Raw genomic sequence first — 72,089 nt, 5'->3', positions numbered from 1 at the left:
GAAGCTAGAGTTTTACCATTTTCAAGTTATTTCTGCCTGTTTGGTTGGTTTTATGCTTTGGATACTTGGTATATGTTGTTGGTTGCGTAAAAACATGTTGCTTGTACTGCTGTGATGATTGGAAGTTAGTTTTGCATGAGTGAGAGGAGTGAGTTCTGTTGAACTCGCTTAGACAAGCTGGGTGGTCGCCCAAAATGAAAGTTCTTGCTTAAGTGAGGAGCTCTCACCTGAGCGAGAACAACAGCAACTCACCCCCTCTCTATTTTTGAGGGCTCACCTAAGCGAAGGCCACTTGCCTGAGCAAGAGTAGTCTCGCCTAAGCGAGATGGGATAGCTTGAGCGAGACCTCGACGTGCCCTCTGTATGTAGTCTCGCCCAGGCAAGGACTAGTGGCTTGAGCAAGGGGTTCCTCTCGCCTAAGCGAGAGCCCTTTTGCCTAAGCGAGAACTAGGCAGGGACGTGCTCTAGTGCTATTTCTTCTTTGTTTTTGGTGGATGGTCACATGTTTGATTGGATTACTCTGTTAAAGCATGAATTGGGTGAATATGCATGTATAAAATGTTTGATGGGCTGGAATTAATGAGTTTGGTATGATTTTTCGTATGGAACATGATTGGATGGTTGGTTATACATATTAACATGAGATTTTGTATGCATGATAAATTTATGTTTTGGTTGGTGAGACATGGCTATGGTATGGTTATGGCGTAATTCCATGAATCTCTTGGTGAGATCTCATGGTGGTGCCTCATGGTTAGGACATAATTCCATGACCCTCTTGGTGAGAGCTCATGGTGTGGTGCCTCAGGTAATGGACGTAATTCAACGAACCACTTAGTAAGGTTTTGTGGTGGTGCCTCAATATATAATTAAGTAAGGATTCAAGTAAGGATTGCATCCTGAAACTCTAAAGAGTCAGTTAGTGTCATGTAGAGCGTACTGACTCGAGTGGTGAGAGTAGCAGGAGGCCCTAGTCTTTGGCAGCATAATGGTCTTAGATGTTTGAAGGCTAACCTTGTGTGTGGTAGGGTGAAACCCATTGGTAATGGCTCTGTAGAGTAGTAGAGGCCACCACAAGTGCAAGCATCCAGTGAATCCGACTGATTATATGTATCCGGATAATTGAGTATTAGAGTCTTTCTTGGTTGATATCACATGCTTGGTTGATTCATGTATTCTTGACTTTTAAATTGTATGTTCAATTGTATGATAAAAACCTTTTTACTTTAGCTTACCCTTTCTGGTTGCTTGTGTGTTCTGTGTGTGGTTTTCTCCTTTTGCAATGATCATCAATTTTATTGATGTGAACAGATATGGGAAGCCCTAGTAATCGTAGTGATAATGGAGATGCTGCAGCTTGATGATCATGGATTGGTATTAGGCTCACTATTGGGCTTACGTTTGAAGAAGTTTTATTTATTTTTGTAATCCCCTACTTATAGGCAAGTCTTTTAGGCTACTGTTGAACTTTTATGATTTGTTCTAGGCAATGTAGTGCCTGTGTTCCCAATGTTGGTATGATTGGATAATTTAAACCTCCATACCTTAAACTTTGTACTCTTTGGATATTATTAAGTATATGACGTTTTATTTAGTTAGATTTATCTATTTAATGAGACGTTACATTATTAAAATTGAAATTAAGATTATGTTAATTACACTAACAAAGCAAATAATTATTTATTCACAATTTTAATTTTGATGAAAAAACATTGATCTATTTTAAGAAATTTAATAAAAAATAAATAAATTGTATCAATTTTGAAGGAAAATAGAAAAAAATAGTAATCAAGTCCAAAATATTTTTTATATAAACAAATAAAATTATTGTATTTAATTTTTTTAATGATAATAAAAAATATTAAATTATTATTATTATTATTATCATTCTTATAATTATAAAATTAAATATAAATATTTTTTATCATTTTACTGTAATTAATTTTTATTTATTATGATTATGTTAAATAACTAGTTAAATTAAACAAATGATCACTTAAAAAATTAATAAAATAATTATTTAACTTTTAAAAAACTTATTTAAAAGATAAATTTGGAAAACAAATATAGACAAACAAGAGAAATTTTTCTTTATATATATATATATATATATATATATATATATATATATATATATAGATATGTAAAAAAAATTAAAAATATAAATATATTAAATATATTAAATTTAAAAAAAATATTTGAAATCATATATAAAATTCTATGAATATAAAAAAAAATTGGGGGCCCTATCAATATAAAGGTCTATCATCAGGATGTCTACAATAAAACCAAAATTGTAAAGGTGCATCATTGATGAATCACACGACTCTCATCATGGAGGTCATAATGGACTCTTTGGAATTCCAGGAGAAGAGGAAATTATGGATCGAAGAATCTAACAAGACAAAGCATCTTCTCCAAATATAACTCTAAGGATGGTTCTATGGCAACAAAGAGGAAGAAGCTACGGTGTTCTAGCTATCTGTAACTCTGTAACTCTTTATCTGATGAAAATATACAAAAATTGTAATTTGCTATTTTGGTTAAATAAATGTAACATAGGTGGCGCTAAATCTATTAAGCTGTAAGTATGACATCCCATTCTTAATAGATTAAACTATTAAATAAAGCATCACAAAATTATAGTAACGAGAAGCACTCAGATGAACATAAACGTAGAAAAGGTCACTGTTACAGTCATTCAGAAGTATAATGTGAAAACAAATTTAGGCATACCACTATGCCATAAACAAACTAAGAGAAAGTTAACAGTTTTACAAAAGGCGATGCTCCTCTAAAGCGTGAAATTACAGAAAGGCACTTAGGGCCATAGACTGATCTTGAGAGTCACACAGACAGATCCCCTAAGCTGCACCATTGCTACTACCGGGCCTACTCCCAGAATTTCCTCCATCTGCTCCCACCAAAGGTGATCATCGCAAAAGAGAAAACACAACAGGAACATAAAAAGAAATGCAAGGGTAAGCTAGTGTAATTTAATCTTATCATGATACAACGGACAAGTACTTAAACATTCCTTAACATGCAACACAACAGGCACATAACATCATGTTATAGCAAACAAGCAGGACACTATGACTCAATTATCCGGATAAATATACTAAGATCGGATTCATTGGACGCTTGCACTTGTGGTGGCCTCTACTACTCTGCACAGCCATTGCCAATGGGTTTCACCCTACCACACACAAGGTTAGCCTTTAAGCGTCTAAGGCCATTATCCTGCCATAGACTAGGGCCTCCCGCTACTCTCACCACTTGGGTCAGTTTGCTCTACTTGAGACTCACTAATCCTTTAGAGTTTCGGGATGCGATCCTTACTTGAATCCTTATCTTAATATATACACTACACGCCACCATAAAGTCTCCCCACGAGACTCATGGAATTACGCCTATTTCACACCAATCTCATGTTTCATATCACATAACCACCACTTGTTACCTCAACATTAATTTCTCATGCTCATTATCAACCATCCAAACACAACTTCATACATTACTCATGCTATCATACAAATTTTAGTGCATATAACTCATACAACTCATGCAAACACACCATAATCTTGCATGTTCGAGATAAATAGCCACACCCAAGATTAACAGGACTCCAAAAACATAAATTTGCACTATTCTCGCCTGGGCTAGAAGCCCTCGCCTAAGCTACAACGACTGTCTCGCTTAAGCTAGGCCTTCTCGCCTAGGCGAGGCCTGGAACAGTGGCACTCTGCGAGCATCTCGCTTGGGCGAGACCAGCTCGCCTGGGTGAGATCACCCTTCGCCCAAAATCAAATCCTTCGCCTGGACGAGGACGCGAGCAGAGCACATCAGGTTCTTCTTCGAGAACTCGCTTAGGCGAGTCACTCTCGCCTGAGCGAGACAGTAGGTCGCTCAAAGCAAGAATCCTCCGCCTGGGCGAGTTGCTCGAGTAGAACCTGGGCGAGTCTCAGACACTCTCGCCTAGGCGAGACGAGCTCGCTTAGGCAAGATTGACAGCACTCACCACTGTTTCACGCATGCAGCAGGAACACACACAAATGAACATATCCAAAAGCAACCAAGACAATCTCATATCACCAAAAACCTCATTCATCATTCCAAAAGTATTCAACAACCCAAGAACAACAGGAGAAAATATTTTTAAATGGTAAAAAGAGGCAAAAACTAGCTTCCCTTACCTCTGTTTGAGTACTAAAAGCCAGAAGACCCTAACTAAGGGGGTATTACAGTTCCAGGAACTCAAGTAGAGCTGAAACATGAAGATCCAAACAAAACGACGTTAGGAATCTTAACCCTAACTTGACTAACATGCTCAACGGCGAAAAAAGGTGAAAATAATGGACGAAAACCCTAGAGCTTGACTTACCAGGAGGTACAAGATGGGTATGCTAGCTTGGAGACGGGAGGAGGTCGGGTGCCCTAGCAGAGCTCCTGTTTTCTTAGACTGTTTCTGAAAGGGAACAAGAGACAATGAGAATGCTGAGTGGGGTATTGGGATCCTACTGTAGGGCTGGCCTTGGGCCTACGAAAGAGCCAGGCCCAACACATGAAACTGAGAAAAAAAAAATGGGGCTTACATCCATCAAGTTGGTTTTTATTTTATTTTATCTTTATTTTATTTTATTTTATTATCACTTCCTATAATAATAACCAATAAGTCTTTAAATTTTATTAAATCACAATTAGGCCCATCATAATATTTCAAATGAGTCACTAATAGAATTAATTCGTCAATTAGTTCTAACATTCTCCCACTTGACTCATATGATGTCATAACATTATGTGATTTAATACATAAACATAATGCGCATTAAAAGACCTTGCATGAAATCGCTCCTCCGGCTAAAAGATACACATAACCAAATGTAGACTTTCTTGTATCCATACAGCCGGCAAAGTCTGAATCTGTATAACCTATCACCTCAAGGTGATCAAATTTTCTATAAGTAAGCATGTGATTCTTTGTTCCTTGTAGGTATTTTAAAACTTTCTTTGTAGCTTTCCAATGCTCCAGTCCTGGATTACTTTGGTATCTACCAAACATACCAACTGCAAAGCTAATATCTGGCCTCGTACATGTTTGAGCATACATCAAACTCCCAACAACAGATGCATAAGGGATATTTTCCATTTGTTTCCGTTCCAAATCATTCTTTGGACATTGCATGCGACTAAACTTGTCTCCTTTCTGTATTGGAACGGGAGATGATGAACATTTATCCATTATGAATCTCTCTAAAACTTTATTAATATATGCATTCTGAGACAAACCTAACAGCCCTTGTGATATGTCACGGAATATTTCTATTCCTATCACATAGTATGTCTCACCCATATCTTTCATTTCAAAGTTATTAGAGAGAAACCTCTTAGTCTCACTTAATAGACCAAGATCATTAGTCGCAACCAAGATATCATCACCATATAGAATCAGAAATATAAACTTACTCTTACTAACCTTCAAATATATACATCGATCAACAATGTTTTCCTTAAATCCAAAGGACACAATAATATCATTGAACTTAAGATACCATTGTCGAGAAGCTTGCTTAAGTCCATATATCGATCTCTTAAGTTTACACACCATGTGCTCCTTTTCTTCTTCAGCGAACCCCACCGGTTGGTCCATATAGACATCCTCTTCTAAATCCTCATTCAGAAAAGCAGTTTTAACATCCATTTGATGCAACTCAAGATCATAATGAGCTACTAATGCCATAATAATTCCAAAAGAATCTTTCTTAGAAACAGGCAAAAATGTTTCCTTATAGTCAATGTCATCTTTCCGAGTAAAACCTTTGGCAATAAGACGGGCCTTGTAACGTTCAATATTGCCTTGAGAGTCGCGCTTAGTCTTAAAGACCTATTTACACCTAACTCTCTTGCATCCTTCTGGCAATTCTGCAAGGTTCCATACGTCATTATGTGCCATTGATTTAAGCTCATCTTTCATGGCATCTAACCACTTATCAGAATTATCACCATTAATGGCTTCTGAAAAAGAAGTTGGATCATTATCAATACTTAAGTCATTTTCTGACTCTTGTAGATAAACCACATAGTCATTCGAAATAGCAGACTTTCTATCTCTGTGAGATCTTCTTAATACTATTTCTTGTGGTTGTTCTACTATTGGTTCATTGTTAACCTCGGGATCATTAATTTGTTGGTCTTCTTTATTGTTGTGAGTTTCTACAACATGTGAAACAACAACTCTTGATAAAGAAGTACTAGGTATAGGAACTTGTACTCTAACTTCCTTAATCTCCACATTTCGTGAAGCTTCACTCCCATTGGTTTCACCATTCTCAATAAACCGAGCATTTCCAGTTTCAACGATTCTTGTACTATGGGTAGGATAGTAAAACATATACCCTTTTGATTTTTCTGGATAACCAATGAAAAATTCACTAATTGTTCTTTCATCCAGTTTCTTTTCTTGCGAATTGTATATTATTACTTCTGTCTGACAACCCAAACATGTAGGTGTCTCAAACTGGGTTTCCTACTCGTCCACAACTCAAAAGGAGTCTTTTGAACAGCTTTACTAGGAACCCTGTTCAAAAAATACATGGCAGTCTTTAAAGCATACATCTACAATGATACAGGTAAATGAATTACTTAACATACAATCCTAACCATATCCATTAAGGTTCGATTACGCCTTTCTGATACACCATTTTGTTGTGGTGTGCCTGGCATTGTGTATTGAGCACATATACCACGTTTCTCAAGGAACTTAGCGAATGGACCAGGGTGTTGTCCACTTTCATCATATCTTCCATAATACTCACCACCTCTATCAGACCTTACGATTTTCACCTTTTTGTCTAATTGCCTTTCCACTTCATTTATATAAACTTCCAAGGCATTTACTAACTCAAAATTCTCATGTAGTAGATAAACATGTCCATAACGCGAAAAATCATCAATAAAGGTGATGAAGTACTTCTCTTTATTGAAAGAATTTACATCAAACAGACCATATATATCAGTGTGTATGATTTCAAGAAGCTGAGTGCTTCTCGTGGCTCCTTTCTTTGTGTGTTTAGTTTGTTTGCCTTTAATACAATCCACACACACATTCAGATCAGTAAAATCTAAATCCAGAAGGATTTCATTCTTTACTAATCTTTGCATTCTTTCTTTGGAAATATGTCCCAAACGTTTATGCCACAAGTAAGCAAATCGTTCATCCACTAAACTACGTTTAGTGCCAACATTGTGATGCAAAGTCATAAGAGTTTCAGCATATAAATTATCCAAATTCAATTTATATAAACCATCACAAAATGTACCAGATCCAATCATAAAAGTACGCTTAAACAAACTAAAACAACCATTCCCAAACTTAAAAGAATATCCAGTAATATCAAGCTTAGACAAAGAAATTAAATTCTTAGTGATACTAGGTACATAAAACGTATCCATAAGGTCTAAGTGATATCCAGTGTCGAGGATTAGACGATAAGTCCCGACCGCTTCCACTAGAAATTTCTCTTTATTGCCCATAAAGACAAACTTCTCATTTGGGTTTATAGTTTGGGTTGTAAGAAATCCTTGCATCACATTAGAAACATGAGTCGTACATCCAGAATCAATCCACCACGTATTATGGGAAAATTCAGTTAAGTTTAATTCAAAACATATGTAAGCGTTATGCTCACCTTTCTTTTCAAACCAAGCTCTACGCTTTATGCAGTCCTTTTAGAAATGTCCAGACTTCCCGCAGAAATGACATTTGTCATTTTTCTTCTGAATTTTGGTTGAGGACTCGTCAATCTTCAGTGGTCCTTTACCCTTTCCATGTTTCTTAGCAACTTTCTTTCCAACAGCTCCTTAATTCTTCACATACTGAATATAGTGGCTTCCTAAGTTCTTCAGTCGGGTCTCCTCCTGAACTAGCATACCATGCAATTCATGCACATTCCACTTGTCTTTCATGGTGTTGTAGTTCATCTGGAACGGACCATACTCAAACGGTAATGAGTTCAGAATGAACTGCACGAGAAAACCTTCATCCATTGCCATTCCTAGAGTCTTAAGTCTTGTTGCGATATTTGTCATCTCGATCACATGCTCATGCATGGTACGTGAATCGTCAAACTTCATGGTAGTCAACGTACTCATCAGTGCCCCAGCGAGAGACTTATCAACAGTTTGGGAGCGCTATTCCACAAATTTCATAAATTCTTTTGCGTCTTCAGTTTTGGGAAGAGCTGACTTTATATTGCTTGATATGCTCATTCTCATAAACATTAAGTTAAGTCTGTTTGATCTTGCCCAAGCTTTGTAATGGACTTTTTCTTCGTTGCCACTAGCATCCGTGATAGAAGCCGACTTTTCAACTTGAAAAGCTAGATCAAGATCCAACACACCTAATTGAAATTGGACTTGCTCACTCCAATCAGGGAAATTCAACCCATTAAAAACTAGAACAGACGAAGCATGCGAGTGTAAAGATACCGGAACAAAGACTGCAATTAACACATGCCTAACATTAATGGTTTGAGTCATAAAACTAAACGTAAAAAAAGATTCAGATATAAACAATCATTCTATGCATACTAATGTTCTCCTTTGGGAGATCCAATAATACACAAACATAAGCATAATGATGTTAATCATATTATAACATTATTGATAATTAAAATATGCATAAACTAGAATCACCTACTACCTTTGGGTATATAAATAAAACTAGTAACGCATACAAAATTATCTACAATCATGTTCATTATGAGAATAATTAATCAACCTTTGAGCGATCCTTAAATGCCTTATAAGTAATGAATTTCAATTAACGCATAAATTAATTATTTATAATTTAGCATCCATACTATTGCTAATTGGAATAAAAACATTAATAATTTGAAATAACAAAACTTTACAATTTTGGCCACTTTGGTGACTAACAAAATTTATCATAATTGATTTTAAATAAAAAAAAAAATACACATTTAATTACTATAAACTTTATATAGCATCTCATTAATTTTAATTTAACAATAACAAACATAAATATTATTGCAAATTAAAATAAAATTATTAATTATTTATCTAAATATTTAATATTAATTTTATTGGCAACGTAAACCAATAAAAACATTACACTTTAATCTTAATAAATAAATTAACATAATTTAACAAAATCCACTAATTCGATTTCAATTGGAATTGAAATGAAATAATCGCACGATGCAAATCATATGGTGCAGACAATGCAAAAACTTTCTAATTTACTGTGAAAAGAATCTTATGGCCAGAGACAGAACCCCAATCCCTTTATAAACCAACGTCCATCAAGTTGGTTTTTATTTTATTTTATTTTATCTTATCTTTATTTTATTTTATTTTATTATCACTTCACATAATAATAACCAATAAGTCTTTAAATTTTATTAAATCACAATTGGGCCCATCATAATATTTCAAATTTGTCACTAATAGAATTAATTCGTCAATTAATTCTAACATATACCCATTACCCTGTGGGGATGAGACAAAAGTTTGATACCTGTTGGGTCGGGCATGGGGATGATGATGAATTTTTTTAATGGGAATGGGTATGAGATAACGAAACCGTTTATGTCCCGTCTTGTTGCCATCCCTAGACTCCAACGTGTACGCACTTTTTGTTTTGTTTTTTGTTTTATTTCAAATCTTTGTAGAATAATAATATAATTTGTTATTATATTTATTTAAACATTAAAAATAATAATAATAATATTAATATACGTTTTATAAATTTTAAAAGATTAAAAATCTATTTAGCAAAAGTATTTAGTAAACAACATTTTTATAATTAAAAAAAAGCTTATATTAATAACACCACTATGAATAGTAATAATAATAATAAAAATAATAGTGATACCAATAATACAAACTAATGATAATAATAATAATGTTTATGCTATAAATATTAATATCAATGTTAATACTAAGGTTAATTTTAACGATAATTATAATCTATAATTATATATAAAGATATATATCAGCAACAAAACAAATAAAAATGCAACTAATTGAAATATGATCTTGTAGTAAATAAAATTAAGATGTGTGTCTAACTATAATAATAATAATAATAATGATAATAATAATAATAATAATAATACCATTATATTAATATCTCGTAATGTTAATAATAACAATACAATAACTAAATATATAAAAAGATACACTTTTTTGTGTTCTTTTTTTTATTTTACAATTTTATCCTGTTAATTATAATTTATTAAATTTAAATAATTATTCATAATAAAAAATTAGTTGTCAGTTTTATCATTTTACTAATATAGAGATAAAATGAACAATAAAACAAATAAAATGTGCAAGTAATTAAGATGTGATCTCGTAATAAATAAAAGTAAAATGTGTGTCTAACAATAATAATACTGTAATAATGATAATATCACTATAATAATATCGCGTAGTGATAATAATAATAATAATAATAATAATAATAATAATAATAATAATAATCTATAACAATACATGTCCACATCTCATAATATCAATTCTACCCTTTACAATATAATTATTTATTAAATTTTAAAATTAATGGTTATTTTTATCTATTTTCTATAAAATTGTTTATCTTTTTTCTTTTTCTTTATTCATCACCAATTAATTTTCTATTCATTTCAATTTATTTTTAACATTTTACTTCATTTTTAATAAATATAAATTTATTTTATATATTAACTTAATAACATTACACTATTATCATATGCTAAGATACTATCATTCATATTTAAAAAATAAAAAATGCGTATACACAGACGCGATAACGCCTGTGTGTAAGCAAGTAGTAGTAGTAGTAGTAATAATAATAATAATAATAATAATAATAATAATAATAATAATAATACAACTACATATATAAAGAGATAAACATTTTTGGTATCCTCTTTTGTTTTTTCAATTTTACCCTATTAATTATTATATTTTAAATTGAAATAATTATTTATAATAAAAAAATATTTTTTAGTTTTATTATTTTACTAATTTTTGTAACTATTTTTTTTGAATTGAAATAATTGTTTAGATGTAAAGATAAACGAACAACAAAACAAATAAAAATGACAAGTAATTGAAACATGATTCTTACTTAATAAGTAAAAATAAAATATGTATCTAACCATAATAATAAAAACAACAGTAATAGTAAATATTATAATAATTATAGTTCTTATGATAATAAAAATAATTATATTTATAATAATAATAATAACAATTACGAACAACAAAAATAGTATAATATAATATTTTTGAAATGTCAATTTTTATTTTTATTATTATGGTGGTTAATAATATAATAATAATAATTATTATGGTGGTTAATAATATAATATTTTTGAAATGTCATTTTTTAAGTTAAATATGATAATAATTATAATAATAATACAATAATTACAGTTATTTGTTATAATTCTTATTAATGATAATAATAATAACTATTATTATTAATAATATTGATAATTGATAATAATAATAATAATAATATTAAAATAAAATAGTTATAATATATAATAATAATAATAATAATAATAATAACAATTATATTTATAATAATAATAATAATAATAATTATAGATAATAAAAATAATATTAATAATAATTATGGGGTTAATAATATAGTATTTTTGAAATGTCAATTTTTTAAATTAGATAGGATAACTATAATAATAAGAATATAATAATTATAGTTCTTATTAACTAGTAATAATTATTTTTATTAATAATAATAATAATATTTCTAATACTTCTTTACTCATATCAATAATATATAATAAAAGATATAATATATTACATATTAATATTAATAATAACGGTACTAACTTTATTCCTAATAATATTAATGATATATAATAATAACATATAACAATAATAATTATTATTATTATCATTACAATACTAACTATGGTTATAATTTTATTATTGTCACTACAAATAATATTTATAAAATTTTTAATACTAATACTTATAAAAATATTACAAATAATAATATTATTTATAATTAATATTATAGTTGAAATTATAAATAAATGAAAAAATTAAAATAAAATGACTTTGGTAAGATTTGAATCCTCATCTTTTTGTAACAGAGTTTTAAAATGATGAAAAAATTAAATTTTATGACATATGTCAATAAATAATAATATAATATTTTTGAAATATCAATTTTTAAATTAAATAGGATAGCTATAATAATAATATAATAATTATAATTCTTATTAATGATAATAATAATAATAATTACTTTTATTAATAATAATAATATTTCTAATACTTCTTTTCTCATATCAATAATATATAATAAAAAATATAATATATTATATATTAATATTAATAATAACGGTACTCACTTTATTACTAATAATATTAATATTAGTAATATATAATAATAACATATAACAATAATAATAATAATAATTATCATTACAATACTAACGGTGGTTATAATTTTATTATTGTTACTACAAATAATATTTATAAAATGTTTAATATTAATATTTATAAAAGTATTATAAATAATAATATTATTTATAATTAATATTATAATTGAAATTATAAATAAATAAAAAATTAAAAATAAAATGATTTTTTAGGATTTGAATTTAGGTTCTTTTGTACCAGAGTTTTAAAATGACGAAAAAATTAAATTTTATAACATGTGTCAATAAAAGAAAATGGATAATATAGTAATTTTAATGGTATTTTTTTTTAATATGTAATAGATTCAAGGCATTTGTATTATTAATTATCAAATTCTTTGAATAATAATGTGATACATTACAAAATGTAGTTAATGCTTTAAGTACATTCTATAAAGAATACGTTTCAACTTTCGTACATATACTTTAAAGAAATTTAAATTAACATAAATAAAGATTTTGTAAAGAGAGAAATAAATGTCAAATAATTGAATTCATTAAATAGTAAAAATAATATATTATTTTAATATATATATATATATATATATATATATATATAATATGAATTTAGAAAAAAAAAAATTTAAAGTACATTGAACAAAAATCCTTAATTTCAAAGCTTTTGAATTCAAAATAGGATGCTTATTTTGATACCCTTTTGCAGTATACTTTTGATGCAATTCATGAGAATGTTACAAACGCCATTATCCCAATCAACCACAAGATTGCAAAGGGTTTTCATCATATCTCAGAAAAATATCACTATGAATCTCGTTTGGGAGGTTTTATTACCGTAAGAAAATGACATTAAGGTTCCAGTATAAGTTAAAGTCAAAAGATTATGGTGACGTACGTTTTGTTTGTTTAGCAATTCCTTCTGGTTATAAGGACAATTCATTAGTAACAACATTGATAATTGAATACGTTTTCATTAGTGTCCTAGTGTTATATATTCGTAATATTTTTTGTAACTATTATATTTATTAAAAAATTAAAGTAAAATATGATTTCAATATATAAAAATATGTAACACTTCTTTCATTAAAATTAGGACAGTTAAATCTTGCAAATAAATTACATCATGCATTCAGTAAAAATTAAAGGATGCATGATTGATTTTCCTTTTATCCTAAACCTTAAATAAACTTCACACACATTCAAAATTTCCTTAAACATTAAAATATCAAACTCATTTAAATAAGCAAAATGAGTCATACACATCAAAATAATTATTAACACTTTACATATATAGATAGAGAAACAAAAATCATCACTATCTATTAAAAGTAAAAGGTTTGCATGTCTTTGAAATTCAAACCAATAGGGAGAGAGCCCTACCTTAATCGTAATGTGAATTACGTACAATAGTTTGGTCAACTACTATTGTACGTTGTTTTTTTTTATTCTATTTTATCTTTACTTTGGGATATTACTCAAATTCTATAAATAATCATTATTCAGCCCTTATCATTCACTTCCCCTGTAATCTAATCTTTCTCCCCTTGTTTTTGTTTTCTTCTTTGGTTCCATATTTCCAACAAGCCCAAAATCTCTCTGACTTCTGGAGTGATTTGTTAGAGGATTTGAGTTCTGAGTTCTTTCTGAGCAATTTGGTGATTTGGGTTCTTCTGGAGTGTTGTTTTCTTCTTTCTGGATTCTGGGGTGCCTTGAATTTTTAATTTCAGGTTTGTTTAACGGAGCTCTCAAACTTTTCTGAATTAATTGCTTCAAAGTTTGAATCTTTGCTTCAACTTGAAAAATGAGTGTATTCGGTTTCTGACAGATTATTTGAGCTGGTATTAAATTTCAAGGAAAAGAGAAAACTTGAAAGCTGAAAATGACTATTGTGAACCTAGAACCCAGGGTAAAGAAGACAAAATCAAGGAAGAACAAAGCAGTGGTTGATGAGAAGTCACCTTTGATACCTAAAACTCTTGAGGCTGGTTCTTCAGGGTTTGATGATTTCAACGGTGCTTCATTTTCTGGGGCAGTTTTCAACTTGTCCACCACAATTATTGGTGCTGGGATCATGGGGTTGCCCGCATGTGTTAAAAAATTGGGGATGATACCTGGTCTTCTTTCTATCATCTTGATTGCTTTTTTGACAGAGAAGTCAATTGGGTTCATGATGAGGATTTCCCGGGCAGGGAATCTTTCTTCTTATGCCACTCTAGTTGGGGATACCTTTGGCAAATTTGGAAAAGCCCTGGTGCAGATATGTGTCATAGTCAACAACATTGGAATGCTGATCATTTACATGATTATTATCGGTAACGACTATATTAAGATTAAAACCTTAGATTCTATGAACTTAATTGGAATGCTCTGATAGGGTAAATATTTGTTTTTTTATGCAGTGTTGTCATCTGATCATTAATTGTCTTATGTGGTAAAAGTCATGTTTAGTTTGATTTCTAATTAGTTGGCTGTACGCAAAATTTTGCCCTTATCTTGTATGAAATCAAACTCAAATTTTATTTTGGTGGACTTGTTATCTAGTTCTTAGGTTAAGGTTTTAGTTGAACTTGAACACTTCAATCGGTTTAGATGAGAAGTTTTGGTTTGTGATTCAGCTTTCTGTTGTTTAAATTGAAGGTGATGTGATTTCTGGAACATCTTCTGGTGGAATTCATCATTCTGGTTTACTTGAAGGATGGTTTGGAGTTCACTGGTGGACAGGACGTACATTTGTTCTTCTTGTTATAACACTTGCTGTGTTTTCACCTTTGTCCTGCTTCAAGCGCATTGGTGAGTGTCCTTCTTTCTTGTATTAAAATGAAAATTGAAAATATAATATTATCATAATTTTGGGATTGACCACCAATTGTTGTGGCTGTGACAATGCTTAGGTGTTGTTAAAATGTCAGTTTTCATCTCAAATTACTCAAGTATTTATTTGAAGTGTTGACAAGCCAAGATGAATTAGCATTAAGGCTTGACATTTAATGGGACTACCTATTTGCTTAATGTTAATTAATTGCTTTACTTTCTATATTTCTCAGTTTCTTTTTATTGTTTGAAATATGTTTATTGCAGAAATTGAGCAAATGAGTAACTGAAACTTTATAAAAACCTTTTGTTGTTTTGTTGCCATAAATGTCCTATTGTGAGTATGACACCTGAGTGACATGACATACTAGACATGAACTAATGTCTTAAATACTTTGAGCAATTCTTTTTTGTTCAAGTTATGTGATGGGAATTTGGGAGACGCATTGTCATGATTATACTTTGGATTAAGCTCATTTCTATAACAAACCCATGAAGATTTTTTGGTCATGCTGTGTTTTTTGCAGATTCATTGAGATACACTTCTGCATTATCATTTGGTTTAGCAGTTGTCTTTCTCGTCATTGCTGTGGGAATTTCAATTTTCAAGATTGCAATTGGAGGCATCGGGATGCCTAGATTATTCCCTATCATTACTGATGTATCCTCAGTTTTTGAACTGTTCACAGTAACTCCTGTGGTTGTCACAGCCTATCTATGCCACTTCAATGGTATGAAACTTTCTCAGACCTTTTTTTGGAGCCCTTTACCCTTGTTTTAATGTTTTTTATTGAAAACAGACATATGTAGATATAAGTTTGTCAATAATTTATGTGAAAAAAAATGTGGCTTGTGAGGTCATTCTTACAGTTCCTTCATAAGCCTCACCCCAATCCTTGTCCAACTAATTTGAGAAGAAAACTTCAATGAGGGTTACCTGTTTGCTTCATGGATATATAGTTTGATGTTTGTATTGTGTGCACTCTTCTTTTGCAGTACACCCCATAGACAATGAACTCGAAGACTCATCACAGATTCGTGGGGTGGTGCGTGCTTCCCTTGCTCTATGTGCTTCAGTGTACTTATTGACAAGTTTCTTTGGGTTCCTCCTATTTGGTGAAGCAACTCTTGATGATGTGCTTGCAAATTTTGACACTGATCTTGGGATTCCTTTTGGTGCTGTGCTCAATGATGCTGTTCGTGCAACCTATGCTGCACATCTTGTGCTTGTATTTCCAGTTGTCTTCTATGCAGTGCGGATCAACCTTGATGGTCTCCTATTTCCATCATCTAGGCCTTTGGTTCTAGATAACGTCAGATTTGCAATAATTACTGTGGCACTTGTAGCTTTTTCCTTTTGGGGAGCGAATTTCATACCCAGCATTTGGGATATTTTCCAGTTCACTGGAGCAACGGCTGCAGCATGTTTAGCATTCATATTTCCAGCTTCTATCGTCCTTAAGTAAGTTCGGTGCTGGATTTTTTCAGTTCAGTAATGCATGTAGTTTTCAAAATGTGGTATTTTAAGTTGTGTTTAGATAAGGGGAAGAGAAAAATGTTTTATTAACTTCTTGATCCATGGAAAACTTGTTGCTCTCTGTGCTCTTTCTACTTGTTAATTAACTCAACGTTATCATTAAAAGTTTGTTTTATTACTACAGGGATCGGTACAACATTGCCACTAGAAGGGACAAGATTCTATCTGTCCTTATGATAGTGCTTGCAGTCTTTGCAAATGTTGTGGCTATATACAGTGATGCACTTGCCTTGATCCAGACTAGTCTTAGCTCAATGGGAGTGATATCATGAAACTTTCTTTAGAAGTTCACACTTCTAATATGTTCATACTTGCAGATAGAGGAGTGGCAGGGTTATTGGCCGACTAGAAAATTGGTGTTTTCTGAGAGGTTATGATGGGTTGATTGTAAGATAAAGAAGCAACCCAGTGTGCTGTTCTTGAAAATTGTGTAAAGGCCTGCAACATGTTCATCCTCCTTTGTAATTTGCTCTATATGATATTGTAGTTCTAGAGGCTTTGCTTGATTGTCCTGTCAAGTAAATGTAACTTGGAATGTTGGCTGGATGACTGAAGGGACGTGCTGTGAATTATGAAATATTGATTCAAGCATCTAAGTTGAGACAAAACTGTGAGCGTGCTTGTAATATTTTTGGGTTGTAAATAATTCTTCCCATATAGAACACTTTTAAGAGATTTCCAAATATTTTAGCAAAGTTTCATTTAAAATAAATTTATTTTTGTAAAATTATTTTTTCTACGATTGCCTTTGTATGCTTAATCTTTTGTACAATGATATGTAAAATCATATACCGAAACATAATTGATTACATCGTTCTCAAGCAATATTATATCATCATTGTTTTCTTATGCATCACTTCATTATAAAAGGAAAAAAAAAAAAAGAGCTTATCTTCTATTCAAATATGAATGTATGAAAAGTGAGAGGTGTTGAAAATTCCATTGTGCATAACTATTCACTAGATAAACTAATTTGGTATTAAACTTTCAGAATTTAAAACTATTTTGTCTTATTAAAAAAGAGATAATAATGTCATTTCCAACCCTTCAAATTATTTTTCTTAACATTATTCCAATTTCTGGGATACTATTGTTTTGGGTATAAAATCTACGCTTCCTCTCACATTTCCCCCTTTCCCATAATTCGTACTCTCACATTTTCTCCCTTTCCCATCATTCGTAGTGAAGGAGAGAAAAAGACGTGCAATGCTAAAAGTTTGAACTGAATGTACTTAAACAATAGACTTTGTTTGCAATAAATACAAATAATAATAATGTTTAGAGAATTTTATTCGGTCATCTATCATGTGAGTTTTACAAATATAAATTTGTTTAAGTGAAGAATGTTATTCATGTAGAGATATGTTCAGTTTTAAAATCCCTTTTCATGTTTTTTCTTTTTATCAACAATCAACAAATATATTAATGGTACAAGAGTTCATACTTATTCGATTCTCTACAACTTTTATTAGAGTTCCAACCCGCTGAACTACCTTTCTCCAAGCATTCCATGTTCCAACACGTAACCATAGCATCTCACCATACCTATCTCTTTCCGGTATCTCCCCCTCTAACCATGGCACAATGGACTCAAAAATTGTTGACAACCACTCCCGATTTTGTTATAACACTTCTTTCAAGTCCATATATATATATATATATATATATATATATATATATATATATATATATATATATATATATATATATATTTATACATAATACAATTGAAGATAACATAAAGAAGAACGCACAAAATTAATTAAAAGTGGAAAGTTTAAACACCATTTTTTTACAAGTGGCAAAGTGTGGCTTTACACCCGTGATCTCCTCTTTTTGCTTTAAATTCAAAAAGAAAGATTCATCTCATGTGCTAAAATTCTAATTTTTTCACTCTCAACTTTTCTCTCACCTTCTACGGCTCAAACCCTAAATTTTTTCCCTCTCAACTTTTCTCTCATCCTCTGTCATCTCAAACCCTAATTTTTTCATTCCCAACTTTTCTCTCATCCCCTGTTGCCGCCTCACTCTTCCTCTACGAGCAAATCCCTATTTTTCTTTCTTCGCTCATTTTGATTTCTAGATCTGGGTTTCAAATTTTTTTGTTCGATTTTGTTCTCTTCAACCCTTATTTTAAGTTTCTTTTTTATGTAAAAGGAGACTCTTTACCACTCCTTTGAAGGTTTGGAAGGTTTGTTCTCTCCAACACTGATTTTTGTTTGTATCTCGAGGTTTCAAAGTTTAATTTTGGTTTGTATTTATGGGTTTCAAAGTTTATTTCAATCTTTTTCTCTTTAGATCTCATTTTTTTCTATATATTTTTTTAATTTTGATATGACCTACATTTTATGGATTTATGGTTTTCGATCTTGCTCTTCTTCTATGTTTTTTGTTTTTTCTTTCGATCTGGCTCACTATATTTTGTTTCCATGGTTTATGAATAGAAACCGATGGTATTAAATTGATGAAAAAGGGACTCTTTAATGCGCTTCCGAAGGTTTTGTCATCTTCTTTTCACCGTTGATTTTTGTAGTTATATATTTTACATTTATTTATTTTTAATTAATTTTTTTCTTTCGATCTACCTCACTATATGTATGTTTCCATGGTTGATGACTAGCAACTGATGTTCAATATTCTTAATTGAGGAAAAGGAGGCTCTTTTTAAAGAATCAATGGTCTTAACTGGTGAAAAGGAATTTCATGGTAAATGGACGACTCGAGATGAAAAAGTAAAAAAATGTTGTTTGAAATTAGTCATTGAGATGGAATTTATTCTCACTAGCAATATAAACTAAAAATACATGCTAAATTTATAATAAGAGATGGCTAATACTATGTTTTGTAAATTGTATTGATTTTCTTTATTCACATTTGTTTGTAAACCATGGATCTGAAGTTTAGTTTTGTGATGTTGTCGTAGATTCTTAGAAGCAATGAATTTGATATTGAGAAAGTAGAACACTTGTGGACCAACATGGTGCAATGAAGGAAAGAGAATGGTACTAATACGATTATGTATATTTGTGTAGTGAATCATTGTTAATGTTATAAACTATATGTGTATGTTAGCATATAGTCTTTGTCCTTGCTAAGAAACTCTACTGGTGGTCTACGCTACTACTCTTGGCATTGGAATACATGCATTCAACCTTTGGATTACCTAAAGGTATTAGTTATGTGACACATTTTATCTACTATTTTTAAATTTTGGATTCTTTGGATCTTATGGTCATGGTAGATAAATTTTTAAAAATTCTAGTTTTTGTATTGAAGTTTTTCATTTCTTTCATCTCTTTTGTTTTTAACCTGCATTGGTGGTGATTTTGTGTTGAAATATTTTGTTCTATCTGTCATACTTTCATGTAATTACATCTTTTCACGCTTTGTTGTTTACTCATTATTAACATTTGTATTTATAGATTCCAATCTTCTGTCATACTTTGTTGTGTTAATTTTGCTCACCAATTGTTGTTTATTTAAAAAAAAAAATGTTGGTTGATTGATTAAGTTTTGACATGATTATAACATTGTCAACAACAAATCAAATATATAGCCTATACTCAAGTGTTGTTTATTTGAATCCTTTTGTAGCGTGATATTAGCCTTTTGTGTTTTGTAATTATTTAACTTTTAAACTTTGCTTGCGCACTTTCTTTTTATGGTTTTCCTTTTATGTTTTTTCCATGATTTCATGTAATATTTTGTTATTTTTATATTTGGTAGGTTATTTTTATAAGCTTTTACCCATTAAGAAATTAATGCACTTATCATTGTCTATATTCTAAATATGTGTATTTATTTATCAGAATTTGTTGAGCAAGTTTACTATACAATCAATAATTTGGAGAGTTTTACACACTGATTTGTCAACCACTTCTCTTAAAAGAGATTATGAAACTATGTTAGAGTCATACAACGATGAGTTATCATTGAAGATGTTGCTAAAAAATATTAAAAAACAAAAGTGAGTTGTGTATTGCAAATGAATTGTCTAAACTTTTGGATTATCAACATTTCTATTTTGTCTTCATTCAGATTATTTTGGAAGATTGATGTTATGGTATTTGTGTTGTTGTTGTTTGTCTAAAGACAAATTATAATCAGAATTTTGGTCTGTAATTGTATTTGACTGTTTTCATTCAGATTATTGTGTTATGGTTGTTTAATTAAAAAGAATTATCTCCATGCAGTAACATCTTTTGTACTATCTAATTATAAAATCATCTTACATAGTTCCTCTTTAGAAGAATTTGAGAAGGGAAGTAAACACTTTTAAGAGACTACAAACTTCTTTGATCCTGACAGAGAACTAGGAGATGAAATATTTGGAAAATTGTATTTTGGTAAAACCCATCATCCTTTTTTATAATTATTAACTTAGCATCATTTTTTTCCCTTAGATATTCATACTTAATTTTGTGCATTTTAGGTTATTTTTCTTTATTTATTGTTCTCTTTATGCTCTCAAACTCCCTTGAAGAAATAACTCAGTAACAAAATTCTCCTTCACCCATTTTCTTTAGTTTATTTCGGTTGGCATGTTAAATACTGTTGTATTAAGGTACCGGTAGAAGCTGTGAACCAATACACAATACACATACTTCTAATCATTTCATTCTATAATGGATTTTTTTATTTTAATATTTTTTTGTGATACATTGGGTAAAACACTAACATAGTTATTTATAATTTGTCTTAATAGTTTTTCATGAAATTTATTCTATAGATTTGGCATACTACACATACTTTGCACATAAATTAAACAGCTTTGATACATTGGGTAAAACACTAACATATTTATTTATAATTTGTCTTAGTAGTTTTTTCATGAAATTTATTCTACAGGTTTGGCATACTATATATTATTTTGCACATAAATTAAATAGCTTTGACATTGCTTTTGGAGAATTGTTGGAAAATTGTTGGCATCAGACTCTGATTTATGTTGAAATAGATTTGCTTTTAATAAACTGGATGATCTATCCAAACTAGGGACAAGAAAGAGCAAGTTGTTTACTTTTTTACTTTCACTCCTATGCTTCAAAGTATAAATTTAATAGTTTTTCTACTTAAGATGGATCAGGTTAATTGTTATAAAAATTAAGTTCAACAATGTGGATCAGCTTAACGAAACTTCTACTAGTTTTTTTACGAGAAGCAATAACAAAGAAATTTGTTGCTTTTTGTGTTGAACTAATTGTCTAATGGTAAATTATTGTAAAGTGTAGATTTTTCTTGCTCTCAACTTTGCCTACCCAATTTTTCATGAACCTAACTTCACTCAAAGATGTTGTGTTGGTTTTTCTCAATTTGGAAGAGAGGCAAAGAGTTGAAAAGAAAATATGAGAATTTAAAGAACATAAATTTACACCCACATGGTTTGATTTGAGAAAGTCACATAAATTTCATGAGATGATTTTGTAATCTCCCAATACAATGTTAAAATCAGTAAGCATTGGATTGTCAAACATCGAAGTAATGTGTGCTATGTATGATAAAATTGTTTACAAATTTAGTTACATCACACAAAAAAATCAGATTATCATGATATTTGTTTTAATAAATTTTATTTTACTTTTAAAATCAATATATGTTTAAAGTTCAGGCACACATTACGAAGATCATAAAATTCAACATGAGATAAAAAATTTCAATAATATTAGATATGGAAGGATTGTCTCTAATAAAGTTAACTTTAAAGGAAATGAATCTACCACCCTATTTTTTTCATGATATGATAAATTTTAGGTTTTTCTTTTATAATTGTAGTTTCCTCTGAGTTTGTAGAACAATTAGTGATTTTATTTTAACACTGATTTTTGTGAAAAAGAAAGTATTTAAACTCTCGTGTTAATACTTAATTACATAATTTAATATTTAATTTAATTTTTTTAGTACTTTTACTTTTAAAATATAATATTTTGTTTCAAAACATGAAATATTAATATATAATTTTGAAATGATTTATATATGCTTTTGTTTAATAAGTATAGAAATACGAAAAGAATTAAAATAAAATAAAAAAAGAAAAATAAATAAAAAAGAAGCAATTTTTTATTAGACTTCACGAATAACATTAATTATAGAATATAAAAATAATTAATATAATAACATATAAAAATATGAAAATAATTAAAATAAAATAAAAAAGGAAAAATAAATTAAAAGAAAAAAAATTCTTATCCGTCTTCACGAATAACATTAATATAAATTTCTTTATATAATAAACAATAAAGAATAACATTATAATTAATAAATACGAAAAGTAATAAATACTAACGTTATAATTAATAGATACTAAAGGTTATTATATTTTGGTTCTATACAAAATTGTGGTTGCAAAATTGAGAAATTATAATTATATTAATTTTTAATTGAAAATTTTTGTGATGTATTATAGTTGGATTTTAATTATATTAATTTTTTATTGATAAATGAATTTTAGTTATATTAATATTTAATTTAATTAGGTAAAAGATAGTTGTGTGACTTAAAACACATATAACAACATACGACAAACTCTCTCTAAAGTTTGACTTTATTTTCCTCACCCCATATTCACTCATGGACACCTATATGCAACCGTTTGTAGAGTGAAATAGAAAAGAAGATTTCATCCATAATTAGTATTTTCAATCCAATCTTCAATTCTTTGGGTTGCTGGTTGTAGGTCCAATATGTTGACACATTGCAGCAAAGTCATTAGCTGTATTCTTTGGAGACGTTGGATACAAGTTGGGCTTTGCAAGCCCAAACACAACTGATTTCCTTCTAAGCTTAGGGTCCAAAAATGCAAGGAAAAATAAAATGGACCAAAATACAAGCCCATCAAATTTACTAATTACACTACAAGACAATACACCTATACATTTATTTAAGTATTTAAATGCATAAAAACTAAATGGGCCTAGACATTGGCCCATGCTGAAAGTCCTTCTAAAGTGATATTCATCATCAACCTAATATGATTCATCATGATCTTAGATAGGCCCAACCTAGCTTAACATGGAATAGCCCTATCTCAATCCATATTAACTTGAATTTGATTTGAGTCAATATGACTTGTGTATAATTAAGTCCATTTCAACTTGACCCAAGCTTTATCCACCTCAACCTGACTTGGGTCAAACCTAACCTAATGTAGTTGAGCCCAACTTTGAGACTTGGGCTCATCCTAACCTAACCTTGCATAACTTGAGCTCACATAACCTTACCTTTCCTAGTTGAGGTCCAACCTGAACAGTACCCAATCTGACTTAATTTGACATAGGCTTGGACCAACTAGGCTTGACCTTGGTCTACCTTGACTTAGCCTAATTTGACTTGGCTTGATTTGAGTCCAGCTTAACTCAAGTTGGCCATGGTCAAACCTGACGGGCTTGACCTAGACTAGGCTTGTCTCAACTCGACCAATTTGACCCAATTTGGATCTAACTTAACCTAGCCAATGCTAGCCTAACCATATTCAACTTGACTTGTGCCCAACTTGACTTAACATAATCTTGACATAAACTAACTTGGCTCAACCTAAGTTAGGTCTATTTCAATCTAATCTGACTTGGTCCATATGGAGTTGGTTCGACTTGACTCAGCACGATATGAGCCTAACTCAACTCGGTCTATATTGGATATGATATAACTCAAACTCATCTTGACGAACTTGATATGACCCTAACCTAACATAACCTGACATGAAGTTGTTTTTACCTTGCCCATAAAAATATGGATCAATCTTCTCAAACCTAACCTTATTTAAGTTAGACCTATCTCGATTCAGTCTTGCTTAAACCTTTTCCATCCTAACCTTTCACAACTTAATTTTGTATTTTGAAAATATGTAAATTTATTCTATCTATATTCAATTTATATCGAATCTAAATCTAATTAATTAGATTAGACTTAAAATCTAAAAATATATGAATGACTTTTCTCATGGAGTGAGTAGAAAAAAAATAGAACAATTAATAATTTTTTCATGTGAGTAGAAAAAAAATAGAACAATTATATACTTTTTTTAGACAAATATTTTTTTTTATTCTCATTTTTAAAGATGTTTTATTTTAAAAATATACCCAACGTTTTATCCGTGGATCGGAAAAACGTTATATATATAAACAATATCTCATTGAGGCCCACCGTCATTATGTCACAACTGTCCTTGACTCCTGATGGCTTGAAATATGCGTATAAAAAACCATACAATTGGATTTACCAATCTGAAAGCAAAAAATTTGTATTTCATAGTGTAGATTAAAAACTTTGTAATTACACTTCTGAATTACGTGTTTTAAAATAAGTGAGAAAGCGAAAGATTTAGCTAATTTGTAAATCGAATAATCCATAAAATTTTCCATCTATATATAACATTAAATTCATTTTGTTTTAACTTTGAGATTAGTTTACCTATAGAGTATTTAAAGATAGATCAAATCTAGAAACTTTATGAATCATAAAGTCTCCTTAATGAAAGCGATGAAGGGGTATTTTGGCAGAAGGAAAAATAAGCACGTGCTCAACTGTAATATAATATTTATTGTGACATGACTAACATGCAATGTATATGAGAAAATATCTTGCCATTTATGGTTAAATTTGAAGTTTGAGATTCTTTTTCTTTATCAATTATTCATCGGTAGAGTCAAGTCACAAAATACATTATGGAGACGTGTAGATTCTAAATTTTATGGTCCAGATGTAACTTTCAACCAAAAAAACATTTACATTTTAAGTATTACCTATAAATTAATTGTGGTTCAGATGAAATTTTATAAAATAAGATCTATATTCATTTATATACTATAATTTGATGATGTGTATATTTTAAATATTTCAGAATTTAAGCAAAATTTATATTTCAGTTTTAGTTTTCCATAAATTTTCATTTTACTTTAATTCTCTAAATTACAAGATTATTAACTAGTTTTGTATAACTAAACATTTGATTTTATGGCAATCATACTATCTTGCAACATGGTTCATGACAAACAGAATTTGAAAATTTTAATTTTGAAAAATAATTTTGATGATTTATAATCTTTTAAAACTTGAAGTTGTTGGAATTATTGAACAAAAAAGTGACTTTTCTATTCATTTTAAACAAAAAAAAAGGTCAATTTTGAAAACGTGATTGTAATTTTCATCAAAATGTTTTTTCTAGGAATGATACTTCTTTGGTGAATGTTAAGTTGTTTATTCCTTTTAATCATAAAAGAGAAGAAATTTGCAAACCATGTAAGAGGAAAAATGACCATAAGAACATTTTTCAGATTAAAAAGAAAATGACCATAAAACACATTTGATGAAAGAATATTACTTTTTTCACCTTTATATTTAACTAAAACATATATTATATGTATCTAAACAATTTAGACCTTGACTTTGCTCCACTCATTTCTCTATTATTTTTCTCTTACTCAACTAGAAGAAACAGTGTCAAAGTTAAAAGAGGTTATTATGAAACAGAAGACCAGCGTCCTAAGGTACAAAGCTTTTCAAAGTTTGAATCTTTATTTTGTTCTAAACATTGTCTGGCTTCTGGGGTGTCTTGAGTTATCATTGTTCAGCTCTGCAACTCCGAGCCTGTGAATTCCACTGAAGTTTTTTATTCAAAGTTTGATGCTTTTCTTGAACTTGAAAAATGGGTCTTTTTGCTTTCGAAAAAACATAGCTGATTTTAGATATTCTTCATGAAAGAATTTGAAAGGGGAAGATGAGGAATGCAAGTGCTGCACCTGAGGCAGTGGAGAAAAAACCAAGAAGGAACAAGAGAGTTGTTGATGAGAATGTTCCTTTGTTGCCAAAGGTTCAGGCGAGTGATGATGATGATGATGATGATGCTTCAGGGTTTGAAGAGTTCAATGGAGCTTCATTTTGTGGGGCAGTTTTCAACTTGTCAACCACAATCATTGGTGCTGGAATCATGGGGTTACCAGCATGTGTGAAAAAGTTGGGGATGGTGCCTGGGCTTCTTGCTATAATCTTAACAGGTTTCTTGACAGAGAAGTCAATTGAGTTCATGATTAGGATTTCTAGGGTTGGGAATGTTTCCTCTTATGGGAGTCTCATGAGGGATGCTTTTGGAAAATCTGGAAAAGCTTTGGTGGAGATATGTGTTATAGTCAACAGCATTGGTGTGTTGATTATTTACATGATTATACTTGGTAAGGACTTTGGTTTAATCCTAAGCCAAATACATTAACTTTGATGAGTGTTTTTGTTGGAATTGAATTGTTACATTGGTTTTGGTTGTTCTTTGTTACTCATTAATGTTGTCTGATTCAGTTTTTTTTGTGTTGTTGTTGAAGGGGATGTGATTTCTGGAACATCTTCTGGTGGAACTCACCATTCTGGTTTGCTTGAAGGCTGGTTTGGAGTTCAGTGGTGGACTGGAAGAACTTTTGTTGTTTCTTTTACAACAGTTGCTGTGTTTGCACCTTTGGTCAGTTTCAAGAGAATTGGTAAGTGTGTTTTTTTTTGTCACTGTTCCAAGTAAAAAGAATAAATTGAGTGGTGAGTTACTATTAGTTCTTCACTTGAGAAATTACAAATCAATGGAAATGAGTGGACATAAATTAGTAAACAATGACAGCAAAATAACCTAATAAGCACTGTAATTCATGTTTAAAAAATGAACTTTTTAAGTTCTAGTTTCAATGGTTGTTTGGTACAACTGCTCTGGGGTTGTAATAAAGTTTGTTGTGATTTATTTGAATAACTGGTAAGGAAGTGTTGGAAATTAAGCGTTAGTTTATGTTCTACTTTGAATAAAAATATAAAATTGAATATTATATAAGAATCGTGTGAATCGTGTACAAATCACAATTATATAATTTATCTGTGTGAATCTCACTAAATAAATAAATAAATAAACCCATACCTTGTTTTCAAACAATCTAAACCACAATAATGGCAATTGGATGTATTTCATTTCACCCCTTTTCAGTGTTGGAAATCTAGAATACCTATTAATTGCATGCTATAATAGTTCTTATTATTCCACAACTACCATTTTGTCCACGGATTGAAAATATCTTTTTATACGATAGAAACTTGGCGAAAAAAACTGAAATTGGGAAATCTAAGTTATTATATTGTTGGATACGCAACTAAAATTAGTAATTTCATGTTCTAAGTGATGTTTGTAATTGCAGATTCATTGAAATTCACATCTGCATTATCAGTTGGGCTAGCAGTAGTTTTTCTGGTGATTGCTGTTGGAATGAGTGTGTTGAAGATCATAACCGGAGGCATTGGAATGCCCAGACTCTTCCCAATCATTACTGATATGACATCAATTTGGGAACTGTTCACTGTAGTTCCTGTGCTTGTCACTGCTTATATCTGCCACCCTAACGGTATGACAATCATTTTACCCTTTGGGAAACTTCATTTTCCTTTTCTTAGGCTATGTTATTATATGAAGATAAATTTTAGGAGAGTATGAAAATGGATTTGAGGAAATAGATGTGTTTTTTTTTTGAGTAAATTTAGAGAGTAATGGTAATGAATTTGGAATTAAATTGTATAAAAGTTAATGAATGATTTGATTGATATGATAGATAAAGAGTTGTAAAATTAAATAAAATTTGAAGTTTATTAAAATATTCTTGATAGAAAAAATAAAATGATTTTGTTGTTGTGATAAAAAAAATTAAAATTAAATAATACAAATTCATAAAATGTAAAAAATGTAAATAAATTTTTAAAATAAATAATTAAAATTTAAAATACGAATTTTTACATATATTTTTTAACAATGTTATAATTATTATTAATTACTATACATATTTATATATATTATATAAAAAGGGCATAAAAGTAAAGTGGTTAATATATGTTCAAATCTTTACAATATTAAAAGGATGAATTTCAGAAAAAAAAATTCACAAATCTATCTTTCTTTTTCTGCTTAAGTCATTAAGGGTGTGTTCCTTGGTAGAATGATATGGGAGAGAGTGTAAAGATGAATTTGTGTAGATTTGGTTGGATGGATTTTTGTGTTTTTTTGAGTGAATTTGGAGATAAGTTTTATAAAAGTTAGTGAAAGATTTGATTGATGTGATAGATAAAATAAATTCTAAAAATAGATAGAATTAGAAAGTTATCGAAATACCCTTGATGAAAAAAGAGAATGATTTTGTAATTTGATGTTATAAAAAATTATAATTAATTAATACGAATTAAAAAATATTAAAATTATATAAATTTTAAAATAAAAAAAATTAAATTTTTATGAATGTAAAAAAAATTATACAATTAAATTTTAAAAGAAAATTAAACAATTAAATTTTAAACAAAAATTATATAAAGTTAAAAAAAGTTTTAAAAAAAAGTTCAAAAAAATTAAAAAAAAAATTAAAAAAAAGTAAAAAAAAGTAAAAAAAAAGTAAAAAAAAGTAAAAAAATAAAACATAAAAAGCATCAACACCAATGTCATAATCAGTGTCACTCCTTTATAAACCAAGGCAGCAGTTACGAAACTGGTGCCATCCTCCTTTCAAAACACCACAACACCGCAACACCGGTGCATAGTGTCACCCAAACACGTCGTCCAACCACACACTACCCACCACCTCAACGGACGGCCACCCGTTTTCGTCGACCACTACACTCCAAATCACCTCATCTTCTTCCCCCTCCATGCACTCAACAATCATACACACCATAACTCTCCTCTCAAAACACTAGCGCGGATGACATTCACAAGCACTGCGGGTCACAGACACACTACATTCACAACTTCCATCGTTTTAAAATGAGCTTTAAAAAAAAGAATGAAGAAAGGAATCTGGTCATGAATATTTTCAGGAATCTTGGCAAAGGAAGTCACACCAAGAATCTGCTGTGCACATGGTTTTGGAAAGGGAAACAAAACTCAAGGATAGTTTCGTAAACAAATCCATTATAATCGCGTATCCTCACACTTTTGAGAGGATGAAATAATTCATCTATCCCCAAATCGTCTCTCTCATATCCCTTTATTTCATCTAAACCAAACACGTTCACTTATCAAATCTACTCTTCCAAATTTACAAAACCCTTAAATGAACACTGCATAAATAAGAACACACAAACTTTTTAAATTCATATTCTCTGTCTACAGAAACAGTAGAAAATACACAAACATGATCTTAACGTTCTTATGAACATCATAGTTAATAATTTCCTCAAAAAGTGTTGTGAGGTGAACCCGACAGCTATACAAATTCTGAAACAAAACATCATTGTTGTTTTTGTCTGTTTCTGGCAGCGCATTATGACTTCAGATTACTTATCCATTTTGTCAATAACTTATGAATGGAAATATACATTTTGATTCCTGACACTGGATTATTTGAGTAACGTAACCATAATCGTAGCCACATAGCAGGTGATGAGAAAACATTATGGATGTATAATTGATTTTAAAATAACTTTTTAATATTTAAGATACTTTTAGAACCATTGACAATTGTGCCATGTGAAATTAAAATTGACTTTACATTTTAAAGTTTTTTTTTTCTTTTCAAAATCAATTATTAATTTAAGATATATAATCAGTTCTGTAAGTTGTAACTGATTTTATACATATCAGTGAAAACAAACGTGTATGCTCTGCGTATTTTATGATAATATAAAATAAAATTATAATTAAAAGTTAGATATTATATTAATTATTCAAATAAAAAATATCACTAGAATTTATATTAAAGTTATAGAAAATAATTAAATAAATAAATATTGTATATTATCTTCTATAATATTATAATCACGTAGATAAAGAATAAAATCAATAAAATGTGTTGTATTTATTTACTATGATGAACATATATTTTGTGTTAGATGTACACGTTAAATTCTCCTTCTACAAAGCTTCTACATTAAATTCAATATCACAACTTATCACCACATTGTTAGATTATATAATTTATAATTTTTAGATAACCAATAAAGTTTGACAATCTGATTATCGAATTTAGATCTTTTTTCTTATCAATTCATGAGCGTATGCTATACCTTCAAAGATGCGCAAATGATTAACAGTAGACTTACTTCCACCTCATGCTTATTGAGAAGTTTGATTTTTGATATTGGACATCAAAAAGTGATTAGAAAAATAAATTGTAGAAGAGACAACTTCTGTCCAAACTTCTTGCGTATGATTTTAGATTTTAAAATTCATGTGAGCATGTTGAGAATAATTATGTTTTTCCTTTCGACTACTCCATTTTGTTATGATCATCTAGGTACAGTCAATGAATGATTAATTCCATGAGTTGTGCAAGAATCATTGAACCCTTGAAGTGAATTATCCTTCTTGATCTAATCTCAAAGCTTTGATTTTAAAACCACTCTCTTTTTCAACTAGATTCTTGACATTTTTGAAAGCAACAAAAGCTTTTAACTTTTGTTTGAAAAAGTACACCCATGTTTTTTAAGTGAAATCATCAATGAAGAGTAAGAAATAGTTATTCACACTGAATAAAGGCGGATCGGTTGGACCATGTACATTGGTATGTTCAAGTTGGAATGGTTTGGTTGCTCTTGAGGCAACTATTTTTTGCAAACTTTTTCAAACATGCTTTCCAAAAAGACACGTTTCAAACAATTGATTAGGATTGTTGATTTTTACCATGTCCTTTTCTCCAAAACTTTTAAGGGTTTAAAGTTTAAGCGTTCAAATCTCATGTGTGAACACCATGCTTTATTTTGCACACACTCACCTCCAAACACTTTGCTTCGATAGTTTTTAGATTCAGGATAATTCTTAACATAAACACCTTAGCATCAAATTTTCATTTTGATCTTTAAGCCACAAATATTTATCTTTCATGAGAATCTTATATCCATTTTCAAGAAGTTGGCCTAAACTCAAAAGACTGCTTTTTAATTTAGGCATATAATAAACATCATTAATCAACTTATGAATGTCCTCTCTGGAATTGTACCTCTTCCTCTTGCTTTTCTATGGGCTCTTGATGATGAAAAGCTTATTTCTTCATTGTTTGAATCATTATTACCATTTCCTCTTCTTTCTTGTGCATGAGCATGTTCTCTTCCTCTTTGTCCACGACCATGTCCTCTTTCTGATCCACGTCCTTTTAACTATTAAATCCTCCATTATTCTTCAAAAAGCTTGAGCTTTAAGGGCTTGATCCAATTACTGTTCTTATATCCTATGCATTCTTTCTTCATGAGCTTGTAAAGAACCTTCCAATTCTTCATGACTCATAGAGTCAAGACCTTTTGATTCTTCAGGCAGACTACATAATTGAACTTTAGAGTCAAGGAACAAAGGATGTTCTCTGTCACGCAAACATCTTCTACTTTATCTCTATATTGTTTTCAATTTATTAACAATCGTCTTTACTTTTGAACAATACTTCAAAATTGATTCAAATTCCTTCATCTTCAAAGCTTCAAAGTCACTCCTTAGTGATTGAAGCCTTATCTTCACTTTGTCGACATAGTAGCATAGGCGTTCTTCTTGATCATGTGGTTATCCAAACATTGATGATGAAAGTAAGTGCTTGTTGATATTTTTTCCCTGTTTTCATATCATTTGGAGATAATTTATCTTCATCTTATGACTTTTTTTACAATCTCCCAAGCACCTTGAAAGTCAAGCAAGGCTTTCATTAGAATACACCATTTTTCATGATTTTCTTTTGTAACAAGAAATGTTTCATTAGAATGCCCATTGCTTGCCATCTTTCAACTCTATTTTTTTTCTCCTCTCAACTCTTTAATTCAAACATAGCTCTTGATAGCAATTTGATATAGGAAGAGGTCAGAAGTAGAAGAGAAAACTCAATTTTTCTTCCTTAAAAAATGACAAATACAACAAGATATTAGAGGTGTTTCATGGAGGGATCTAGACTCTTTTCTAGGATCTTTTCTAAACTTCACTATAAAATTGTTTACATCCTTCTTAATGAGAATCTTTCTTCGATTTTCTAAATTTTACATAGAAAACTCAAGAGTCACTCCACATAGTTCTATGTTTTAAATTACAATAACACTCTGATGGTTGAATTGCATGAACTGTTCTTGCAGTACACCCTATAGCAAATGAGCTGGAGGACTCCTCTCAGATGAATGGCGTTGTACGTGCGTCACTTGCTCTGAGTGCTTCAGTGTACTTGCTCACAAGCTTCTTTGGGTTCCTCCTATTTGGCGAAGCAACACTTGATGATGTGCTTGCAAATTTTGACACTAATCTTGGAATTCCTTTGGGTTCTGTTCTAAATGATGTAGTTCGTTCCAGCTATGCAGCACATCTTGTGCTTGTATTTCCAGTTGTTTTCTATGGATTGCGTGTCAACCTAGATTCTCTCTTATTTCCATCATCTAGGCCTTTGACTCAACATAAACTCAGATTTGCATCAATTACTGTTACACTTGTTGCTGTTATCTTCCTCGGAGCAAATTTCATACCCAGCATTTGGGATATTTTTCAGTTCACTGGAGCAACAGCTGCTGTTTGTATAGCATTCATATTTCCAGCTTCCATCATTCTGAGGTTAGTTTGATATTCAAATTCTCTTATTTTCTGTTCCACTTCACAATGGATATTTTTATCTGAGAAAACACAACACCATATTAGAAATGCATGTTTGATTATGATTTGTTCTTTTAACTTGCATAGAGGAGATAACTTCTTTGGAAAGATTGCATTAACCTTCTTTATATGATTATCTATCTTCGAATTTGTGTCATCAGCAACTGATATTTTGCTTATTTAGTTTTTAAAGTAAGTGGCTCACTTTAGAAGAGTAGGTTCTTTATTGAAAAGTTATTTTTAGTTGTTTATTTGTTGTGTCTAACATATACTTTCCAGTGAAAAAAGAAAAATGGGTTGATATATGCTATTGCTGAAAATTAATTAACAATTATGGCTTTGCATTCATGTTTCAATTTCAGGGATCGACACAACGTAGCAACCAAAAGGGACAAGATTCTATCTGTCTTTATGATATTTTTGGCTGTCTTGTCGAATGCTGTGGCTTTATACAGTGATACTTATGCCTTGATCAAGAAGAACAAAACTTATACATGAATTCTTTTTTTCTTGAAACTTTCTTTGAAGCCCATAGGACAAGCACATTCATACTTTCTCATGGAATAAACCAGTAAGCGCTGGTAACATGTTCAAAAGTGTGTAAATAAGAGTTTTAATTACTGATCTCAAAGTTTAAGGGATTTTTCAAAATCAGTCTATAAAATGACTATATATATATATATTTTATTTTTTTTTTCTAAATCAGTTTTTCTTTAATAAATATTTTGTAGCGGTTATTACTTTTTGTGACTCTATTTCCTGGACTTAATCTACCCAAAAATAAACTTCATATTTTGAGCTTATGTTCGTGAGCTTCCATTTGTCTGTTAATATGGTTTTAGTGTGTTTTTTCTTCCTTTCCATGTGGTTCCAAACACGGTGTTGGAGGTTTTGAATGTTTTTATACATCTAACGTGAATGTTTTTAAACATGCAAGTAAGTCAAACCAAACACATCACGTCATTGCTAACACAAGACAAACAAACAAGCTACAAGAACACTATAAGAACCAGCTTTAATAGAAAAATTATCGAAATGTCACATTTTATGTTTCAAGAACTAAATTAGTTTAAAGCAAAATACATATTACAACCTAAAACTTAGGATCACTGGGGATTTCACATTGAATTAAATGTGAGTATATAAAAACCATCAAATGTTAAACATTTCTTAAATTTAATTTAATTAACTCCTTAAAAATAGTTGAGGAAAACTAATCAATGACGTTGTTCCAAATGGCTTATACGATCCAGTGTGAATGTTTAATAACTACTGTGCAGCAACTTATCAAATTATATCTAGTTTTTTTTTTTTTTTTTTAGTTGCAGAGTCAAATAGAAACATACTTCTCTTTCCCAATCATGTGCACTTCGCTGAGTTTATGCGCCTCATAACTATAGAGAGAATAAATAAATAAATGAAGAAAAATCGTATAGGGCAAGAAAGAACAGCTGAAACATTGAAGTGTTACCATCGAAGTTAAATTATGCATGCTATTTGACAACAAAATGATTTGTCTACAACTACACAGAATGTTACAAAACTCTCAGCCCAGCCTATGTAGTATGTACAACGTCTATCTGTAGCAATCCCTACTTCATCTTTGGACAGAATATATACAGAAAATGAATTATACAATCACGGGTTACCAATATTGGGCACAAAAGGGACTAGCTTTTTCTGGTCTTTCCTCTTTCCTAACGCACTTCTGTCCAATACCCGACCAAGAATCAGACGAGTATTCTGCAGGGCTACCTCTCTTGGTGTCATCCCAGACTCAGTTGAACCAAATTGTCCATGTGTGAAAGCCGAGCTGAATCCTGATCCCAGGCCATAATGTAGAGGGCCACTTCGGGCCTTGAATGAGGTTTGTGGAGCAAGCAACTTCTCTTCAGTTCCGCCAAATCCGTTCTCAAATGAACCTTGTTCATATGCATGAGTACTAGTCAATGAGCTGCAACTTTGTAGAAGGGCTTCTAACACACTTAGTGCCTCCCAACACAAAGTGCTTTCCACCAATTGGGACACAATTGCATAGATATGTGGACTCTGGGTAGCGTCCATTGGTGTGTGCTGGAGGAGAGCTTTGAGCATAAGTAGAATGACACGTTGATACTCAACTGGTCCTTTTTCCAGTAGCCTTAGCAAGTGTCCAAAGGCCAAAGTTGAATGTTTTGGAAACCATTCATTACATAGAAGTGGTGAAACACACGCCAGAAAATTATCAATACTCTTAATCTCTCCTCGAGAGTAAATCATAAATACAGTAGCTAATTCATCCAAAGATTTTGCTCGACACCAGATTGCTATATTGACAGCAACAGAGCATGCCTTTTGATATTGATGTTGGAGTGGTGAAACTGGGCCTATCACTACGTCTTTACTAAGTTGAAGACAAAGCCAAGGTAGTAATCCTATGATGTGCATCAGGAGCCTTGTCTCGGCATCACCAAATATAGAATCGCATGAATGAACTGTTGTACGAGAGAGAACATCAATAGCAACACTGTGGCTGACACTCGACATAAGTCCTTTAAGTACAAGGGGCTGAACCCCTTCAAAAGTTGGCAAACTCCCCTCTTGTAGAGGTTCGTAACCACTTTTAGATTCTGTGCGCTGAAATTCTCCTAAATCACTAGAATCAAGTTCATCTCTGGGCATACTTGAAAGGAGTACATTTTCTGTTGTCCGATCACGGAAAGATAAACGGTCAATCACATGAGAGAACAGTTCAAGAACCTGGCGGTAGACATGGACAAAATCTGTGTGCATCATAGCAACACAACCCCAAAACAGCTGGGGGTAGAGTATCACCTTCTCTGGCTCCATATTCTCCACCATTACTTGCAATGTCATCAAAATTTCCATAACAAATCCCAAAACTTGAGGTACTGGATTTCCCAGACATCTATGGAGGCAGCGAAGAAGGGAGACACAGGCATCACTTGTTACACTTGGTCGTAGTGCACGGTAGATCTGATGTGACCGACAGGCAAGGTGTCTTGATGTACACTCCATAGCCCATCTAAGAGCTTCTTCTCCCCAAGTTTCCCGAAGATCTCCTTGGAAGAAGATAGCATCCACCATGCTCTGAACCAGGGCAGAAAGAAGTGCTGCACTTGGAAGCTCAGTTCTGACAACTGTTGGATCTTCATTCTCCCACATCATGCTTCCTCGCTTAGATTGTACATACTTAATTAAGCTCACAACTTGCTGTTTGTTCTCCCTATCATTATTTTCCACCTCATACTGCTCTAAGTGGCGTCCTGCTAGGGAATATAACAGATTAACAAGTAAATGCTGGCAATGCTCTAGTACAATGTCTTCTGAGCTATCCATTGAAACAAAGATAACGTGAAAGAGTAGAGGCAAGTATTGGCGGAAATCTTCATCATTTTCATATGCGATTTCAGCAAGAAGAATCAGTGCTATATCTGCATGCGTAAGTGAGTGCTGCTGATGACCCTGTAAGGCTGATTGAAGTTCTTTTGCATTCACAGCATGCATAGCACTCCCACCATGAAGTCCATCTTCACCTGAGTTTGGAGTGTCAACAAGATAATCTCCACTGTCTCGTGAAACATGGCGGCTCCGTAAACTCCCTGTTGAGCTTCTAACACCCATCAAAGGTCCTGACATATTAACCAAGGCTGGAAGGAGCTGTCCAGATCGCCCAGTGCTTACTGGAACAACATTTAACTCTGGAGGCATTGGACTTAATGGACCTGATACACTCCGGCCTGTCATACCTGCTGTTCTCCAGCTCAAGCTCCCACTAACATTTCTTAGTGGACCATCAAGAGAACCTCTCACAAGCAATGGTGACATGTGTGGTTGGTTATCCATAACTGATGTCATTTGGGCCACAGCAGGACCTTGAGAGAATTCTAGCACAAAATTTGCACTGGTATCACCCTTACTTGCAACTGGCTCGATGCTATCCTCTAGTAGTCGTTGAGACAATTGGAAAACTAGGTGATCTATAGTGCGCTGAGGGCATATTCGTGCTAAATATAGGCTTACCCGTTTTGCAACACTGAAGTATGTGGCAAATGCGCCACTTATTTCAGTTGATGCATTTGAATCACAATCTTCAATGCCTTTTGTTATCAAGAAATCTAAAACAGGGCTGATATTCCTATTTTTGCTGGCAATTGTGCTCCAAAGTTTCTCAATTTCATCGGGAAATTGGTCTCCATGCCGCCATGTTACATAGTAGAGACTTTTTAGTAACCTTTCACTCCAGCCTTCCTTGAGTTTCCAGAAATTAAGGTTCTCAATCCACGGAGCCATGCATGTTAAGACCTGATGTTGTGCAATTATATCAACAGCGTCTAACTGCCTCTGCATAATCTCCTCACAAAGAAGTTGGCTTAATTCAGGATGATCTTTGGCAAGCTTACAAGAAAGCTTGTACTGGAATTGTTGATAGGAATCTGGAAGATTACCAACAACGGCAGCTCGATAACTTCCTGAACCCTCAATGCCATCCTCAGCCCATTCACGAACAGAAAGCGTCTCCAGCATCTGAAGTGCATCGTCACGAATTTGTCTTGATGGGTCTACCACCTTGTAAAGGATCAGACTCAATAATCTTTGTATTTCACAGTTTGGTATCTCTTGACGCATGTAGACCTCGGCCAGTACACTGAAGTATCCATCAGCTACAGAAGAATTAGAGTAGTAGCACTGCAGGGATCAATTAAGTTGTATAAGCTATAATACCAGTGTGACAAAACAAACAAGCATGACCCCAAAAGCAGGAAATTGAATAGATAAAATTAATAGATATCCAAAGATCAGAAGGGCAAAGCTTAAGGAAATTATATCAGGAAAAATCTAACAAAAAAACTGCATACACAAAATGATATTTCCTCCCCCATTCATATGGAGACCACATAAAAATAGGGCATCCACCAGGCCAATGAAGACCAAACGAGGTGGCATGATTTAGTTTGGTGATAAATGTGGCATCACAATTTATAATGGTGAGAGCTAATCGACTACCCTTGTTGAGGATCAAGTTGATTATGCACAGACTTTTAAAAAATAAATTAATAATTGCTATTTAAAATCTAGTGTTCTCCTTCCCATATGGCCATAGGGCCAGTTTGTGATAGTTTTAGTTGTAAGTTTCAATTTCTTTAAAACTACCACTAGTTTTTAGTTTAGGGTGATTTTTAGTTTTAAATATTAAGTTTTATCTTCTATTTTATAGTTCCAAAATAATTAGTTTACAAAACTACCTATCCTGTTAAAATTAGTTAGAATGGTGGCAACAACATTAGCAGTGTCATGGTGACAACAATGGCAAGAGTGGTAGTAGTGTTGGTGGAGGCAGTAACAATGTTTGTGGTAGGTAGCAATAACCATCATGGTCCTCCCAGTGCAAGAGGAAAAAGTATCAATGTTGGTGATAAATGGTGGTAGTGATGATGGTGCAGTGGTAGTGGTGATGACAGTGTTGGCAGGGACGATAACAACAATTAGAAGGGTCACTTTCTAGAGTTGAGAATGTATTTTTTAAAACTAAACCAAATTCACAAATCCTTTATTCTTGATGTTGAAAATCATTATGGAACTGTTGCAAAATTGAGTTAAAAATCATTTCAGCTCAATTTTTATGGAACTGTTTAATTTAATATATATATATATATTGGACAACTGAAAACTCAACCATCCCAAATAAGGCCTTAGGTCTGTTCTTCATGTGCTTTATTTCTTAAAATAGTCATCAAGTCTTGGCTTATCATTGAAGTATGCCTAGGTGGCACAGGTCATCACTTCACATACCAGAGATATGGAGGGCTGAAATCATCATGAATGCATAATATATATATATATATATATATATATGCTAATAAAGGGATAGTCTCTAATACCACATTACATTTCTACATTAATTAAAAAAAATACTTCCTGCGCATTTCTTTTCTCTAACAGCCTATCACTAAGAGAAATGCAAAATTTTGCCTATCTTGGGCACATTTTACTTTCCCACTCAAATTTCAATGTATAGAAACTGCCTTTGTACACCAATTGGCAACTTGTTTTCAACATTTCATCAAAGGTTAGTTTTAGGTTATGGAAGTGCTTGCCAAGCATGTCTATAGAAATGGATTCATTGATTGAGGAAGCATAAGTATATTCTATCTCTAATAGTTGAAAAGGAACAGTGGTTTATTAATTTGTCATGAAAAATACATGATTCAATCTTTCTAGGAGAATCACTGTCCTTGAAACAGGAAATAAGGAAACTATGAGAAATAAAGGATTACCTTACAAAGTCACTTTCGATATCTGAAAATATTCCAGCAATATTTTCTATTTACATCACTAATACATATCTTCTAAATATTATCTTCACCCTATCACTATTTGTATATGATTAGACTTCATTGCTAATTCTTCAGTTGGGGAACAATATTTCCAAGGATGTAATGCACAATATAGCATTGAAATATTACCTGATTCAATCTTTCTAGGAGAATCACTGTCCTTGAAACAGGAAATAAGGAAACTATGAGAAATAAAGGATTACCTTACAAAGTCACTTTCGATATCTGAAAATATTCCAGCAATATTTTCTATTTACATCACTAATACATATCTTCTAAATATTATCTTCACCCTATCACTATTTGTATATGATTAGACTTCATTGCTAATTCTTCAGTTGGGGAACAATATTTCCAAGGATGTAATGCACAATATAGCATTGAAATATTACCTGATCAATACAGGAAGGAAACAAGTCCAAATTTGTAAGCAAAAGATTCTTCAAAGCCAATTTTGCTAATGAAACACGGTGATGGCCACCCTTGTTCCTGTCACGCCCAGCAGCTCCTCGACCACCTTCCCCCTGGAACTTGGTATATGATGGAGTTCTAGGATCAGCTGGTGAGAAACCAAATGGAGCCCTTGGTGTAGGCTCCAAAAACAAACCATTAATCCAAGATATCACACGGCCACTCATTTTCCTTGCATTGTCATCAAAACACGGACCGTATAAGAGTGATGCTATTGCATTCATGGATGCCCACTGGATTGCCTCAACCTGTTCATTCAATTCTTTGTCAAATGATATTTTATCCACTGAATCTTTTGATCTTGCATGTTGAGAAGACTTGTAACGATCAACTTCACGTCTATAATCACTCACACCATCTAGACTCCATGTACTGCATGTATCATCAGACCAAGAGAGAAGAAGATCAAAGAGTCGCTTTCTAGTTCTAACATCAAATTTCTCAGATCTCGAATCAACAAATTCAGGGGCTAATGATCTTAGAACACAAGCAAGTGCATAACGGAATGGTTGCATGTCTTGAAAACTTTCAGGAGTCGTTGAGATTAGTCTGGTTGTCTCATCAATGAATTTAAGATAATGCAGGCGGAACACTGGCTTCCGTGCTAGCATGCCAGGCCATATATTTTCTGCAACAGTACGATAAATATTTGCAATGTGGACACGAAGCTCTTCCCGACGAGCCTTTTGACTCTGAATAAAACATACATATATATTGTGAGTGCCCAACTCTAATTCAATCATCCAGTAGAAAAAACAGCTAATACAATAGTGTGACAAAAGCTTTGATAATTTCAGGACGTAAATATGAATTATTGTCTATAATATTGTTCAAATATGCTGGAAAGGTTTTAAGAATTCATTATTTAATTTCTGTAACTATCATATTGTACTTATCACTCATAATTTATGTAACTACCTACTTCAAGTCATCAATGGCTGATAAAAATAAAACAAATTTCACAGATTCAAATCTATACCTTCCACTTTGGTTTTCCTTCTGTCTCAGAAGAAACCTCATCAATAAAAGATGAAAGTTCACTGAACATAATTTCACATGCTTCCAAGTGTGAGCGGCCAAGAGCCATGGTGGCTGCATGCTATATCAGAAACCTTATCAGCAATAAACAAAGACAGCAAAAGTGATGGCCAAAATATTTTGCAGCAGAAATTTAAATGTCCTTATAAATGAAATTGCTATTATTAACAGTCAATAATCTTCCTTATACCTCTTCCACATAGCAATGGACTCAACTCGCAAATGTAAAGAGACTTTTTGTGAAACCTCAAAAATTGTATTCAACAGGAACCAATGCAAGAAATGGAATCAAAATTCTGACATTAATATTATCCACTATGTAGAACGCAGTTATCTGTATTATGATATTATCCCAAATCAACCACTGGGCCAATGAGACCACCATAAAAAATACAACATTACGCACCAACCAAAAATCAAATGAGAACATGAATCCTATTTCCATTTCCATTTAGGATATAATGGGACTAAATATAAACAGTTTTTTGTTGGAAAAGCACAAAGGTCAACATAATTATCAACCAGACATAATATGAAATCCTTCATTTGTCAACACTTAACAGATTAAGCTTTTGAGATTGTTGGTTCATAACACTTAATTTCTTAGGAGAAAGTACAAAACTAAAGCATAAACTTCCTTTACAAAGATAGAGAATAGTTTATCAGTGTTAATCATGATGTGGACCTGGTAAATTAGATCAGACTATAGACAGTTACCACTCTAAATACATCTCCAAACCCTCCTACATCTAAGAAGAAATACAAATGAAAACAGTGAGATCACAAAATAGGTTAAATGAATAAGTGGTAATTGATATTTAAAAGTAAAATGTTTTTAAACCTGTCACCAAGAAATTGTATTTATAATTAAAATAAACAAAGATTATGATAGAGTAGCCTTTTAGCCTGCATAACTTACATCCGACTTTATCTTGAATTTCTTCATTTAAATTACAGACTTCATTGGCTTTTCTTAACATTCAATCACTTGAGGAACTAAAAATAGTCTTTCACACGAAAAATATTAGAATATGGTAAAAACGACAAAGAACAAAAAGTATTCTCAGATTTTTTTTTAATGATTTTGGTTTAGAAAACATGGAAATATATACAAACAATACATCAAGTACGCATGCAACTGTTCATCCTTTGACATAGACTGCTTGAGAAGATAGACTAATTGACAAGTTAAGGGAGTCGCTCTTACAACATGAGCATCAGATCCGGATTTTAGTGAAGGGAAAATTAGATAGTAAAGATCTTTGGTAGACTCTCGAGCAACTGGCGGACATGAACAGACAAACATGGTATACATAAGCCACTGGTCCAGTTTATTATCAATATCCTGCGACTGATGAGCTTTTCCACCCAATTCAGCAGGTGTGATATGAGTAAGACGTTGCATGACCTCTTTCCTGCCCAAATTTGAGTGATATTACCAAGTTTTAGATAGAAATTTAAAACAGACTGAATGAAGAGGGGTTGGGGGGAGCAAAGCACGTGAGTAAAAATATTTTTTCCTCTTCAAAATGATAATGATAAATCACTCAATGAAACTTTTTGTGAAAGATATGATTTGATCTTAGAATTAGGATACTCTCCATTACTAGGTTTCCCTAATTATAATGATTATAAGTAAAGGATTTATATGTTTAACACACAATTCAAAACAATAGAAAAACTCTTTGTGGTATTATAGCCCTCCTTTCTTAGAAGAGCAGACACCACCAGATGGTCTCCCGGCAACCACAACCATCCACAAATCTAACCCTAACTCCACCACCACCGCCTCTCTTTGGTGTGCCCATCTCAGGTCACCACAGGACACTGTTTTTCGGTAAACCACTTTTAGGTATTTTTTGGCACTATTTCACACTGTATAACTTGATGGCTTCTTCTGATTTGGCCCGCGCACAATCTGTCATGACTTCACCAACATACCATTGATCCCATGTGAAAACGTTACTGATTAAATTACTAAGACCTTGCACTGTTGTTAGCATGGCAGGTCGAGTACTAAAAGTCCCAAAATAAATATAATGAATATTTTAAGATTATATAAAGCAATGCCTTTTCCAACTAGATGTTATAATCAAGTGACAACATCTTGTTTCATGAAAACGCAAAAGCTATGTTAGTGTCCATGCCTTGTTTAACCTTATTCTAAATGTGTACTTTATGTCTTTGCTTCCCTTTGAGGCCACAATGTTTTCATTCAACATCAACTTGACATCTGTTACAAATTGTATTCTTGGTATCATGCTTCATTCTCTGCTGTCTTCTGAGCCCACTGTCATGCTTCATTAACTGTCTAAATTTCTATGTATGTCATAGAATTTAAGATTTCTTACCATTTTCCATCAATTAGTAATGGGGGTGTAGATATTTTTCTTTCTTGCAAGACTCTTTGGAAAATATGTTTACTTCTTAAAATGTGAGTTTAGGCTTAATTCAACACCATAGAACTAGTTTATAAAGTAAGGATTGTGTCCAGTTCAAATATTCTTTTCAGGCTCTTTCTCTAACCAAGATGGAAATAAGAGGTTTTCTTATATGCCTTTGCATACCCAACACTATTAGGTCTACTACATGGATAATATGGTGGGTGACCCTTTTGAATAAATCTAATATTAACTGTTTAAATGCAATTTCTTGAACAAGGGGATGAGGATGATCATATACCATATTAAGAAAGTGAAATTCAATGCTCATTCAACCCTACAAATCTGACTAGATAAGGTAAGATTTACACTCACCTATATATTATAATTTGATCATATCTTTAGCCGGTGTAAGATCCCCAACACACCCCATTTGTGTTAAGGACTCAACATCTCGAGCTTGACTCGGATAGGCTTTGAATGCCTTTGATACCAAGTTAAACTCTAGGGAAGAGAAAAGCGCTAAGATGGAGTGTTTTTTCTGAGCCAGCCTGGGTGCTTTTATTTATATTGAGAAAAAAAAAAAATCAATACAATATGTAGAGGAGATTTCCTATATATAGAGGAGATTTCCTAATAGCAAGGATATGATACATGAATAAATAACAAAAATTTCCTAATAATACATATATAATCTAGATATTCATAATTATATAGGATCAACTCCCTATTTCAATATTCTCCAAATTATATAGGAACAGCTCCTTATTTCTATGATTACAATAGTTTACTAGTACAATTTTAGAATTTCCTATTACTAAATATATCATTACTTTGAAGGCTAGTAAATTTAATTACAATTTATCTACGATGTAATATTTAATTATAATTATGATTTATCTAAGATTTTCTTATCGTGCAGTGTTTTGCCCGATTTTTTTCTTTACAGAAATAAGAACTTCAAAATTAAGTTAAGTCTATTAGGTAATTTTGTTGTTTTTTGGTTAAAATTTATTTTAAAGTTGGAATTTCAAGCAGAAAAAAAATAAAAAATTAACTTTTCAAATAACTCTTTAAAATGTTTTCTTCATTGAGAAACAAACTATTTTTAGGATAAACCCAAAATATGTTAACCCAAATACTACCTAAACTGTTGGCAGGTGCCTGATAACTGATATTTCCTATATTTTTGTGTATATGAAACCTGAGCAAAAGAGGACTCTAGCCTTGTTTATCATTAGAATAACTTGCCAACATAAGCACTTTTGGTCACCCATTCTACACTCTAGAGATTCGTGGAAATCCAAAGTTCCCTTCCCTTGTTAGGTCATATCTTTTATTGAAGTGGGTGATAGAAGTTATTAACTACAATAACATCTTGCCTGTTCACAAGCCACAACCAGATGTGTGGTTTGTGGTCCAGGTTCAGAATTGGTTCGTCATGCCTTCCTACAATGTTCGGCTACTGCCTACATACATAATAGGGCAGTAGTTTTGTTACAATGGGAGAGGCTAAATTTTCACGGCAATGAACATCTACGCTACTATATGGGCATTTAGTTGGGACATAATGCTCATACTCGAGAATAATACAAAGAATTTACAACGAATCTTAGAGAGTGAATTTCTCTATGTTAACAACTTTATATACACCAGATACAATATATGAGGGAGAAGAGAAGAGAATCTGAAACAATATATTTAGGAACTAGGTGCAACACAATGCACACATATAAATTGTATTTAAGACTATTTATTCTAACACTTCCCATCTAGATGGAGCATACAAATTGTGTGCCAAACTTGGAACAAATATATTCAATATGAGGTTCTCTCATGGATTTTATTAGTACATCTACAACTGGATCACTTGATCTGGCAAACTCGGTGCAAATTTCCTTGGACAACAATTTCTTTCAAATTATATGACCATAAATTTCAATATATTTATTCCTCTCATGAAACACTAGACTGGAAACAATGTGGAGAACAAATTGGTTATCACAAAAATTTTATTCTTGGAAGAATTGTTTTACCCATAAAAGCTCACAGGTGAGCGATGTCATTGCTCTATACTCAACTTCAGCATATGACCAAACAACTACGTTTTATTTTTTAATTTTCCAAGAGATAACATTTCCTCCTAGCAAAACACAATATCCTATGATAAAGCGTCTATCCATAAGAGAACCAACCCAATCAACGTCACAATATCCAAAGATTTGGGCATTCCCTTTATCTTCATAAAGTAATTCTACTCTTGGAGCCATTTTAAGGTATCTCAAAATATGAATGATACCATTCCAATGATCAATACAAAGATTTTGCACGAATTGACTCAACACCAATTGCAAAAGACAAATATCGTCTAGTAATACAAACACTTCATCTTCCAAATTCCTTCTACTTTCTTGTATTTCAGTATTGTTCACATCTTTTATTGTAAAGAAAAATATAGGTTGTTGTTCACTTATGTTAATTTATTAGGTCCTTACCCTAGGCAAAGAGATTTGATAAGTGATAAAGTAGTAATGTAGGATCTGTCAAAGGGTGGATAAATTTAATGTGTTCTTGACTTCTTAACCAAAAGACCAGTCTCCTGGTTTCTATCTGGATCTCTATGTGCATTATTTTCCACTAAATATATTTAGCTCCACAGAGTTTGTACTTCAGTGAATACAGAAAAAGGTAAAAGATAGAAACTTACTTTGCTTCCTGAACAGAGCTAGGACAAAGTTCAGCAGCATATTTCACTAGCTCACTAAGACACCGAGCCCACCTGTTCTTGTCAGGGCTCTCAAATATTATAGATTGAAGTGTCACTTCAGGAGGAATGGCATCAGGTTCTCGTTTTAAATCGAATGGTCTCCCGGAGTCCCAATAGCAGTTCTGAACAATCTCATCCTGCAATGCCAAGGAATTTAAATCTTTAAGGGGACCAAGAATATGACAAGATACAACTCAAAAAATGCATAAAATATGAGTGCAGCTGATAACAACACAAGATATCATTCTAACAAAAGTGAGCTATAAAAATAATATAGGCAAAAGTGTACCCCATGTTCTTCCAGAACATCAATAATAAATATTGGTTCAGCTTCATATTTTAACATGACATTTGATTGCTCATGTATCCTCAAGTCCCGAATATCATTCCTCAATGCACGAACACAACGCAATAACTCTAATGCTGTATGCCTAATTTGACTATCAACAGAACTAAGGAATATGAGGCCAACTGCATCAATTTCGGATGCACGAAACTCAATTGCTTCGCCTGATTGTTGAATGGAAGACTTTCTCAATCTTTCAGTTTCATGCCCTAAAGATGTTCCATCTGCATCAAGTAGTATCCTATCATCTATTAGACAAGATCTCCAAAAGCGCATGAGTTCCAATAGGCGTCCTAACGATGTTTGAATGAGAAGAGGAAATTCATCAGGAAGTTTTAATATAAAATTGGCCATTCCCTTCATTACTGCAAAACGACGATGTGGTAGGTATTTCACAATTCGGTTGAGTACTTGCACTGCTTCTTCTCGAACACCGGGGTCAATACTTATGCCATGTTGTGGTATTATTTCAGTAATTTTATCAGTTCGCCCAACTTCTTCTATTAGATCTGGGATGCACTTCAGCACAGATCGGAATAGATACCCTTGAGACTTTTCCTTGGTTACAGCATCTACAACAGAATTCTTCTGGTGTCATCATGATGGCAAGCAGAAATTCAATACTAAACTAGTTAAAAAAATACACATTTCAACTTTAAAAAAGGAAAAAAACTACAAATACAGAAACCCCCATTCTATACAAATAAATAGTTTTTATAGTTTCAATCCTATCATATTTTGGAATACCAGTGAGCATAGAAATATACTGAAAGGCGGACCAATCTGAAAATACTTTCTCTTCACACATCAGGGTGTCATGCAGAATTTCAATAGTTAACAAAATACAACATCTAAATTTGAAAAAAAAAGTAATTACAAAAGGAACACCCATCCTAAGGAAATGAGTAGTATTTTCCAGTTTGCATAATTTCAATCCTATTATATTTTGTAATACCTATAGGCATGAACGTACTGAAAGGCAGAACAGTCTGAAAATATCTTTATTTCACATATAATTTACTCAGACTTTGTGGAAAGACTAAATGACTTCAATTCCTCAAATCTAAACAATATGTATTCTTCAATTTTTGCTTGTACTTTATCAAGTCCAGCAGTGTTCCAAAAGTACTTGCAAAGTTAACTTACGTTGATAAAAATCAATACCATGCAAGAAAAAGAAGAAAAGTGAGAGAAAAATATTGTACAAGAATTCAAAGAATTTGTGCATATTGAGAAAATGTACAAAAATTCTTAAAAGCATGATAACTATGTAATTGTTATTGTGTGAATCCATACTAAAATAACATGTATAAAATATTGTCAAAACAAAAAATTATAAATTATTATCATCATAAAAGTATTAGTATTTTATAAATTAGACACTTCATTAATAAGTATTAGTAAAGTATCCTAAAATATCAAATACTTTTCAGATACGTATATATGACACAAATTGAAATATCGGTGCGTCATCGACAAATATGTTTTCCGCAAAATAGAGGTTTGATTCAGCGTTCACACTGTAATTCTTATACTTAAACACCTTCAATGCAGCTAGCATATAATAGAAGTAATTACCTATTGTGGTACGTGATGATGTCAAAAGTGCTTGACTATAAGTTTTATGGCATGACCTTAATATAGACTCAATTGCAGCTTTCACTTTTGGAATATAGTGGCCAATATCAGGACCTGCTCATTCAACAAAACTGTCAATGTTTTACTAAAGAAAATAAATCTCTGAAAATGTACTTCAATTAAACATAACAATGTACAATTATTCTAGGCATGTGATTGATTATACCTTTAAATATATCCAAACCAAAATGCTTACTTGAAGGTGACATGACAATGGCAAGCAATGCACGAAGACCAATAACCTTTGCTTCACTGGGACTGTCTTGCTTGAGTAATTCTAGTATCATATGGTTCATGGTAAAATCAAGGTTATGTTCAGCTATAGTTACACAGAATTCAACCAGTTTATCATGTTGAACATCCTGAGTAAGCAATCCTTTTCTTAGAACTGCTAAAAGTTGTGAAGTTACACTGTCTAAGTTGTCCCATATCCGATTTGGGGCCTGGTTTGCCGCATGGACACTCAAGTAAAATCTTAAAACACGATGAAGACAATCTAAAGCCATGAATCGGTGATTCTTATCCTGCATGACCAACAACAGAATGGATTCTTTATATAGTTAAAACAAATAGAAAAAACCTAAAGGGCAGAAATAATGAAGTAACTATGCGCTCTTGTTAGCCCTTTATACATATTAGGAGTTAAAGAGTAGCAAAAAACTATCTGTGTTTTCACAAGGGAAAGAGAAGGATATTTTACCCACCCTTCTCTGACTTGCCTATTCCTTGGAATAAATGCATTTCAGGACATCCTAAACGAGGATTATGTCGGACAGATTAGGAAAATTTACAATACATGTGCAAAGTAATAAAAGTATTAATATGAATTATATAATTTTGGTAAATGAAAAGCCTTGATTTTAGAGGTTATCCATTGGTATCTCACATGGCTTGTCTATTTTAATATTTAACTGTAGTTGTATACTTCAGTAGATGGTCAATGAATTAATGAATGAGATGATTTTCCATCAGGGATTTCTCTCTTCTTTTCTCACTCCACAGATTCTCAAATGCACTTAGCTGCCCCACTTTTCAGTATTGTTATGCTTGTCCTGTAACTACAGCATGTAGAGTTACTTTAAAGAGATTTAGGGGGAAGAAAACAGAAACTTTGATTATTATTTCTTAGTGTTAAACAAGTACAAGAGCTTACTTTATATAGAACTCCATCATCCTAGAAATAATAATCACAGCATAATATCCATACAATATCTTAATATCAATTACTAAACTGTAATACTATCTTGCTGTAACTCAAAAGGGTTGATTCTTATAATGAATAAGGATCAATGATTTAGGTATGATAAATACAGCATCTAATAATATCTTCTCGTAACTCAAGTTAATTCCTATACATAAGGATCAACGATTCAAATATGATAAATACAAACATGTACCATTAATATGGTCACCTAATTATAGTACTTAATCACGTCACTACAAGCAAACATTATATTCAGGATTTCAAGATTCAGACAGCTAAGTAGTAAATCACATATAGCAGCATGGAGCTGTCAACCCCAAAAACAATATAGCAAGATGACCTCCGTTACGAAGTCTAAATACAATATATACATTATTTATTCATAGAAAGTTAACTTTATACTTAATTCAACCTAACAAAATTGGCTTGTGTGGTAAGATTTTGTTCCCACTTATATACTGTAATTTTTTCTTATCTCTAGTTGATATGAGATCTCCAACACTCCCCCTCAAGCCGAACAATGAATATCTTGAGTGAGACTAGATATTTGTGGGTGGTTGATAGTTGGTGGCACAAAATAATAAGCCCAATCTTTTCAATCGTTGATTGGGCATATGATGTAGATGACAAAAGAGCACTTCAGGGGCATATCTATTTTTTGGTTCTAACTTGATTTCTTGTTGGTCGAAAAGAAAGCAAACCTTAGTTGCACCACCAATGACTAGAGGAAGTGGCTATGGCTGCTTCTGATGTTCCATGGGTATAGTCTCTTCTTCATGAGCTTCAAACTAGCATTCCCAGACCAGTCATCTATAACAACCTGTGAAGCTCCAATGTGGCTCAGAAGCCGTGCTTCCCCGCTTCCAACACGTACGAACACAGACACTCAACAAGAGCGTGAACAACACTGTGTCGGACACGCCTCTTTGGGTAGACACAACCCTGTTATTGGACACAGTGGAGGAGATACGGCTCAATTGTGGGACACAGAACTGATTCGATGGTGAACTGGTCAAAGCTTTGCAACTTTTGCGGGGAAAAGAGTTGCAGAGTTGCAAAAGAAAGAAAGAAGAAGAAACAAGAAATAAAGGAAGAAGATTATGGAAAAGTTATTAATTGAATAATTTAATGTTTTATTAAATTTTGATTTTTTTTTAGTTTTATATTTTTTTTTCATATGCATTATTACTTTCTATTTGAATTTAATTTTTTTTTCAATTTAAACACAATTTATTACATAATTATATCACTACTATTATATTATGTATTTTTTTAATTTGAGAACACTTTTATATTTTATTTTATTTTCTTAAAATTACAGAATATAAAGTTACAAATTTATAACTTAAATATTTTTCTAAAATAATAAATTAAAGTGTTATTAAATACAAAAATTACAAAAACAAAAAAATTAAAAATTTTATTTAAAAAATTTAATATTAAAATATTTATTACAATATAAAATTAAAAATATAACATAGCATTACATAGTTTAATAATTTAATATTATTTTTAAAATATATAATATATTATAATTAATTTTTATTTTGTGATGTGTTTTACTTTTTAATTTAAATCAATTATTTTAATTTATTTATTTATTTAATTTGTATATATTAAGTAAATTTTATATTTAATTTATTTTTATTATATAAAATTAAAATAAATATATATAATTTAAGTAAACTAAGATTAATTTTTTATATTTAATTTATTATAAACATTTTTTTTAGATTGTTAAATATAATAATTAAGACATCTTAAAGGATATATCGCCGCGCATATTTTTTAAGTTTAGCCGTATCTCCAATGCCATGTCTGTGTCATATCGTATCAGTGTATTTTTTAAGTTTGTCTGGACTTCATAGGTAACAACCAAAGGACCATTGCTTTGAGTCACAGTCCTGTCTGGCACTACATAGCAAAACATATGGAGCTGCTGGACATTTTATTTGCAGGTGAAAAATATCTCGACAAGTCTCTAGTTGTCTCCTATGTGCTTGTTGAAGCTCAAGTTGCTAATATTTTAGCCAAGCCGCTTGTCATAACTCAATTCACTCATCTCAAAGTCAAACTCAAGGTTTTGAGTTCTTCGCAATCCTTAGTTTCTGGTGAAGTAATAGGGTATTAGAGTTCTCCTTTGCTATGTAAGCTGATTGGCTCTCAGCCACATCAACATAATTAGTTATCTTTGTTAGAAAAAATAGTCTTAAATAGGATTTATTGTAAGGTGTTGTGTGTTTTTGTGCTGGACCTAGTTGTAAGATGTATCTTATCCAATTCTCTTTTTTTACCTTTCATACATTGTATCTTATGTATCCAAAGTTATTATAAATATGAAATCCTATGAGAGGGAAATACACACTTTCAAATTCATTCTAATTCCTTTGCATCTTTCTCAAGTATCTTTAACAGTTTATCTTTGTAAGCTGATTGGTTTTTGCCACATTGTGTAGGATGAGCTACTTGATGTGACACTTAAGCCTTGAGGCTCTCCTACCAAATGGACAAGTCTTTTGCATTGAACTCTCCTCTTGTGCATAAGTCCTAACAATTGGTACTTTCATTGAGAATTGGGCCACATAAAAGGCTACCTATAGGCTGAATTTAGGTGCAAACTGAATACTGATAGATGAGTAAAGTTATCAAAGTGAAAAGGGCTACCACTGGGTCTTGGTCCATAGAATGAAGTTGTTGTGGACACCAATCCTTAAAAGGAGTGGCAATGAAAGAGTCTTACATTGAGTAAGATGAGGAATTTGATGTGGTACTTAAGACTTGTCGTTCTCCCACATAATGAACTAGTCTTTTGGGTTGGACTCTCCGCTTGAGCTTGATAGAATAGGTAATCTTAACTAGACTTTGTTGAAAAGCTATTATGTACTTTGAATTGTACCTAGTCTCTAAATATGACCTTTCTTATTCTTTTCTCTTTCCAATCATCCATTGTATATTAACTACCAATGTCATTATAAATATGAGGACCTAAGAGGGGGGAATCAAGCTCTCTAATTCATTTTCTATTCTTTTGAATTCATCTCAAGTTGGCATCAAAACCTATCCTAGTAAGGTTTGTTGAGCCTATCATATCCCCTTTATCGAACCACCCACAAATATCTAATTCTACGCGCAAGATGTCAATGTCTTTGTGTGAGAGATAAGTTGGAAATCTCACATCGACTAGAAATAAGACCAATCTATAGTGTATAAATGTGGGCAAACCTCACCTTTCAAGTCAGTTATGTGAGGATAAGTTAGGCTTAAACTCGCTTCCCAATAATGCACAAGTCCTACCAGTCAACTCGGCATTAATTAGTTAGTTACTCATTAGTTAGTTACTCTTGTAACTTCTTCTATACTCTATAAATTGGTCTAGTTATTTATGAAATAATATACAAAAGCTTCACAAAAACTTTTCTAATTAGATTATAAATTTTTCACACTCGGCTATAAAAAAAGGATTGCTAATACAAATAAACAAAAATATGAGTTTTCTCTCACTTAAAATATGAATGTATGACCCATGCGCTACAATTAATTCATCAAAGGAAACTTTGTATGTTGATACACCACATTGAATAAAATAAAACCTTAATCTCAAAAACGTAAATTTAATATAAGTATCCCCATACAAACACACACTAAACAAAGTCTTGAAAAGTGAACTTTAAACTTAACTCAATCTTTTACAAAAATGGCTTGTAAAGTAAGTTTTGCACCCACTTATCTATTATAATTTGGTCATTTCCCTAATTGATGTGAATTCTCCAACACACCCCTTGCACCGAAAACTAGATATATGAAACATGTAACAAGATATTTGCGGGTATCTATAGTGATAAGATAGCATGTGATACAATAGGTCTAATAAAACTTGTTAGCATAGACTCTCATACCATCTTAGAAAGTGGAATTTAAATCTAACTTCTTACAAAACCGGTCTATATAGTGTGGTTCGTACCCTCTTATATACTATACTTTGGTCATATCTCTAGTAAATGTAGAGTCTCCACCACAAAAGAATGCAAACAAAACCAGTTTTAAAAAAATAAATAAATTCTGTCGCAAAAAGTTTAGCAATCATGAGTAATACTTAGCTGAAACATGAGCATCTTACCATGCATAGTATATTGTTCGTGTAGCCACAATTCAAATGTAATCAAACAATGTGCCAATTGAATTTAAACATACCTTAAGAAGTTTGTAGAGTTGATCCATGTGAGGACTTAAGTTGTTGTGAAATATTTGAGGATCACCAAGACATAAAAGAAGAGTTACCAATGGATACCCAACCTAGATGATAACACGAAATAAAAACTTAAGCAAAATTAACATTAAAAAACAAGGAAAAATACTGAAATTGATAAGAGAACAGTTTACCGCTATGTGTTTGCTTTGTTTATCCATCCAATGCATTAGCTGAACTCTTATACGTCCAACAGCTTCATACCATAATGTAAGTGCAGGCTCCACACCAGAAGGTGGCCATTGACTTTTCCCACCATCTGCAAGAGGTGCTAGGATGTTTGAAAGCATATTGCAAAGAGCATGATGAAGCTCACTTTTCCGTTTATGAGGAGCACGGTTTAAAGGATTTGCTTTTGCAACGAAGGATGCCGATGCATTTAATCCACCCTCGGTTTTAACCTGAGATGAAGCTTATATTTAAATAATACTAGTACCATATAATACCTTACATGAAATATTTAATTTTTACACATACCCCAAGCTTCAGGTAGCGCATCCCATTAATGATACTTAGTGTCTCACTTCTAGCAGCACTAGTATCAATTCGACGGGTGTTGAGTTCCATGAAAAAACGCTCAGTAACCGAACTAAACCTATAAAAACAAGAAAAGCAATACCGTGAAATAATAAATAAAAAAAATCGATGAGAAACAAAAGCAACACAATTATGGCTAACTGAACAATAGTAAAAAGGGATGAGGCAGAATCACCCAACAACATCATCCGTATCCCACTTGAACTGAACCAGAATCACCCACCAAATTTTAAAATTTAACACACAAACATAACCAAAGTTAATCATCTCAAATTTACAAAACTTTAATAGTTAGGGAGACAGAATTCCACCTGAAATGGAGAACTGAAGTGTAAAATTCATTTTTTTAAATTGGTAAATAACTAGATTCTAAAAATATCTCCATATACTTTTTGTTGTGGTACTGCAACAAACTCAACAAATGAAAGTCAGGAACAGATAGAACACTAGTTATCTCAATACAAAGTCACAAATAAAATATATTCTAACAAGCAAAGACAGCACCAGATACACGTCTAAAGAAAATTTAAGTGCTAGTGATTTGCTTTTTGTATAGAATCTATACATTGCCTTGTTTTATTCAAAACTAGTATTGAAGGCGTCAACTAAGAAATCAGAGAAAAATGATAAAGGCATAAGGCACCAACCAAGAATTAAATCATAAAACAATTGAATTTCTCCGATAGCACCCACAGTCTACATTTGTCAGGACTGAGAACAATACATACCCTTAAAAGGCACAAGACAGCATGAAACTTAAATTCCTAAAGAAAGAATTGTATATGTGACTGATATGAAGAAATACTCATTAAATGAGTCAACAACATAATTATCAAATAATTTTCAATCATACTGGATAATTTATATACAACCCTGATAAATCAGATATACCTGATACGGGACAGAGCACCTAAGAGTTGAGCAACTAAGTCCAGAAGAAGCCCCCTCAGATCAACCAGTGAGGGATATTCAACCTGGCTAACAACCCTGCAACAAGAGTTCACACCGAAGTTCATAGAAGAATAAGAGAATTAAAAGTTTATGGAAACCTAATTATTAATCTTTATGTTTTGCTACTAAGAAACCATATTCTAGTCTGTATAATAATAGATATAACAACACTTTCAAAATATTCTTATGTAATTTTGGGTATAAATGAGTAGTTATTCATGAAATATTTGGACTCAACTCGTCAATTACTCATTCAACTCATGTTTATAAAAGAACTCAAACTTGATAATGGGCTTGAATATTTAAATGAGTAGAGTTCAAGCTTTAAAAGCTCAATACGAAAGACCATTGAACAGTTCATACATACATACATACATACATATATATATATATATATATATATATATATATATATGTATACACACACGCACACATATATACATATATTATATGCATATACACATTATATAAACAATATAATTTTTATGAAAACAGTTTTACATATATCATTCTGCTAATTTTTGTAAAAATACCTTTCATTAATTATTTTTCACTTAATGTTAAAATAAAAAGTAAAAATAATTAAGTTATAAATGAGCTGAAACGACAAGCTCGAACCTTTTTTGCAAGCCCAACTCAAGCTTTCATTTAAGCTCATTTAAATAGATGACTTAAGCTGGAATATCCAATTCTTTTCACAAGCCAGACTCAAGCTTCAAATGTTCAACTCGCTAAATTCATATGCACTTCTATCTATAATTCAGCTTAACTATATTAAAACACATCCAATGTTGAGCATTCCAAAAATCAAATAAAAAAGAAGAGTTGCCCGAGATTCTAAAATTATTAGACATAAGACACCACATGGACATTTCAGCTATGTTTACTTTATATTAGGATTCAGTTGCAAGGCATGGAACTTGAGTCCCACATAGGAAGTATAGGATTATAGTCCGGAGTTTATAAGGTCTTGGGCTCACCAACTACAATAGCTAGCTTCTGTGGTGTGCTTCTCTCAAGATTTTATCAATTGATATCATGGCCTTCTACCATTATACCATGTGCAAACACATGGTGATACCAACATTGCAATGTTCAATGCTCTACCAAAACATTTTTCCATTTTATGAGCATTCCAATTCAAAACCTACCCTTGTAGAAAAGAAGACCTATTGTTTTTTGGCTGATACAAGGATCGATGTAATTTAGGGTCATCATATACTTGCTTGTGCAATATTAAGTACTAGTCCAAGGGGCTTATCTTTTTATAGCGTCCCCTATACCAGAGAGTTACCACTTCCTTTGCTTTGAATTAATCATATCATTCATCAATAGAGGTCTAATGAACTTGACAAGCCTACAAGCAAAACCCCTTGTCCTTTGATAATGGGTTGGTGCAAAGTTGTTCTAGGGAATCTCTTTTTGTTCTTGCAATAATGACTACCAAACGCATTGTGGAACTTGTCAAGGTACAACTTTGAAAAGTGTATCCATGCCTCTACCTAGAACTTTGGGGAGATGAAGCCCTTTCAACTCTAGCTTCCACTTTCCTTTACATGCGAGTTCACATGGGTGCTCGGCTAAGGGCTGCAGTAGGATGTAAGGATCCAATGCAAGACATGGGACTTGCACACATTGACTCTCCAACAGCATGAATGGATAAACAAGTATAGGAATAGTGGAACAATGATATAATTATAAATAGTTGTGTAGTATTATTAAAAAAATGTCTTCCAACACTACATCAACCTCCAAAATAGATTCTCCCATCTTTTCTCGTCATATTGTTGGTATTGAGTCACTAGTTGCTCCTACATTATCGGCTGATCTAGCAACATTTGAAGAATTTATCTAATGGTGTCCGACATGTCAATCAGCTAGTAACACCACTTCAGTGGCACACATCGGTAATTAATGTGCTTGTCTGTCTCAATCTCGTTCTCTTGATCCCTATGTTATTGACTATGGTTTAATTGATCAAATATCTAGTAATAGTTGCTAATTTGTCTTTTATAATTGTTGTCAATGGTTCACAAACACAAGCTTGCAACATTGGTACTGCCATTGGTTTTAAATATTTTGTTACCATTATTGATGATTACTTTTAGATGTACTTGGATTTGGTTAATAAAGAATCAATCAGGAGTGTTTTCTGTATTTCAAACATTTTTAAATGAAATAAAAGCAGATTTGGCATATCCATACATGCTTTATGTAGTGACAATACTTGTGAATATTTGCCTAACCAATTTCAGCAATTCCTGTAATTCAATGGTATCTTTCATCAAACTTTAGTTATCATAGACTTTTCCCCATATAATATACTTGTTTGTTCCCGTTATTCCTATTTCTAAGTCTCCATGTGAAGCTTTATCTCACCTCGGGATGAGATGTATGCCCTTCAAAGTAGTGGTACTTGGACCTGGTTCCTCTCCTAATTGGGAAATCAATTGTTGGGTGTTGATAGTTGTATACTCTAAAAAGAGGACCTAAAGGTAACATTGATCGCTATAAAGCTCGCCTGGTTGCCAAAGGATACACACAAATCTGCAACCAAGATTATATTGACACTGTCAAAATGACATCTATTTAACTCTTCTTTTCCATTGCAACTATTCTCCACTGGACTTTGTTTCAGCTTGACATCAAAATGAATTTCTACATAAGTTTGATTGATCCTTGAGTGAATGTGCCATTGATATTAGGCTACAGTGTTTTAGAATGACTCCAACTATCTAAATGCTCAGATAACTTCCCAGAACCAATGGTTAACAATCTTTGGAGAGAAACAAAAGTTTATGTATCTGACTTTTCTTTCTTTTCACACTACTGAAGCATTCTACACAAACGTGAGCCCCAATGTAGAAAAAGTGTAACCTGTTAGGATTTAGATTGAAATAATCTTGAATACTGAAAATCTTAAGCAATTAAGAACCTAAGATAGACATTCACATTATGAACTGAAAAAAGTGGAAAAGTAATTCTTAGGAGAACCCTATATCTTATAATTCAGACATCAATTATTGCAAATGGTCCAATTGCTTTATTAAAAAGATATTTTCACTAACTATGAACATACTAAAGTTTTCCTATTACCATCAACAACAGAAATACCTGTCAGCATTTATTAACCAGTCAAAAACAAAATTTTCGAGCCCAGACCACAGTTTCTCTGTAACAACAAACAAACGACGGCAATAAGTAAAAAAATAATAATTAATGCCCATCATATGTTCAAGACAAAAGAAACACAATCACATATACAAACCAGTAAGTCCTTCTTGTGGACAACACTCCACAAAGCGTATGCATGCTGAGCAAAAAATGCACTCTACTGCAAGCTGAAATCAACAAAAAACACGCTATCATAAACCTCCAAACCAACTGACCACTGTTCGGAAAACAAAACCAAAGCAAATATGCCAAACTCTAAATTATAGAAGCATTCATTAACCTATCAAAATAATTGCACACAAACCTTTCTTTGGAATGTTGATGCATCATTGGCACCCTTGGGAGATTCACTACAAAAAGTAAAAATAGTAAACATTTCAGTGAGTCATTTAACAACAACAGGGTTGGAAATGTACAAGTATAAGCAAAGTTTCACATCATAAACCAGACTAAAAAACACTTTTGGTATCTTGTACATTTTTTTGTTTTAGTCTGGTCCCTTTCGTTTAAAGATTATCACTTTTGGTCTTTTAAAGCGCCTATGTCAGACCAAGATCCGCTCCATCAGTCCACACACACAAACACTTAGTTGGTGACACATGCCAAACTGAATGTAAAAGATGTTATGTCGAGTAAAATTGATAGCATCAGTGTAAGAGACTGTCGGAATGACCTGGACAGTCTCAGCGAGACACTTCAAAAGACCCAAAAAAGAAAAATCTTTTAAACCAAGTGAAATCAAAATGAAACCAAAAACTTAAGATGAAGAACCAAAACTTTATTTTAAACCAAACATTGTTAAACCGTTTATGCCTTGAAAGTGTGAAACTTGATATAAATCAAATTAGTTTCATGACACACCCTAACTTGGTGACAGATGGTAAAGTCTGAAAGTGCTTGCATTGCAGTTTGAAGCTTCTCAAATGGAGACACACACACTCTCCAATGCACAAACTAAGAGAAATAAGTTTCTCCATAAATATTTTTGGGTAAATTTTTCTGTGAACACTTCTAGGAGAAAGAAAAGAAAATATGAAATAAGTTTCTCCATAAAATTAGTCTAGGCATTTGTTAAAATTAGAGCTTCCACAAATTAGCTTACAAATTACACATGAGTTAAGTTCCCTTCTTATTTCATTTTCCTAGAAGGACTTATGGAGAAATTAATTCAAGCATACTCTTTGTCTTTTAACATAAATGTAGTTTACGCCGAACTTAACTTTTATCCAAACACAGCGTGACAGACGTCGACGCAAAACCCAATTGGTCACAGACACCTCAAAACCAAAGTGAAACTTTTTATACTTTAAGTTATCAAAGGGTGAGCAAGAGTGCATTTCAGCCTAAACCAAACTATACCAGCTATGTTAAAAAAAACATACCGAAAACAAAAATAAAAAAGGGCTGATTAATTAAGATTAAGTGAAAAACCAAAAGAAAATAGAGGAAGAGTTAATTAACCTAACCTCTCCCTCCACTTCAACAAAGCTTCCAACAGAGGAACAGGAGTGTGGCGCGCGACCATTGCGAGGGAATCGAGGACCTGCTCGTAGGCAGGATCAGATGGTCGCAGGTATTGCCCATCCTACGGTGAATCCCCATCATAGCCGTTAATTCAAACCCCGAAATTGGAAAGTTGGTTTCAGAGCGAAAAGAGGTGTTGATGCAAATACCTGTGCTTGAGCGGTTTCGATACGACGCCGTGCGAGAGGGAGGAAGCGCTGAAGCAGAGCGTCGACGATCAACTTGGCAGCACTCCCTGCCTTCATTTTCACCGATTAGAGGAAGAAAAGAACCATTCGATTTTCTTCTGATTCTGAATCACATACCAATTGGGATTGCGAACAGAAACAAAGAAGGACGATTGAAGAAAGAGCGAAATGAAAGGGTGAATTTGAGGGAAGGGTTTGAAGGTTCAAAAACGAGGATCTGAATTGTGAGAAGAGAGGGTAATGGTTTCTGTGACGTGACCATCGCTGTGAGCGTACGCCAAAACCAAATTATTATAATTGTTATCGGAAGACTTGATGAAGAGGTGATATTGTTTCGTTTTTTAAAAAATAAATAGTAAAATAAAATTGGAAAAATCATTTAACAAAAATAACTATTAAGCCTTGTTATTAATATCAATAAATAGTAATAATTAGAAATTTTAGTAAACAATTTTAATTTTGAACTGAATTCATGCTCTCAATCATTCATTTTAAAATAAATAAAAAACATTTATATCACAAACAATGATAAGCGTAGTTTATCCATTACTAACACTAGTAAACACACATTGTCGCGCATGTGTATTTGCATTTTTTAATTTTCAAGTAATTTAAGATCAATAACAAATATATAATTTTTAAAATAGTTGTTAAATATAAAATTAAAAAAATATGTAAAAAGAAAATTTAAATAATGATTTAAGACAAAAGAGATTTGTAGAAAAATGATTAAAAGTAAATTATTTATAAAAATTTTAAAATAATTAATAATTAATTTTTAAAATAACTAAGGGTAAAACGGGTATTATGAAATGTGGACACAAAAAAGAAATCCCATTTATTGCTTTATTGTTATAAAATAGATAGATAGATTATAAAATAATTAATAATTAATTTTTAAAATAACTAAGGGTAAAACAGGTATTATGAAATGTGGACACAAAAAGAGAAATCCCCTTTATTGTTATAGAATAGATAGAATAGATATAGATAAATAGATAGATAGATATAGATGATTCTTTGTTATCACATTATCAAATATTAAATTATAATTTTAGTCTTTTTAACTACAAAACAAATATTTTTTATTAGTGATTTTTTTTTTGTAGCTAAATAAAATGCTACAAATATTTACTGTTTCTGTTAGTTTTATTTGATTGTCACAATTTTTAATGTTATTTTAATTTTATATAATTAAACTTTAAATTTTTTATATTGAGATGTTAAATGTATTTACATTGAAAGCCCATGTCTTAGTTTAACTTTAAAGGGTCTAAATGAGTCTTATAGTTGAGAATTGTGGTTACCTCCTTTGAAGATGATAATCGAAAACATCATTCGAACTTCATGTTTTTTGTCATAGATTCACATTTTGAAGGTATAGTTTCTTCTTTTCGTTCCTCTTTCACTATTTTTGGAACCCTAAATCAATTGATTTTGCTACTAGTTTGCTCTATCCATTATCCATTTTCATTAGCATAAGGTCTCTTGATTTAATGGAAAATTTTGTTGTGGTGGAAGGAAAAGTTGCAGAGGTTCGATCTGGAATTGAAACCGTACAAGGTTAAGCTCAAGAAGCAGTTACCTCGTTGGAACATTGTTGAGGTATTTATCTATGTTCTTCGTTTCTTATTTTGGATCTTGTATTAGGAATTTCTAAAGTTAGAAATCTAAATATTTGTTATTCTCTTATCAATCTGCATAGAGTCCTTCATATCACATGTTCTTTTCATCGTTTGCTCAACATCATCTTATTAAGATTTACTTAACTCATTGTCAGTTTCACGATCGTTTAAATAATTTCGTCGGTGATTATATAACTAGATTATATATATATATATATATATATATATATATATATATATATATATATATATGTGTGTGTGTGTATGTATATCAATTGGAATTGTTTCAAATGTTGTTCTTTGGGATATATAGTATTATCTTTTTTTAGTTGACATTTTTAAGTCTCTAAACTTTTTAATTACTATAGCACATAGTTAGTTGACCTTTTACTTTGACTATTTTATTGTAAATGTAATCATGTAATGTAATGTTTGAACAACTAATGTGTAATATTTTATTTTAAATCTGCTCATTAATAAAGATGGAAGAAATAAAAGAAGACGAAAAAACAAAAAATAAAGTAGAAGAGACTAGAGGAAAGAAAGAAACTAAAGCTCTAAAATTTTGCAAATGATTTCTATATAGTTTTTAATAGATGAAAAGTTTTATTTAAGGTTTGAAATCTGAAGCTAAAGTTTGCCGAATCTAAGCTCTAATGAATTCTTTAATTCCAATTATAAAAGGTAAACTAATACAATGAAAGAGCTAATATGTAGGTTTTGTTTATAATTTTTTCAACAATTTTTTCTCAATTTCTAAAAGTCATAAAAAACAACCGAGAAGTTCAAATCCAACGACTCATATATATATATATATATATATATATATATATATATATATATATATATATATATATGGTGGAACTAATCAGACCAAAATATGATCTACAAAGAAAGTTATGAGAGAAACAATGAGTAAATGTTAGATGAAATAAAAATAAAAATTAAAGCAAATATGTCATGAAATCCAATTTATTATTAAAAAATGAAAATAAACTAAGAACAAAATTAAAGCTTTTGAAAAGTGTAATAACTATACAATAAAGCTATAAAAATGTGTACAAAATATGTGTTATCATATACTAATTTGCGAACATATGTTGGTTCTTCTATAAGACTCGTATGGTCAGGATTTAACGATGTTTGTATCTTGTAACACTTTTGTTTCACATTTGTGCCAGATATGTCAAATTTTTATAAGAGTAATGTGTAAAAGTTATAGTTGCATCCAACCCTTGTGAGACATCTTCGAGCCTTTTCTTGTTACCTCTTGACTCAAAAAGTGATTGTGAGATCAACACATCTTGGATAGAGAACTTTGAATTCATATTGCATCGAATCAAATATTGGTTCTATAATCGTGCTAATTTAATCGTTTAGCTCTTTATGCATTGTCTAAAACATATTTCATACTAAGTGATTTTTATCAAACATGCAAAAATTGTCTTATTTATTATCACCAAAATAAGGGTGTGTTAGATATAACTTTTAAATCAAAAATTATAATTTATTATAATAAACTATAATTAGATATTATATATAATGAGTGATTATGTTTTTCTATCATATATAGTTATCACTTTTGTGTAAACGATACATCTTGATATTTCCATATTCACTATAATAATATTTTGTTTTCTCCCATGGATGTCATGGATGAAAACGCCAATGTCTTATGGTCAATTGCTTTGAATGGTATGAATATGTCTACTTTGGATACATGTCATTTTTCCAATTATTTAGTTTAATTTTGTTATTTCTATCAATTATTTGCTTAAAGATAAATTGATCATTCATTTAGGTATCAACACTTATGTTGTTTATTCTTTATCATGTTTTCAATCTTACAATTATGCCATTAATAAAACTCGTGCATTATCCAATAAATCTTTTATTCCTATTGTAGATATTGGTGTTGTTCAACTTTCTCCTACATTGGTACTTGATAATGTTTTATATGTACTCCAATTCAATTTTAATTTGTTGTCTCTCGGTGTCTTTTTAGCCCATATAGTGTTAGAATTCTTAGGTCAAATATATTATTTAAATGTGTTAGAGCCATTATTTGGTTAGTTAAAATTACAAAAGTTGTATGTTAATATTAAGTTTATAATTAAAGGCATAATTATCATGAAAGGTTGTTGTGTAGATACTCTAAAGTAATATTCTTATTTGATGAGGGGTCAAATTAGAATTATTAAAATATGCAATGTGATCGACAACAATTATAAAATGGGTTACGATCCCCATTTGTAGAGAAGGAAACATTACGTACGATATTAGAGTTTTGTTTTCTCTTCATCCTTATTAAGAGAGATAACGAAAGTGATTCTTGAGGTTTTCGACATTTGGAAGATCACATACATGTAGTTAATCTCATAACCCACATCATTCCTAATGGCAAACTCAAGTATGATGTACATTTTTTTCCATCACGAATTAAATTATGGGTTCATTAAATATGAATATATGATTGTGTTATGTATTTTGAGTCTCTATGGGTAAAAGCATGTGATTAGGCACAATTAGTATTTCTTAGAATATTTGTTCAATTGATATCAAAACAACCTATACTCTATTCATGTGTGATTTTTAAAATTTTGAAATTTGGGTTTCTTACGCACATCAACATTATATGAGTATGCATAGAGCGTTGCTTAAAATTGGCGGTTTCAAAATTCACGATAAAATTCGTTTTGAAAGCTTTTATTTTTATTTTGATTTGGTACATAGAGGTTAAAATTTTGCTAGTTTAGCATTTTAAATGATCTAATTGAATCAAGAAGTCACTAAAGTGACCTCTCTTGAGTAGATTATTCATAAGAAATGTTAAATGTTTGTGTTTATCCATGCGAACCCTAAAGAAAGATTAATACTTGACTGGATTGTTTACACACTTGGGATGGTAAGTGTGTGATAATTTTGAGGTTTTGCTTTTCAATAATAAATCAATAAAAAGATAGGTTTGTTGTTCATATTTTTCTAAGATAATTGCATTTTTTTTGGATTGTGCTTAGTGATAAGTGTCTAAAAGTGCTTTCAAATACATTTCAAATTAGACACTTATCATGTATTTAATGAGCCTATCTAGAAGCAAAGTATCCCTTTTTAGCTTAATCATGCAGAATTCCTAGAGTAAACCAAATTTGTAGATATTGATGATATTATGTTGTTTTGCAGAGAAAACAAAAGAAAATAGCATACTTGAGGCTGAGCCATATGCACTAGTGTTGAGCTAGGGAAGAAGGAAATATAGGACAAGCTTGCCTGAACTCTCTGGCTGAGCCTAATAATTGGCACTAAGTTGCATAAGGAAACCTCCATCATTAAGGAAGCTTAAGCTTAAAAAGAAGAGGCTAAGTTGTTAAAGAAACATTTGCAAGAAGGAAGACTTAAGCACCAAGCAAAGGGGCTAGGCAAACAAGAGCACCGCCCAAACTGTTCTATAAAAATAAGGCTCTCCATTTGGTCTAGGCATCCAATTTCCTTTAGAACTTTAGGCTCTTTCTCCTTGTAAACATGGATAAAATATTAAGAGGGGCATAAAGGGATATGGAGAGAGATCAACAACTTTTTATGCTTAGTTTGCCTATTAATATGAGTGGTTGATTTATTTTTATGGGAGGTTGGATGTAGTTGAACTTGATTTCTTTGTATTGATTACTTTCTTAAATATTTATGTGCAGTCTATTTTAACTATTTGTGGTTTGATTTACTTCTATTATTCCATCTAAATTGTTTGGATTGAGTTGGTAGATTAATCCAAGTTGTGGTATAATCAAATCACTATGTTCTTGCTAGAGGCTTCCATAAGATCAAGAGAGCATGCTGGGTGGGGAAAGTCTTGTACTGTAAAACAGGGATTTGTTCAACCAAGAGTGGAGGAATCACACTAGGTTTGAAGTCCCTAAGTTTTAGACTGTAGAAATGGGTGTAGATCTACACAGAAAGAGTACTTCGAAAGCATTAAAACACAATATACACTAAGTAGGAAAAGAAGAAATCATAATGGTTGAAAGATAGAAAACAAAATCCAGAATCACCACATATTTAAACTGTTGTTTTCTTAAACTTAGATTTCATTCACTTATTCAGTCAAAAATCACTTTTGCAAAATTACTATTCCATTGAATCTAGAGGTAAATAGTGGCTAATCTTGACAAATCTTTTGGATACAACACTTGATTGGTACTATAACATACATGTGCACTTGTTGGGAAATAGGTTGTTAAGAAAACCTCATCACTTAGTGTCTAATTCCTTGTTTTTAGGATAAATTTAGTTTGTAGACTAAATTTCTTGATTTTGCAAATTTGTGTTAATAAAGTGTTTTTAGCTATGATTTTTATTTAGTTCTAATTGTAGTTAATTTCTAGCTTAATAAATAGTATGAGTCAGTTTAGTTCTTAATACTATAGTAGAAATTATAAAGTGTTCTTTAGTTGAATTAGTTAGTCTAATATAGTGCAGTTGTAGTTTGTGTGTGTTATGTGTAATTCAATTATTTTTAATGTTCTTTAGGTGATAACATTGAGTTGTCCAATGCAATTGGAGGAAAATTAGTTTGGCTAAAGAAGTGTGTGAAATTGATCAGGAGTTTGGATAACATTGGAGTAGAGCTGCCGTTGTGAAACTGGGATGCAATGAACATGAGAGGATTCATTCATTGTGTAATTAGTTTATCGGTGACTTGAGTTAGCTTTGCATAAGAAGATTTGCATGAGAATCCAACCAGACTTGTGTGTCACTTGTTATCAAAGTGAATAAGCTGACTTGGAACCTATTGTACCTTGAACATTGACCTGGAATAAGTTGGAAGAAAATTTAATGGACATAAACATTGCATATAAATATGACTAGTTTTAGGTAGTCAACATAACTTGTAATACTAGGCTTTTCTAGTTTGTAGGTTACTTATATCGAACGTCTATATAAGACTCAATTTTTAGACTATGAACAAACGTATACCATTTTTTAGATTCCAGTTTTGGATTATGATTTTCTCTAAAGTCGTAAAGTTTCCATGTATATAAAGTGAGTTAGGTAACTTTGTGCTTTAGATTTATTTCTTTTTCTTAGATATAGTTGTTGAGGTTGTGATAATTATGTCTATAAAGTGAGCTTGTTGATTGTAACTTCGGGTATTTTTCAATTTCTAGTAATTGAATTTCATATTCTACATGTTTCTACCTAATTCCACCTATTATTTCGTCTCATATCACTGTGAAAACATGTTTTCATCTTCAAAAAGCTGACTGCTAACATTACTTTCTGTCATTGGGTGGACCACATTAGAATTGGAGAAGAAGAAGAATGGGTCTTCATTTTAGGTAAGTTTTCATACAGTAGAATGGGTCTTCATTTCTGTCATTGTTTTGAATATAAAAGAAAGAAAATATATAGGGAAAACGAAAAGCCTATCACTGATAAATCAGTTATCGAAAAATCCTATATTCTAATATCCTCCCCTCAAGTTGGATGATGGATGTTCATCATTCCAAGATTGTATACAATGTCTTTGTGCGATGTTCGATGAAAGGGATTTTGTCAAGATATCGACAAACTGATCATTGGAACGAATTGGAAGAAGATGGAAGAGACCATTCTACAATTTTTCGCGAACCACATGACAGTCGATGTTAATGTGTTTCATTCTTTCGTGAAACGTAGGGTTATGTGCGATATGTTGTGCGGACTGGTTGTCGCAATAGAGAATAGTTGAAAGATCTAAACTAACTTTTAGATCCTTTAGAAGATAGCTTAGCCATTGTATCTCACATGTTGTGGTAGCCAAGGCTCGATATTCAACTTTGGAAAAGGACTTGGAGACAATACTTTGTTTTTCTATTTCCACGAGATAAGAGAAGACCCTAGGAAGATACAATACCCTGTAGTGGAACACCTTGTGATAGGACAACTAGCCTAATCAGAATCACTAACCCTTTTATCTAGGTTTCAGAATTAGAAGCAAAAAAGAGGCCTTGAGCAAGATTGGCCTTTATATATCTCAAAATATATTGAACAACTTGGTAATGGTAGATAGTAGGTTCCTAAAAAATTGACTTAATAAGTGAACATAAAAAGTGATGTCAGGTCTAGAATTTGTTAGGTATAAAAGCTTCCCAATGAGTCTTCTATAGAGATCTGCATTCAACATAGATTCTCCTTTCTCATAGAGAATCTTAGTATTGTTCAAAAAAGAGGGTTGGCATGGCTTGTTGTGTAACATCCCAATCTCTCTTCAAATGTCCAATGTATATTTTCTCTGGCATAAGTGAATCCCCTTTCTTGATCTTGCTATCTCTAATCCAAGAAATTTTTTCATATTTCCAAGATCTTTTATCCTGAAGGCATTATGAAGTTGAGTTTTTATTTTTTTCAATGTTGTCTAAGGAATCTCCTACAAGTATAATGCCATTAACATATACAAGAAAATTGTAAAAACATTATTGTTATTTTGAGTACAAAGGGAGTGGACAAATTTTGATTACATAAAACCAATAGAAATGAGGAATTTGGATAATTTGGCAAACCATTGACGACTATCGTATTTAAGACCATATAAGGACTTTGTCAGCCTGCAAACCTAATTAGGATTAGAAACATTGAGGCTAGGAGGAGGAATCATATAGACCTCCTCATTTAAGTCTCCATGTAGGAAGGCATTATCCACGTCCAACTATTGCAAGTTCCAATTTTTTATAGCTGCAATGGCTAAAAGTAATCTAACAGTGGTAAGTTTAGCTACAGGGGAAAATGTATCAAGAAAATCTATTCCCTCTAATTGTGTATAACCCTTAGCAACCAAACGACCTTTATACCTTCTATAGAACCATCCGCTTTATATTTTATTTTATAAACCCATTTACACCAAATGTGTTTTTTCTAGTAGGCAAATCAGTTAGATACCAAGTATTATTATCTTCTAAAGCTTTTATTTCTTTTTTCATAGCATCTATCCATTCAGATTTTTGTATGGCCTCAGTATATGTATTAGGTTCATTATCAGAAGATATAGCCATAGTGAAAATTTTATGTTCCTTTGACAAAGATTCATAGGATAAAATTGAATTGATTGGATAGGAAGTCATGCAATTATTCCTATTTTGATCAAAATTTCTTTTAGGAATAAAGGAACTATTAACCTGATGATAGTAGTCTAGCAATTACTTTGGTGGTTTCTTTGTTCGATTGGATCGTCAAATGCTATGCTTTACTTCATTGTCTTCTTGATTAGCATATCCCTCTTCACTGTTGTTGTGTTCTGATTGTCTTCCATTTTCATCTTCTTCTTCCTCTTCATCTTCATTTTGAATTTTGGATTCTTTTCTGGATTCAGTGATGAGATCATGTTTATTTCCATTGCTTGTGATTCTACTATAATAATTACCATAATAGATAACATGACTCAAAGAATCAAACTTATTTTGCCTAATATTCTCAAAATCATAATTAATGTTGGGATGTTTATAAGGGAAAACATTTTCATATAAAATCATATTTCTACTAATAAGAATTTCTTTAGTTTTAGTATCAAAAAGAACATAACCCTTTATGCCATTTTTATAACCAAGAAAAATACATTTTCTAGCTCTTAAGTCAAATTTAGTTATATTTCCTTCAAGGCTAGAGGCAAAACATAGAGAACCGAAAACATTTAAATCAAGATAAGTGGGTGCTTTTCCTTTCATTGATTCATAAGGAGATTTATTCAACAAAACATTAGTAGGCAACATGTTGATAAGGTAAACAACATGTGTAATAGCATAACACCAAAAAGATCTAGGTAAATTAGACTGAAAGAGTAAACTCCTGACAATATTTAAAATGTATTGGTGTTTTCTCTCAACAACAACATTTTGTTGAGGAGTTTCACCATAGCTTCTTTGATGATTTTCAGTTTGTTATTGGATAGCAAAGCCCTTTTCATGTTCCTACTCCAAGACCAGTAATTAGTTTCATTGAGAGAAAGGGTGACAAGAACCAAACATGGGTTCTCTCCAGGGTGTAGGTAGTAGGGGCTCGTAGGATTTAAAGATTGATCTACATTGCTTTGCACAATAGTAGTAGATGTCTCCATGGCATATAAAGAAACACAAGAATCAAACAAGAAAAAATAATACAGCAGGCAGCAGAAGCAGAGTAGGTTATAAGCATGCTCTGATACCATCTTGAAAATGTTGACTCCTATCATCACTCTCTGCCATTGGGTGGACCACACTAGAATGTGGAGAAGAAGAAGAATTGAAGCATCAAGACTCCTTTATCTAGTGAATCCATATACGAAGCTTGGGAAAGATCAAATGTTATGATTCTTTCATGGATCACTAGATGTTTTTCACTTCAAATTGCAAAGAGTGTTCTATACATTGACAATGGTAAAGAGTTATGCGATGAACTAAGGGAAAGATTCTCCAAATTATTTTCGTGTTTCTGATTTGCTTCAGGAGGTACACTCTTTCAAATAAGGTGATATAACTATTACCCAATTCTATACTGATATGAAAATTTTATGGGAAGAATTAGAGTTTCTAAAACCCTTACCTGCTTACACTTGTGGTAATCCTTATGAATGTGATTTGCTTAAAACTATCAACAAGTATAAGGAAACTAAGTATGTCATATGTGTAACATCCCTAAAAAATATTACTAATATTTAATATATAAAAATAAGAAATAAAAATAAATGCCTCATTTAATATAATACCATTTCCCAAAAACACGGGAAATTTAAAACGTTAATACAATGTAATAAAAACAGGAGTCCATAATTATGAAACTGAAGTAATATTCAAATGGCTCCTAAAAGGGTTACAAAGTTATCTCAAAACCAAAATAATAAATATATACAAATCTCATGCTATTCCTCGCTTCGAGTCTATGCATCTCTTGACCCATCGGTCACATCATCTGCTCCCGGATAACGAGTTATCCGATCATCGCCATACACACACAGAAAGGGTGAGCTATGCACAATATATAAACATATACATGAAATAAATATGCCACCCATCCCAAAATAGCATAACTTAAAATTTCATGATTTTCAAATTACCCAACCATGACCTCATAGTTCTTCATGAGTCATATACATGAACTAGGTCTTGGGACTTCACTATGCTCCCACGAAACTAACTCATTCATGGTCCAACCCTATGAGCTTATCCCGCTCATAGTCCTACCCTACAGACTCCTCGTCTATAGTAAATCATTCAAGCCTCCTCAACTTGGATCCTGACACGCACATAATCACCATACTATGGATTCCTCGCCCAATTAGAGATGGCAAACAAACCCGTCCCCGTGGGTATTGTCCGAACCCGTCCCCGTTTTGACGGGGAATCCCCGCATTGACTGGGTATGGGTATGGGTATGGGGAATCCCCGATTTTTTCAATTGGGTATGGGGATGGGGATGGGGATGAATATATCCCCGCCATAATACCCGTCCCCGCCATATCCTCATCCTCATTTAAATTATTAAAATATTTACAATTAATTAAGTAACCCTATATATATATATATTATTTTTTATTTCTTCTAAATATTTGGTTTGTCATGAAACTCATTTCACATCTCCAATATATTTTTTATTTTATCATAACCTTTATGTAATTATGTTAAAATGATGTATGTCAATTAAAAAAAATTTATGTCTAACATTTGAATATTTCTATTATTTTTTAATATTTTTTTTATTGTATATTTTCCTTTCACATGAGAATATTTAATACTCTCAATTTAAGTGTTTAATAGCATAAACATTTCATTTACTAGGTAATATAAAAAAAATTCTTTACTTATTATTATTAATTTTTGTTTCATTAGAAGAACTCTTTTGTTTCGCTAAAACAATTTTTTTTATTTCTCAACCATTGAGTATATATGTTGATATTTGAAAAGTTTTCTTAGATCTCTAAGATGTTTTTCGTCTTATCATACCCTTAATTATACATTTGTTTTTCTTTGTGCAATTCCTTCCAATAATCTCCAAATTATTTATAAGACACACATTTGTTAATTTTTTAATATTTTTATTTTTGTTTATTTTCATCATATAGAATATTATTTCGATAAATTTTATCTAATTATTTTTTATTTTCTAACTCATTACAATCATACTTTAATATTTTCAGTATAATTGTATAAATAATTTTTATTTACTACAATATAAAAATTTAATGTAATTGTCATGAATATTTTTTTATCACCATCCAACATATATTGGAGTTTAAAAAATACCATATCTATGATAAAATTTTATTATGTTTATTATTTGTTCTTTGCGTCATTTTTTTATCAAACATTGAGTATATATGTTGATATTTGAAAAGTTTTCTTAGATCTCTAAG

The 72,089-nt window shown here is 31.7% G+C and overlaps 3 protein-coding genes and 1 long non-coding RNA gene across 6 annotated transcripts; 3 read left to right on the top strand and 1 right to left on the bottom strand.

The window, feature by feature from the left end:
- Positions 1 to 13,899: 13,899 nt before the first annotated feature.
- LOC114182120 (amino acid transporter AVT6B-like) lies at positions 13,900 to 17,450 on the top strand. The gene is made up of 6 exons (XM_028068898.2): positions 13,900 to 14,146; positions 14,245 to 14,731; positions 15,057 to 15,209; positions 15,758 to 15,961; positions 16,227 to 16,692; positions 16,892 to 17,450. Exons 2-6 carry the CDS (start codon positions 14,299 to 14,301, stop codon positions 17,037 to 17,039), a joined length of 1,404 nt encoding a protein of 467 aa, XP_027924699.1. The 5' UTR covers positions 13,900 to 14,146; positions 14,245 to 14,298; the 3' UTR covers positions 17,040 to 17,450.
- A 1,099-nt stretch (positions 17,451 to 18,549) lies between these two features.
- On the top strand, positions 18,550 to 20,037 carry LOC146886722 (uncharacterized). Of its 2 annotated transcripts, XR_014994366.1 has the most exons (4): positions 18,565 to 18,958; positions 19,212 to 19,264; positions 19,388 to 19,473; positions 19,691 to 20,037. It is a non-coding gene; the product is annotated as an uncharacterized LOC146886722 (long non-coding RNA). The 2 variants fall into 2 exon arrangements; XR_014994365.1 differs by having other exon boundaries at positions 18,550 to 19,473.
- A 6,055-nt stretch (positions 20,038 to 26,092) lies between these two features.
- LOC114181661 (amino acid transporter AVT6B-like) lies at positions 26,093 to 34,002 on the top strand. Its single transcript, XM_028068171.2, has 6 exons — positions 26,093 to 26,249; positions 26,464 to 26,930; positions 27,075 to 27,227; positions 27,921 to 28,124; positions 32,806 to 33,271; positions 33,673 to 34,002. The coding sequence occupies exons 2-6, from the start codon at positions 26,480 to 26,482 to the stop codon at positions 33,806 to 33,808; spliced, it is 1,410 nt and encodes a 469-aa protein (XP_027923972.1). The 5' UTR covers positions 26,093 to 26,249; positions 26,464 to 26,479; the 3' UTR covers positions 33,809 to 34,002.
- A 767-nt stretch (positions 34,003 to 34,769) lies between these two features.
- On the bottom strand, positions 34,770 to 60,408 carry LOC114181867 (ARM repeat superfamily protein). 2 transcript variants are annotated; one of them, XM_028068478.2, is made up of 17 exons: positions 60,075 to 60,408; positions 59,868 to 59,986; positions 58,706 to 58,751; positions 58,496 to 58,568; positions 58,342 to 58,399; positions 55,168 to 55,263; positions 54,217 to 54,334; positions 53,874 to 54,140; positions 53,685 to 53,786; positions 48,456 to 48,813; positions 48,230 to 48,343; positions 46,595 to 47,223; positions 46,246 to 46,442; positions 42,365 to 42,572; positions 41,099 to 41,218; positions 40,041 to 40,811; positions 34,770 to 37,999 (listed from the first exon to the last, which is right to left on the bottom strand). In XM_028068478.2, exons 1-17 carry the CDS (start codon positions 60,168 to 60,170, stop codon positions 34,949 to 34,951), a joined length of 6,423 nt encoding a protein of 2,140 aa, XP_027924279.1. In that variant the 5' UTR covers positions 60,171 to 60,408; the 3' UTR covers positions 34,770 to 34,948. The 2 variants fall into 2 exon arrangements, with proteins under 2 accessions (XP_027924279.1, XP_027924280.1); XM_028068479.2 differs by having other exon boundaries at positions 48,486 to 48,813; positions 60,075 to 60,407.
- Positions 60,409 to 72,089: the final 11,681 nt, after the last annotated feature.

This window comes from Vigna unguiculata, chromosome 4 (assembly GCF_037176805.1).
Source record: "Vigna unguiculata cultivar grain cowpea cultivar isolate G323 ecotype 2 chromosome 4, ASM3717680v1, whole genome shotgun sequence".
Classification (NCBI taxonomy): domain Eukaryota; kingdom Viridiplantae; phylum Streptophyta; class Magnoliopsida; order Fabales; family Fabaceae; genus Vigna; species Vigna unguiculata.
The sequence above is the reverse complement of the archived record's forward strand: the minus strand, read 5'-3'. Positions and strand labels throughout refer to the sequence as shown.

Coding starts and splice junctions, on each gene's coding strand:
- LOC114181661 (XM_028068171.2), top strand. CDS start 26,480: ATGAGGAATGCAAGTGCTGCACCTGAGGCAGTGGAGAAAAAACCAAGA. Junction 26,931..27,074: donor TATTTACATGATTATACTTG/GTAAGGACTTTG, acceptor TTGTTGTTGAAG/GGGATGTGATTTCTGGAACA. Junction 28,125..32,805: donor TTATATCTGCCACCCTAACG/GTATGACAATCA, acceptor CTGTTCTTGCAG/TACACCCTATAGCAAATGAG.
- LOC114182120 (XM_028068898.2), top strand. CDS start 14,299: ATGACTATTGTGAACCTAGAACCCAGGGTAAAGAAGACAAAATCAAGG. Junction 15,962..16,226: donor CTATCTATGCCACTTCAATG/GTATGAAACTTT, acceptor CTTCTTTTGCAG/TACACCCCATAGACAATGAA. Junction 16,693..16,891: donor CCAGCTTCTATCGTCCTTAA/GTAAGTTCGGTG, acceptor TTATTACTACAG/GGATCGGTACAACATTGCCA.
- LOC114181867 (XM_028068478.2), bottom strand. CDS start 60,170: ATGAAGGCAGGGAGTGCTGCCAAGTTGATCGTCGACGCTCTGCTTCAG. Junction 55,264..58,341: donor TGGTTAATAAATGCTGACAG/GTATTTCTGTTG, acceptor CTCTTGTTGCAG/GGTTGTTAGCCAGGTTGAAT. Junction 47,224..48,229: donor ATCATCACGTACCACAATAG/GTAATTACTTCT, acceptor ATTCTGTTGTAG/ATGCTGTAACCAAGGAAAAG.